Source organism: Bufo gargarizans, chromosome 8, assembly GCF_014858855.1.
Source record: "Bufo gargarizans isolate SCDJY-AF-19 chromosome 8, ASM1485885v1, whole genome shotgun sequence".
NCBI lineage: Eukaryota > Metazoa > Chordata > Amphibia > Anura > Bufonidae > Bufo > Bufo gargarizans.
Window position 1 is genome coordinate 33,737,927 of NC_058087.1, and position 60,948 is coordinate 33,798,874.

General features: G+C 47.3%; 2 protein-coding genes across 2 annotated transcripts; both read right to left on the bottom strand.

Annotated features, from left to right (window-relative positions):
* Positions 1-13,378: 13,378 nt before the first annotated feature.
* On the bottom strand, positions 13,379-18,990 carry LOC122945201. The gene is made up of 7 exons (XM_044304147.1): positions 18,925-18,990; positions 17,472-17,543; positions 17,238-17,338; positions 16,388-16,537; positions 15,429-15,583; positions 14,321-14,488; positions 13,379-13,948 (listed from the first exon to the last, which is right to left on the bottom strand). Exons 2-6 carry the CDS (start codon positions 17,541-17,543, stop codon positions 14,328-14,330), a joined length of 639 nt encoding a protein of 212 aa, XP_044160082.1. The 5' UTR covers positions 18,925-18,990; the 3' UTR covers positions 13,379-13,948; positions 14,321-14,327.
* Positions 18,991-28,293: 9,303 nt separating this feature from the next.
* Positions 28,294-60,712, bottom strand: SMARCAL1 (SWI/SNF related, matrix associated, actin dependent regulator of chromatin, subfamily a like 1). Its single transcript, XM_044304064.1, has 17 exons — positions 60,624-60,712; positions 55,816-57,407; positions 54,843-54,893; positions 54,353-54,613; positions 50,492-50,542; positions 44,984-45,167; positions 42,577-42,727; positions 42,165-42,323; positions 42,011-42,076; positions 39,236-39,376; positions 38,944-39,162; positions 37,397-37,467; positions 36,745-36,847; positions 36,298-36,480; positions 32,705-32,805; positions 32,438-32,534; positions 28,294-28,555 (listed from the first exon to the last, which is right to left on the bottom strand). The coding sequence occupies exons 2-17, from the start codon at positions 57,380-57,382 to the stop codon at positions 28,388-28,390; spliced, it is 3,573 nt and encodes a 1,190-aa protein (XP_044159999.1). The 5' UTR covers positions 57,383-57,407; positions 60,624-60,712; the 3' UTR covers positions 28,294-28,387.
* Positions 60,713-60,948: the final 236 nt, after the last annotated feature.

Here is a 60,948-nt window from a genome sequence, read left to right on the forward strand (position 1 = left end):
CATGTCACTTGTCACAGATCACTGATTGTGGGGTCCGGCTGTTGGGACAGTTTTCGGTTTTGTCCCAGGGGTTTCCATAAATTCCATTCATGTCGGTGGAGACTGATCACACACGTCTTTGCCCCTTTATTTAGAAACCTGCTCAGGGTCTGTGCCTCAGCGTGAATAATAAAGCTTCTACAATTTAAAAAAACTTGGGTCTATTATTCTCCAGCAGTTACAATGAATTCAGAAAATCTTCAGACCCTAGGACTTTCCTCAGGTTTTGTTATGTTCCCCCCTCATTCTGCACTCAGCCCCCCATAATGAGAACAGAAGGTAGAAATCATTACTAATTTATTGAAAAGGAAAAACTAATATCTCTCATTGACCCAAGTCTTCAGCCCCTTTACTCAGGACATAAGTCTTCAGCCCCTTTACTCGGGACATAAGTCTTCAGCCCCTTTACTCAGGACATAAGTCTTCAGCCCCTTTACTCAGGACTTAGTTGAAGCCCCTTTGGTGATTCCAGCCTCCAGTCTTCTTGGAGATGATGCCACAAGGTTTTCACACCTGGATTTGGGGATTTTCTGCCATTCTTCTCTCCAGCTCTGTCAGGTTGGATGGGGGCCAACAGTGGACAGCCATTTTCAGGTCTCTCCAGAGATGTTCCATTGGGTTCAGAGCTCTGGCTGGGCCACTCAAGAACATTGACAGAATTGTCCCTAAGCGGCTCCTGTCTTGTATTGCTTAGGGTCATTGTCTTGTTGGAAGGAGAACCTTCGGCCCAGTCTGAGGTCCAGAGCTCTGGATGAGTTTTCATTAAGAATATCTCTGTACTTTGCGCCATTCAGCTTTCCGTCCACCCTGACCCCAGTATGATGCTGCCACCACCATGCATCACTGTAGGGATGGTACTGTGCAGGTGATGAGCGGCGCCTGGTTTCCTACAGACATGATGCTTAGAACTGAGACCAGAAACTTCCATCTTCGTTTCATCAAAGCAGATAATCTTGTTTCTCACAGTCTGAGAGTCTTTATGTTATTTATTTTTTGAAACATTCATGTGTCTTCTACTGGGAAAAGGCTTTTTTCTGCCAGACTGGTGGAGGCTGCAGTGATGACTGACCTTACCTGGAAGTTTCTCCCATCTGCACACAGGATCTTTGGAGCTTAGCCAGTGACCATTGGGTTCTTGGTCACCTCTCTTACCAAGTCCCTTCCTCCGATTACTTAGTTTGGTGGGGCGGCCAACTCCAGGAAGAGTCCTAGTTAATCCAAACTCCTTCAACTTAAGAAGGTTCTTGTCCTCTTCTCCAGATCTGTTTCCCCACACAACCCTGTCTCTGAACTCTACAGGCAGCTGTTTCCTTCTCATGGCTTGGTTTTGGCTTTGATGCATTGTCAGCTGTGATACCTGATATAGACAGGGCTGTGTCTTTCCAAATCGTGTCCAATCACCTGAATTTACCACAGATGACTCCAATCAAAGTGTAGAAACATCTTAGAGATGGTCCAGAGAAATCGCAGGCCCCAAAGCGAAATGTCAAGTGTCAGAGTAAAGGGTCTGAATACTTATGCCCCGGCAAAAAAATGTTTTTATATTTTTAATACATTTGCCAAAATTTCTAAAATTCTGTTCTCATTTTCTAATTTTGGAGGATTGAGAGCAGAATGATTGGGGAAAGCTTTTTATTTTAACAAGGAGAAACATAACAAAATGTGAAAAAAGTGAAAAGGTCTGAAGACTTTCTGAATGCAGTGCATGTCCAAGTTATATTAATTTCCATTTAATGCCGAGAAGTTAGCTATGACAGGCAAACAACCTCCACCCTCTGAGTCAAGTATGTGTCTAGTAAGAGGACTGAGAAGAGGAGGACTGATTGCCAGGAAGAGCTGAGGAAGGAGAAGACTAGACTAGGTGACAGTACAAACAGCCTTATATGGCTTAGCTCTAGGATAGGAGGAGGTAGTAATCTCTGGATGACCAGGTGATTGGAAGAACAAACACATGAAAGCTAATATGGCCGACGATGCTAGGTAAAAGATGTAGAACTGAGGAAAGGAGGTGCGAGGAACATGTGGGTGACCAGGAGACACTAAAAAGAGCTCCATGAAATCTTATATAGCTGAAAACAGGCATATACAGACAGCTGCTTCCTGTAACAGGGACATCAGTCCTTATTGTTTCTCCACAATGTCTTCCTTCTAGGTCTTCAAGATTCTCTGATGGCATCTTAACATTTCTGGTGATTTCGTTTATTCATCTTGGTCTTCATTCATGACTGTTTTTCCACTTTAGCTTTATCTTATGTTGAGGTCATTGGTCCTTCAAGAAGATCATAGTTTGTCTTGGAGCCATGTTTCTCCACCATACTCAGGATTCTCAAGTCTTCACTAAGCCCAGACTCTGGAGGACTTTGTCTGTACTGATTCCTTATTTCCAGCCAGAAGGAGGAGTCTTATCTTAGGTCTATAGATTTATTATCTTGGACATGACTGGATGAGGACACCAGTGATGAGTGGTCTTATGGGGTGCAGTAGATCCTGGTCAGACACATCTCATCTGGGTTGTCCCTTTATGAAATATCCTTATTTTAAAGATCTCCTTATCTTGCTGTTGATGTGATGCTTCCAGGATACAAATCCATATATGCTTCCAAAAAATATCAAATCACACGGTATGAGGTTCATCTTTGGAATGTTAACAGGAATATGGATGGCTCCCAGCACCCCATAAATCACTCCCAACCCCCCATTTCCCAAGACTTTTGCTCCCATTGACTGGAACATGCTCTGTCACTTCCTAAATCTCCCCTTTGTCTACACGGGACATGTAATGTGAGGCTGGAGCTTGGAAGGTGCCCGTGAGGTGCAATGTGTGGGGAAGTGAGAGCTGCAGGAGGATCATAAAATCTGCAGATGTTTTGGCGACATGAGGCACTTTGTAAACCCCAGAATAAGCCGTTTATTCCGTGGAGCCATAGAACGCATTTGCTGGAGAGGACAAAACCCCATCAGTGGAGGATTCTGCTGAGCCTTTAATAACATATCCTTAAGGGGATACTGGAATAGATGGAAACCCGTTAAATATCCGCCCCCGCTACAGTTTAGAGATTCACCTTTCTACCAGACTTGCCTTAAAAGTGTTCTGGATTTAAAGGGATTGTCTACGACAAGCAACTTGCTCCTTTGCAATAACTTTTTTTTGGCCACAAACATAAATAATAAGTAACTTTGTAAATAATCTAGATTAAGTAAATGTGCACACAGCTCCTAAGCAGACCTATGTGTCTCCATGGTTACAGGCTACAAACAGTATGTAGTTTGACCTGCAGTCATGCGTCACTCCCCTCCCTCTGCCCCCTGATCAGTAGGATATGAAGAAGGATCAAAAGATGTCAAACAAATCAAATGTTCAATATAAATATGCAAAGGTCAGTTCAATAACCCAAAATATTCCGACAATACAGAGGCTTCTAGTTCATTTGAATTGTGGACTGCATGTATCCGAAGGCATTTACAATTCTACCGGCTTCAAAGATGATGATATCTCCCAGCATTCCCTTCTTGTTCAGGTTCTGCTCACAGCTCGCTCTGATGCTCTGTACATGCGGCTCAGTACAGTCATCTGATGTAGGAAACACAAAGTGATCCCCTGATTATAGGAGCTGGCTGTCTGTGAACAGTGAGTGCAGCTCTGGATTTTCATACACAATATAATTCCTGAACAGCACTGTATGTACACAGTGACTGCACCAGCAGAATTGAGAATGCAGCTCTGGAGTTTAACACAGGATGTAACTCAGGATCAGTACAGGATAAGTAATGTAATGTACGTACACAGTGACTTCACCAGCAGAATAGTGAGTGCAGCTCTGGAGTATAATACAGGATGTAGCTCAGGATCAGTACAGGATAAGTAATGTATGTACACAGTGACTGCACCAGCAGAATAGTGAGTGCAGCTCTGGAGTATAATACAGGATGTAGCTCAGGATCAGTACAGGATAAGTAATGTATGTACACAGTGACCCCACCAGCAGAATAGTGAGTGCAGCTCTGGAGTATAATACAGGATGTAACTTAGGATCAGTACAGGATAAGTAATGTATGTACACAGTGACTGCACCAGCAGAATAGTGAGTGCAGCTCTGGAGTATAATACAGAATGTAACTCTGGATCAGTACAGGATAAGTAATGTAATGTATGTACACAGTGACTGCACCAGCAGAATAGTGAGTGCAGCTCTGGATTATAATACAGGATCAGTGCAGGATAAGTAATGTATGTACACAGTGACTGCACCAGCAGAATAGTGAGTGCAGCTCAGGAGTATAATACAGGATGTAACTCAGGATCAGTACAGGATAAGTAATGTATGTACACAGTGACTGCACCAGCAGAATTGAGAATGCAGCTCTGGAGTTTAACACAGGATGTAACTCAGGATCAGTACAGGATAAGTAATGTACGTACACAGTGACTTCACCAGCAGAATAGTGAGTGCAGCTCTGGAGTATAATACAGGATGTAACTCAGGATCAGTACAGGATAAGTAATGTATGTACACAGCGATTGCACCAGCAGAATAGTGAGTGCAGCTCTGGAGTATAATACAGGATGTAACTCAGGATCAGTACAGGATAAGTAATGTATGTACACAGTGACTGCACCAGCAGAATAGTGAGTGCAGCTCTGGAGTATAATACAGGATGTAGCTCAGGATCAGTACAGGATAAGTAATGTATGTACACAGTGACCCCACCAGCAGAATAGTGAGTGCAGCTCTGGAGTATAATACAGGATGTAACTTAGGATCAGTACAGGATAAGTAATGTATGTACACAGTGACTGCACCAGCAGAATAGTGAGTGCAGCTCTGGAGTATAATACAGAATGTAACTCTGGATCAGTACAGGATAAGTAATGTAATGTATGTACACAGTGACTGCACCAGAAGAATAGTGAGTGCAGCTCTGGATTATAATACAGGATCAGTGCAGGATAAGTAATGTATGTACACAGTGACTGCACCAGCAGAATAGTGAGTGCAGCTCTGGAGTATAATACAGGATGTAACTCAGGATCAGTACAGGATAAGTAATGTATGTACACAGTGACTCCACCAGCAGAATAGTGAGTGCAGCTCTGGAGTATAATACAGGATGTAACTCAGGATCAGTACAGGATAAGTAATGTATGTACACAGTGACTGCACCAGCAGAATAGTGAGTGCAGCTCTGGAGTATAATACAGGATGTAGCTCAGGATCAGTACAGGATAAGTAATGTATGTACACAGTGACCCCACCAGCAGAATAGTGAGTGCAGCTCTGGAGTATAATACAGGATGTAACTTAGGATCAGTACAGGATAAGTAATGTATGTACACAGTGACTGCACCAGCAGAATAGTGAGTGCAGCTCTGGAGTATAATACAGAATGTAACTCTGGATCAGTACAGGATAAGTAATGTAATGTATGTACACAGTGACTGCACCAGCAGAATAGTGAGTGCAGCTCTGGATTATAATACAGGATCAGTGCAGGATAAGTAATGTATGTACACAGTGACTGCACCAGCAGAATAGTGAGTGCAGCTCAGGAGTATAATACAGGATGTAACTCAGGATCAGTACAGGATAAGTAATGTATGTACACAGTGACTGCACCAGCAGAATTGAGAATGCAGCTCTGGAGTTTAACACAGGATGTAACTCAGGATCAGTACAGGATAAGTAATGTACGTACACAGTGACTTCACCAGCAGAATAGTGAGTGCAGCTCTGGAGTATAATACAGGATGTAACTCAGGATCAGTACAGGATAAGTAATGTATGTACACAGCGATTGCACCAGCAGAATAGTGAGTGCAGCTCTGGAGTATAATACAGGATGTAACTCAGGATCAGTACAGGATAAGTAATGTATGTACACAGTGACTGCACCAGCAGAATAGTGAGTGCAGCTCTGGAGTATAATACAGGATGTAGCTCAGGATCAGTACAGGATAAGTAATGTATGTACACAGTGACCCCACCAGCAGAATAGTGAGTGCAGCTCTGGAGTATAATACAGGATGTAACTTAGGATCAGTACAGGATAAGTAATGTATGTACACAGTGACTGCACCAGCAGAATAGTGAGTGCAGCTCTGGAGTATAATACAGAATGTAACTCTGGATCAGTACAGGATAAGTAATGTAATGTATGTACACAGTGACTGCACCAGCAGAATAGTGAGTGCAGCTCTGGATTATAATACAGGATCAGTGCAGGATAAGTAATGTATGTACACAGTGACTGCACCAGCAGAATAGTGAGTGCAGCTCTGGAGTATAATACAGGATGTAACTCAGGATCAGTACAGGATAAGTAATGTATGTACACAGTGACTCCACCAGCAGAATAGTGAGTGCAGCTCTGGAGTATAATACAGGATGTAACTCAGGATCAGTACAGGATAAGTAATGTATGTACACAGTGACTGCACCAGCAGAATAGTGAGTGCAGCTCTGGAGTATAATACAGGATGTAACTCAGGATCAGTACAGGATAAGTAATGTAATGTATGTACACAGTGACTGCACCAGCAGAATAGTGAGTGCAGCTCTGGAGTATAATACCGGATGTAACTCAGGGTCAGTACAGGATAAGTAATGTAATGTATGTACACAGTGACTGTACCAGCAGAATAGTGAGTGCAGCTCTGGATTATAATACAGGATGTAACTCAGGATCAGTGCAGGATAAGTAATGTATGTACACAGTGACTGCACCAGCAGAATAGTGAGTGCAGCTCTGGAGTATAATACAGGATGTAACTCAGGATCAGTACAAGACAAGTGTAATTGACTCAACATATATAAATACTGATCATACTTGAAAATACTGTGTATAAAGGATTTTATATGGTTGCTCCCCTTTAAGGCCCAGGACTTGGCAGGCTTCCCTCAATGCGTGCACACCACTCTCTGCAAGCATTGAGCGCAGTCAGCGCAATGCGTCCCCCGTTAATGTATAAATCTGGATTCAATATTTAAACCAAGTTTCCTGTTGATTATTTACTTAATTATTGAACCGTTTTGCCCTGGAATCCTGGACTGGGCAGCTCAGGTCTCTGCAACCTGGGGCCCCACACCAGTGAGCCTGCCAATGGTGACACTAACAAGTCCACAATGGATCCAGCCCTAATAATCCACAAGGTTGTCATGTCAGAGCACACACAGCAGCCATTGTGGTGCGCATCAGGGTTGTCACCCATCTTTTCTCACCACCTGAATGGTGCACATTGGAGGGCGTAAATACAGCTGATCCTCTCTCCAGCTACCCTGTCTCCGTGTCAGTTTTCACTGTACCTCTGACATTCTATTCATGAACAGAGATGCCAAATAAATCCTGCACTAAAGACACACAGGTTTTTTTTCGTTGGTGGTGTTCTTTTCTTCACACATTTTTTGCATGCATTTTTTTCTGCAAATGAGCAGTTAAGTGCACGAAGGGCAGGATCAAGACACTGTGTGCACCCTTACTCCTGCCAACCCATCCCTGATTGACAGGACCAGGTGAATGACTAGGCAGGAACATAGCCCTGTTAATCAAGAAAGGAGAGTGAGGGGCTGGAAGAGGAACCAGGAGGAGTAAGGCTGGTTTCACACGGGCGTTGCGGATTGGGGCCGGATGCGTTCAGGATGCGTTCAGTGAAACTCGCACTATTTTGCAAGCAAGTTCAGTCAGTTTTGTCTGCGATAGCGTTCAGTTTTTTCCGCGCGGGTGCAATGCGTTTTGATGCGTTTTTCACGCGCGTGATAAAAATCTGAAGGTTTACAAACAACATCTCTTAGCAACCATCAGTGAAAAACGCATCGCACCCGCACTTGCTTGCGGAAACAATGCGTTTTTCACGCAGCCCCATTCACTTCTATGGGGCCAGGGCTGCGTGAAAAACGCTAAATATAGAAAATGCTGCGATTTTCACGCAACGCAGAACTGATGTATGGAAAACAACGCTCATGTACACAGACACATTGAAATGAATGGGTCAGGATTCAGTGCGGGTGCTATGCATTCACGTCACGCATTGCACCCGCGCGGAAAACTCGCTCGTGTGAAAGGGACCTAAGGGTGCACAGAGTGGCTTGCCTCTCCCCTTGGTGCACTTAACTTCTCATTTGCATATGGATTAAAAGTACTTTTTCTTTCATTTAGCTGGGCTAGCTAGGGTGTAACAGTGAATTTCCTGGGGACAGTTTTTCAGAACTTTTGGATTATCAGACCTTTATATACATAACAGAACATTCCTCGTTGGGGGCTCCCCGTGACCTCTTCTCCGATGTCTGCCTACAATGCCCCTGCGCCCAGAGATCATCCAGAGACGTCTGGTGGATTTGCCGATATATAATCCTGATTATTCTACAATGTTGCAGCTATTTTTATCCCACAGTCCGGCCAAAAATCCACTTAATGAAGGGGAAACCGGGACTGGGCAGCCGAGCGGGTCCTCCGAGACTCCAGCATCTCCAAGCCTCCTTGTATCTCGGCAGTTTCCAGCTCTTAGTGCCATGTGCTGGGTGGGCACTGGAATAGCGCATGCTCTCCGCCCTTCCCCTCATTTCTATCTATTAACAATGGAATGTTCTCTCCACCCCGTCCCCTGCCAGGCTCCACGATACCAGCCGCAGAATAGACTGCCCGCCGTCCCCGTAATGTGTTATCCCAGAGAACACAACATCGTGAGACATGTCGCAACGGCTGACACATTGTAACAAACCTTCATCTGTGAGAAGTGTTAGATCTTCACAGGTTTTAAACCACTGAATATAAACATGTAGGTTCCTATTCACCGACAGAAAACAGAGATTGTAAAAATGACGAGGAATTGAAACCCAAAGCACGTATTTATTGTACGGTGAAAAGTTCTCAATTCCTCGCGATAGTCAAGATATCTGCTTGCTGTCAAGTGAATGGGGGCATTCATGTTCACATCCAAAGGCTACAAACCTGTACAGACCTAATGCTTCTCACATCTGGTGGTTTGTCACAATGTATTCATTAGAAAAGCCAGTAGTCCACACAGTGGTGCGCATAAGAAGATGTAGCAGAGCTGAAATTGTGATTGAACTGTCCCTTCTGTGCCGTGTGGTAAGTAGGTAATGCCGTAAGTGTAATGACATCTCTGGTCCTTTGACTTCCCAATGGATTTTGGGATTCACTTGTACTCTTGCCAGGCATGTGGAACCTTCAAACAATCTCAAGATCTAAGCAGGGCCTCTGAATCCATGATCAGGACATCTCCTGAAACCCTCTGTGCTGCTAGACATGATATACTACCCTTGTCACAAACCATCCTGACCCAGACAATATAAAAAAAAAATGCACAGGTCACTGCTGCCCACAGGATCCCTATCCTGATATCCTCTGTGCTGCTGGGATACCGTCCTTCTCAGACCCCTATGTAGTTTATAGTCTGTGTGCTTCTGATCAGTCCATCTCCTGAAACACTCTGTGTTGCCGGGAACCCTGTATGTAATACACAGCCTATGGAATTGACAGAAGATCAGCGACCCCCCCCCCCCCCAAAAAGAAAAATACTCTGTGCTGCTTTGTAGATTCCAAAAGCCATAAGCATTATCTACAGAATGGTAATCAGATGTTTTCTTTTTGCTGACTACACCCCTCATCATCCACTTTCTGGGTGACAGAAGATCCTCAGATTCCTCTAGAGATTAGATGTGATTGAGAGTGACGTTTAATTTCCTTCGCGCCCCCGTGCAGGTGTTGGCCTACGGCCGCAGACGTCTCAGCCCGGTTTATATTCTGTATCACGCATAGCAACAGGCCTTGCAAAAATATTACCCTTAGTTTCAATGCTTTGCTATGGGTCATACACGTTCTCGGCAGAGGAGAAGCTTTGTTGGACTCCTGCTCGGCAGATCTGTGCAGCGACTCATCCCTCGTTCCGGTCCCTGGTCTGGAGCCCTGGAAAGCTGAGTGACGCCTGCAGAAGCAGGGAAGGCAGCCGTACTGGTCACTCTTCGACGTTCCCAGAAAGAGATGGCTGTGTCAGCACCACCACCCGGATATGGACGCATATAGCCCTTTTATCATTCCTCTGAACACTGTCAAAGTCGCTGCTTGATGTCAGTGAATGGGAACACTCTTGTTCTCGCCAAGAGCTTGTGAAAACCCATCCAGACCCACTTCTTCCAGTCCAGACAGTCCTCTGTGAGCTGAATATCCAGGACTGCAGACGGATACATTGTATCAGCGCAGGTAAAAACATATCAGTCTAGAGCAGGGGTAGCCAACCTCTGGCACTCTAGGTGTTTGGAAACTACAACTCCCAGCATGCATACTTGCTCTGCTTTTCTCATAACGCCAATAGAAATAAATGGAGCATGGTGGGAATTGTAGTTTCACAACAGCTGGAGTGCCGAAGGTTGCTGACCCCTGGCCTCAGATGATGCACCCACATTAGATTGTCAGTACTGGACACAAGTGCATCACAAGTATTCTGTTAGGATGAGTTTTCAACTTGTCACAAACCATGTAGCCATGAGTGTTCCCATCCACTGACAGCAAGCAGACATCCTGAAAGTGGAAAAGCTTACCAGCTGAATAGGCTTTATGTACATAAAACGTGACAAGCTTTTTAAAATGCTCGCGCTCACTGCCCTGTGCCCTCGTAACTGGTGGAATACGCCGCTGACCAGTTTATCCAGGATAGCCGTGTTTACTGCTGAGGACAATGACCGCACATTTCTGAGTAAAACGCTTCATAAATAAACTGTTCTGGTCTGAGCTGGCGGCGGCAGTGACCGACTCATGGTCCTCAGGGACAGTCCAGCCGCGACTTCAGCCACCACAGAATGTGAAATGACCAAAGGCTGAAAAAAAATGTCTCAAAAAAACAATATGCAATAAAAAAAGCTCAGGACGCTCAGTCATAACATTAAAGGGGCTAGCCACCATCGGGGTTAGGACTCATGCACACGACATTCACGGGACCCCACAGAAGCACTACGGACTACTTTCTGTCTGTGCCTCCGCGCTACAAAAAAAATAGAACTCGTTCTATTTATTTTTTTTGCAGTGCGGGCGGATCACAAACCCATTCAATTGCGGCCCCCAATGCACGGAACGGCCGAACAACGGTCATGTGCATGAGGCCTTAGGTTGGCAAACCTGCAAAGAAAAGCATACTTACTATCACCCTCTACTTTGACACTGCTGCAGCAGTGACCTGCCCCCCTCCTCCCCTCTCTTGCGTCAGCTGGCACAAGGGGAACAGGTCACTGCTGAGGCCGGCATTTGGCTGCAGCGGTGTCAAAGTCGATGTTGACATCAGGGGATCCAAGCGAGGCAGCAAAAGATTGGGGAGCGAAGGAATCGGGACCCAGCACTGGAAAGCAGGTAAGTATGCTTGACTTTGAAGGTCTGCCCAGAAGGGTGGGTTTGCCAAATGACTTGTATTAGCCAATAGAAGCTTCAGGATAGGTCATCAGTATCTGATCTCTGGGGGTCCGACAACCAGGACACCCGCCAATCAGCTGTTTGAGGAGGCAGCAGCCTTCGCCGTGCTAGCCAAGCACAGCGCTGCACATTGTATAGTGGCTGTGCTTGGTATCGCAGCTCAGTCCTAGGGCTGCAGTAAACAATTATTTTAGTAATAGAGTATTCTACCGATTATTTTTACGATTAATCGAGTAATCTAATAAGAAAAAATAAATAGACTGTTTTCCTTTATAAAAACTCATCAGACCCCCTGCCATCAGTCCCCAACACCCTTCGTTCCCCCCTGTGCAATCAGCCCAAATGCATCAGTTCTCCTGAGTGCCATCAGTTCCGTTCCCCCAGTGCCTTCAGTTCTCCCCCCACGATGTGTGTATGTCAGGATGCAAAGCAGCGTTGTGCGAGCAGGCGGGTGACCACGGAGCGCGAGTAATAGCAAGCTCTTCACTCACACTCTGTGGTCACATGGCACAAACAAATCATCGATTCGAGGATTTTTTTCGTGTCGAGTAATGGTTTCAGCCCTACTCAGTCCCATTCACTTCTATGAGGCTGAGCTGTGCCTAGGCCACGTGACCGATGAACGTATTTTCATTGACCTAAGGAAATCTGAGTGAAGGCAGTGGAGCTACTGTGCCCAGCTGATCGGCAGGGGTCCAGAGGATAGGTCATCAGCATTAAAATCTTGGAAAACCCCTGTAAGGCATACAGAAAACACCACATATCCCCATAAAAGTTACATCCCCTGATAGCCTAGATCTGGGTGAGCCACCTATCCAAGAATCACCCAGATTGGTTCAGGAATTTCCTGGAAGTCTTATTTTTGCCCCACCGTGCACATGGTCACATGCCCCAAATAGTTCCAGTAAAAAGTCCATGGGGCAGAAACAGAGCCTTCGAAATCCCAATATGCCCAAAATGTGTCCCAGGGGCCATAGTCACAGGGCAAGAGGCCTCTCCAACTCCCAGTGACAAAAGGTACTTTCGCCACGTCACCGTTAAGGGGGGCGAGGCGCTGTAGAGGTCACCGTTAAGGGGGGCGAGGCGCTGTAGAGGTCACCGTTAAGGGGGCGAGGCGCTGTAGAGGTCACCGTTAAGGGGGGCGAGGCGCTGTAGAGGTCACCGTTAAGGGGGGCGAGGCGCTGTAGAGGTCACCGTTAAGGGGGGCGAGGCGCTGTAGAGGTCACCGTTAAGGGGGGCGAGGCGCTGTAGAGGTCACCGTTAAGGGGTGGCAATAATAATAAATAAAAAAAATTTAAAAAAAAAGTAACTAATAAAAATAAATAAAATAATCATGGGCACGGATGGCCCTTCTGGGCACCCTTGGAATGAATCCAATAGACACACAAACAGACCAACACTTCGTACTTGGCCGGAGAGATAACGGAACCTCTTGAACAGGAAGTGAAAGCGACTACTAACCACGTCTCACTCTGGAGCACCCGCTGCATCCATGTGCTACACAGAGCAGCCATTCATTGACCATTGTGTAATACTTAATTTCTCCTGTGGTGGCGCTGCAGGAATACCGAAAACTTGCTGCCCAGTTCTTCCTTATATTACAGGTGATCACTGGAGTATCCCTTTAAATAAAACACCGGCTAATTTATGTAAAGAGCTAATTTGCATTAAAGGGGCCAGGATCTCTTTTTTTAGGTCTATTGGCTCTAACTATGTACGCTACGTGGGCACTAGAAGTGTCAATCTAGGCTCCAAATATAGTGGGTCATGTGACCCCCACGCCCCCCTTCCCTTGGCTGATTGGCTACAAGGACTCGTCCCTACTATATAGGAGTCAGGAAGGCGGGGCTTACTTTCTCTCCCGTGATTAGTACAGCTCTGATTGAAAAATATTTAATTATACAAAGAATTGACAGAAAGACGGTCACGGTGAGAGGACCCCTTTAATCATGACATCACGCTAAGATACAACAATGGTAAATGATCAAACGTACACGGAGATCAGGTGGGCACTACAGAAAGGTCCTATGTGATTTCCCACAACTCCATGCACTTCAGCATTCTTTAACCACAGATGGACCTATAGCCCCCCCCCAATACTTTATACTGCAGCTCTGCTTTATGATAAAAAAATTAGTATAAGCTCAGGGTACATCTCAAGCTCCATCATTGCTAAGGAATCCCAGGTAACAGTGATCACAAGACAAAAGCGATGCCTTAACAAAAGACAGAAAGCTTGTACAGCGCTTCAATAAATCATTTTACAAGACATTTGACGCATTACTCAAAAACAGTGTCCCACGGCGATCATCCAGATGACAGAAGACATGACAAGAGATAGAAATGGCTCCAGTCTTTAGCATCAATTCCTCCATGCTACTGAAATAAATTAATTTGGCACCATGCGCCCCCTGCAGGGGAGTTTCGGGACTGCACGAAGATTTGGCCTATGATTCACAGTCCTCATGTTTTTACACTGATCACGGAAGTTTCCCTTGAAATGAACGAAAAAAATTAAGAATTCAACCAAAAATTCTGAGGAATCCGGTGGCAGAAATAATGTAGGAAGCCACCGATATGGCCGGAGACAAGACAGGGAAAAAAATAATGTCAGTAAAAGGAGTAAAGTTGGGTTTACAGTTTGGTTGGGAAATTCACCAGTTATTAGAGGTGGTCTCACAACTACAAGGAAAGGGATGCAATACGTTACCCCACCAAAATCAACGGGCAGAGGGTCACTGCAGACGTCCTCCATTATGCAGCTCATCTCAAGACGATGGGAGAACCCCCCCCCCCAGGACCTACTTATAGTGGGTATCTACAGGAGATGCCCTTATACGTAGACAGACGCCCCCCCTCCTCGTACCTTCTGGTCAGCATCGAGGTGAATCTGATTTTTTGCGCAGCTTTCCTGGTATGACATTCCGTAAGCCCATTTCCTCTATACATGCGCCGAGCACCAGGGCGGCATCACCATGTGCCAGGCGACTCCGGGCAGAGAGAGTGTTCTGCAGAGCAAGCAGCTCCATCTCCACTGAAAGGATGAAAGAGATGCAGCGTCACCAAGGACTCAACCATGACTATACTTGGCTCTGGCGTCATCACCTCGTGCCCCTCACCTGCCTGACGCTCTGCCGCCCTCTACCTCACCTGCCTGACGCTCTGCCGCCCTCTACCTCACCTGCCTGACGCTCTGCCGCCCTCTACCTCACCTGCCTGACGCTCTGCCGCCCTCACCTCGTGCCCCTCAGCTGCCTGACGCTCTGCCGCCCTCACCTCGTGCCCCTCAGCTGCCTGACGCTCTGCCGCCCTCCCCTCACCTGCCTGACGCTCTGCCGCCCTCCCCTCACCTGCCTGACGCTCTGCCGCCCTCCCCTCACCTGCCTGACGCTCTGCCGCCCTCCCCTCACCTGCCTGACGCTCTGCCGCCCTCCCCTCACCTGCCTGACGCTCTGCCGCCCTCCCCTCACCTGCCTGACGCTCTGCCGCCCTCCCCTCACCTGCCTGACGCTCTGCCGCCCTCCCCTCACCTGCCTGACGCTCTGCCGCCCTCCCCTCACCTGCCTGACGCTCTGCCGCCCTCCCCTCACCTGCCTGACGCTCTGCCGCCCTCCCCTCACCTGCCTGACGCTCTGCCGCCCTCCCCTCACCTGCCTGACGCTCTGCCGCCCTCCCCTCACCTGCCTGACGCTCTGCCGCCCTCCCCTCACCTGCCTGACGCTCTGCCGCCCTCCCCTCACCTGCCTGACGCTCTGCCGCCCTCCCCTCACCTGCCTGACGCTCTGCCGCCCTCCCCTCACCTGCCTGACGCTCTGCCGCCCTCCCCTCACCTGCCTGACGCTCTGCCGCCCTCACCTCACCTGCCTGACGCTCTGCCGCCCTCCCCTCACCTGCCTGACGCTCTGCCGCCCTCACCTCACCTGCCTGACGCTCTGCCGCCTGACGCTCTGCTGCCCTCACCTCGTGCACCTCACCTGCCTGACGCTCGGACGTCGTCTGTCCCAGTGTAGCTTGTGATTTCTCCAGCGACGTCTTCAGAATTTCTACTTCAGCCAGAAGCGCCTTTTCCTGCTGACAGCAAGTGGACAAGAGATCTTCAGCTTCCTTAATTCGCATTTCCAAGGCGTCACTGCAGAACAGAAAGACTGACGGATGCAACTCTCTGACGATGTTACAACATGTCAACTATGATTAGTCAGCTGAACTTAGCTGCAAATTCTAATGAGGTAAGAAGTCATCTAAAATCCACCTCTGGTCTCATCAGAGGCTCAAGTTGCTGCCCCCATGCTTTACACTACAGCTGTACTTGTTCTTACACACTTCAGGTAATCTAGACAGGAATCTCCTCAGGATATCAGTACATGGAGAGAGAACTAGAATGATTATAAACTACAGGAATCTAAGCCAGCACCGAGAAGGTGATTATAAAGGCCATCCTATATTATCTCCATTCACATCCACAGCTGCTATCATAGCAGCTTAAACGAGTTGTCCGCTTTTCACTATTGTGGACCGACCTGGTATGAGTGCTGCCTTCTGTTCAAACAGCTGATCGGCGGGGTGACGGAAGTCGGACCCCTGTCGATCGGCTATTGAGGACCTATCCTGAGGATAGGTCATCAATAGTAAAAAGCGGAAAACCCCTTTAACGCCTCCCGACCATCATGTGACCTAAATGCTTATCTCTAACGTCCGCCTAAGCTCCCACAATTCAAAAGAAACCAGAAGAATTCTGAAAATCCGTTTTAGATGTGAACAGAGAATAAGACATAACTTCTCATCAGTTAAGAGTTCAGAAAGTTACTGAACGTTCTATACAGACTGCAGCCATGGATATACGGCACGGCACACGCCAGTTCACTACAAGGTGATGAAATTCACTCCAGCAATGTATTAATCCAATAAGAGCGAAGGAAAGAAGCAAGCGGATTACCAGGACTCTGAGCTCCGAGCTTCACTTAATCTTTCCATTTCATGTGTCACCGCCTGGAGCTGCTGCTGCATTTTCTCTTCTTCTTCCAGAGCTTCCTGCAGATCCATAATCTGAGCCAACTGGGAGAAGAGAAACTCTCTGCTCAAACTTCTGAAGAAAGGAAGAATTAGGAGACTTATACACCACTCTAAGTAGAAGTCAGCTGGAGGCAAATTTATAAGGAGAACACGAGCATCTGAAATCTAATTTAAGGTGTAAATGATCTTAAATGTGTCAAATCAAGAAGTCCCTGCCCCTTTTTTTTGGAAAAGTGCTGTTAGTTGCACATTTTTGCAAAAACTGTCATAAAGCCTTGTACATGTGCACCGCTATATACATACATTACTTATCCTGTACCGATCCTGAGTTACATCCTGTATTATACTCCAGAGCTGCACTCACTATTCTGCTGGTGCAGTCACTGTGTACATACATTACTTATCCTGTACTGATCCTGAGTTACATCCTGTATTATACTCCAGAGCTGCACTCACTATTCTGCTGGTGGAGTCACTGTGTATATACATTACTTATCCTGTACTGATCCCGAGTTACATTCTGTATAATACTCCAGAGCTGAACTCACTATTCTGCTGGTGCAGTCACTGTGTCCATAATGACTTGTATGTCATGTATAAAATCTCCCAGCATTCCCTGCTTGTTCAGAGTCTATATATTGCTTGCTCTGGTAATCTGCATTCTGGGTGGTGTCATGTTTACACCAGGCACTATACAGCCATCTGTGTGGAATAATTACTACCCCTCCATCCCCGGTGACATGATTGTAGGTGATGATGCCCGGTGTTCGTACCTTTTAGCGGTCTCGGCCTCCTGGTTCTGCACCTCGGCTTTGGTCTTGCACATTTCCTCTCGTTTTGACCGGACCTGATCGGCTAAGAGCTGGACAATTTTCTGCACAAGAAATGCATTAAGATGATGATCCTGCTTTCCTGAAATCCTCTGTGCTGATAGAATCCTACATCATGTACAGCAGATAAGAAATCTGCTACACGTGACCTAAACCCAGAAGGGGCTGAAGACAAACCTTGAGTTCCTCCAAAGTGCAGGAGCAAAGATTTTCTTCATCCCCAGCAAGAAACTGCTCTAACAGATCCATCTGAAAGAAAGAATGAGAAACATCATGTGACCGCGGCGGCGCCGACTACGGTCCTGCTCACACAGCTGAGGCTTGGAACCGTGCAGGTGCCTAGTGTCCAGGACATGGATTCCTGCGGCATGCGGTGCGGAGATGGTGAACCAACCACGAGACCATAAAAAACAAAAAACACACGCCTTCATACAGGTGCAGACTAATTAAAAAAACTAGGGGGCTCAAAAAGAGAGCATAAAAAACTGCTCCCTCCTAAGGACCTGCAAGTAGTCAGCGTCCTAAAAAGGGGCTCTCAGGAACCAGGAAGGCTGAGTGCAAGGGTTAAAGAGCATTGACTGGCAGGATCATCCCTAGGAAACCACACTGTTTAACAGGGAGAAAAGCAATCCGATGCTTAGTTTTTGAGAAATCCAAATTTTTATATTTATGCTAATGAGGTGCTCGGAGCAGCGTTCCAACCTCCACCATCCCTCTCCCCCACTGATTACAGAGATGAGTATCCTCGCTGTTACCATACCTGGCCTTTAAATATTGCGCATGCGCTGGCAAGAGTCGAGTCGGCCCAGTTCGGATCTCAGAGCAGGGACAGCCAAATGAGATCCACTGCGCAGGCGCCGACAGTACTCTCGCAGGTGCATGCACCAGATTTCAGAGTCGGGCATCCAAACAGTGAGGAGGCCCAGACCTGTCAAATCCGTGGGGGAAGAAGGAGAGGCGAAGGGTGAAAACAGGGCGGGTGGTTGGAACGCTGCTCCGAAAAACCTCGTCAGCAGAAAAATAAAAGCAGGAATCTCTCAAATATGACACATCAGATTTCTGCAAGAGAGGGGTCATGGCATTCAGCAGGATCGACCCTATCAGGCAGTGTGATTTGCTAGGGTTGATCCCCTGTCACCAACACTCAGGCTCCCTCTCCTGCGCAGTGTGACGCGCCGCCTACGTGCAGGGCACCGCTGTGGCTGGTTAGTTACCTCAGCATCGGCAGCAGTCACACGCCTGAGGGTGGTGGAGGTGACATGCGTGTAGATGGCGTGTCACACTGCCGGTCCAGCAGAGTAGGGGGCTCAGTGCGGAGGGTTTTTCTATTTTATTTTTGTTAAATATATATATATAAAAGTTCCTGGCCTCGGAGAACTCCTTTAAAGGCAGTGTCCAGGAATAAGCAGTCTTTAGCTGATGCCGGTCTCCATAGACATTGCCTGGGGTCGTCAGCAGCAGCTTGCTGATGGTTTCCATTAAGCAGTTTGAGATTTTTTTTTTCCTTCTGCACAAAAAGGCAACAGGAAACAAACACTCCCATCATATCACATCTGCTGAGAGTACGAATTCAGACTAGATGTGGGGGTCCCCTTAATTTTAGAGGGGTCTGTCTCTAGTGTCCTCTCACCCCGCCCCCACAGTCCTGGGTCACACTGTGACAGACCCTCAGTAATGAGCAGCAGGCGCTGTGGTGCCCGTTCGTAAGAGCACTTACCGCCGGCAGCAGTCACGTGACCGTCCTCACAGCTGTGCGGCAGCGCGCCTGATTTCAAATGCATAGAACACAAACTTCCGGCCCCCTGGACCATAGAGTCCTGATCTCACCGGAAATGAGGGGATAGTCCGGGTACGGCCCGAGCGTCACCATAAAGATGTCGACATCCGGTGAGGCCGGCGGTTGCTATGGTTACAGAAAAGCGCCCTGCGCCTCGTTTACAGGCTGTTACCTAGAATAAAGTGCGTGTTCCCGTGTGACAAGTCATAACGCATAGTGTGCACGGGGAGGATGAAACCAGGGGGCACACAACGGGGCTGTATTGTTTTTAGAAAGCCCCCCCCCCCATCTGCCTTACTTTTTTAAGCCATCAAATAGGGTGTCCTAGATCAGGGGTCAGTAACCAGAGGCACTCCAGCTTATGTTAAACTACGACTCCCAGCAGGCTCCATTCACTTCTGTATGAGTTCTGAGCACAGCCTTGGTCCTGCAGTGAAGGCTAACCTCCGGAACTCCAGCTGTGGTGAAACTACGACTTCCAGCATGCTCCATTCATTTCTATAGAGTTCTGAGAACAGCCAAGCAAGTGTACAGCTGGCGTGCCAGAGGTTAGCCATCACAGGCCTAGGAAGTGTATATGCTGGGAGTTGTAGTCAATGTGGCATATTGCTGACCCCTGGGTCATGGGGTGCCGCTTCCTGCGCTTAAAAGGGTTTTATGAGATTTTAATATGGACGACCTATCCTCAGGACTGTAAGTCATCAGTATCTGAAGGGTGAGGGTCCGACACCCGGGATTCAGCCAGTTCCCTCAGGTTCTCCAGATCCGGTTGTTAAAATTACAGCGGCAGCTGGAGAGGAGCACGTCCATTCCATAGTTAAGCTCCTTAGGCTTTCTAAAAGTTGGGTGGTAAGTGTGTACCGTGTACATGGTGTATGTATATATGTGTGTGTATCGTGTATATATGTGTGTATACCGTGTATATACATGTGTGTGTGTACCGTGTATATGGTGTGTATATACATGTGTGTGTGTGTACCGTGTATATACATGTGTGTGTGTACCGTGTATATACATGTGTGTGTGTGTGTGTACCATGTATATGGTGTGTATATACATGTGTGTGTGTGTACCGTGTGTATGGTGTGTATATACATGTGTGTGTGTGTACCGTGTGTATGGTGTGTATATACATGTGTGTGTGTGTGTGTGTGTACCGTGTGTATGGTGTGTATATACATGTGTGTGTGTGTGTATGGTGTGTATATACATGTGTGTGTGTGTGTGTATGGTGTGTATATACATGTGTGTGTGTGTGTATGGTGTGTATATACATGTGTGTGTACCATGTATATGGTGTGTATATACATGTGTGTGTACCATGTATATGGTGTGTATATACATGTGTGTGTACCATGTATATGGTGTGTATATACATGTGTGTGTACCATGTATATGGTGTGTATATACATGTGTGTGTGTGTGTGTACCGTGTATATGGTGTGTGTATATATGTGTGTGTGTACCGTGTATGTGTATATATATATATGTGTGTACCGTGTGTATATACATGTGTGTGTACCATGTATATGGTGTGTATATATGTGTGTGTGTGTGTGTGTACCGTGTATATGGTGTGTATATATGTGTGTGTGTACATACAGTACAGACCAAAAGTTTGGACACACCTTCTCATTCAAAGAGATTTTTTTATTTTCATGACTATGAAAATTGGAGATTCACACTGAAGGCATCAAAACTATGAATAAACACATGTGGAATTATATACATAACAAAAAAGTGTGAAACAACTGAAAATATGTCATATTCTAGGTTCTTCAAAGTAGCCACCTTTTGCTTTGATTGCTGCTTTGCACACTCTTGGCATTCTCTTGATGAGCTTCCAGAGGTAGTCGCCTGAAATGGTTTTCACTTCACAGGTGTGCCCTGTCAGGTTTAATAAGTGGGATTTCTTGCCTTATAAGGGCTCATTCACACCTGCGTTCTTGCCTTCCGGCATAGAGTTCCGTCGTCGGGGCTCTATGCCGGAAGAATCCTGATCAGTTTTATCCTAATGCATTCTGAATAGAGTGAAATCCGTTCAGGATGCATCAGGATGTCTTCAGTTCCGGAACGGAACGTTTTTTGGCCGGAGAAAATACCGCAGCATGCTGCGCTTTTTGCCCCGGCCAAAAATCCAGAAGACTTGCCGCAAGGCCGGATCCGGAATTAATGCCCATTGAAAGGCATTGATCCGGATCCGGCCTTAAGCTAATTGTCGTTTCGGCGCATTGCTGGATCCGACGTTTAGCTTTTTCTGAATGGTTACCATGGATGCCAGGACGCTAAAGTCCTGGCAGCCATGGTAAAGTGTAGTGGGGAGTGGGGGAGCAGCATACTTACCGTCCGTGCGGCTCCCGGGGCGCTCCAGAGTGACGTCAGGGCGCCCCAAGCGCATGGATGACGTGATCGCATGGCACGTCATCCATGCGCATGGGGCGCTCTGACGTCATTCTGGAGCGCCCCGGGAGCCGCACGGACTGTAAGTATACCGCTCCCCCGCTCCCCACTACTACTATGGCAACCAGGACTTTAATAGCGTCCTGGCTGCCACAGTAAGGCCCCTTTCACACGGGCGAGTTTTCCGTGCGGGTGCGATGCGTGCGGTGAACGCATTGCACCCGCACTGAATCCTGACCCATTCATTTCTATGGGGCTGTGCACACGAGCGGTGATTTTCACGCATCACTTGTGCGTTGCGTGAAAATCGCAGCATGCTCCTCTTTGTGCGTTTTTCACGTAACGCAGGCCCTATAGAAATGAATGGGGTTGCGTGAAAATCGCATGCATCCGCAAGCAAGTGCGGATGCGGTGCGATTTTCACGCATGGGTTCTAGGTGACAGTCTATTCACTGTATTATTTTCCCTTATAACATGGTTATAAGGGAAAATAATAGCATTCTGACTACAGAATGCATAGTATAATAGTGCTGGAAGGGTTAAAAATAATAAAAAAGTTAACTCACCTTCTCCTCTTGTTAGCGTAGATCCCGGTCTGTTCTTTAGCTGTGGCTAAAGGACCTTTGATGACGTCAGATCACATGCTCTATCACCACGGTGATGGACCATGTGATTGGAGCATGTGATCTGACGTCACCTCAGGTCATTCAGTCCACAGCTAAAGAACAGACCGGGATCTACGCTAACAAGAGGAGAAGGTGAGTTAACTTTTTTATTATTTTTAACCCTTCCAGCACTATTATACTATGCATTCTGTAGTCAGAATGCTATTATTTTCCCTTATAACCATGTTATAAGGGAAAATAATACAATCTACAGAACATCAATCCCAAGCCCGAACTTCTGTGAAGAAGTTCAGGTCTGGGTACCAAACATGCGCGACTTTTCTCACGCGAGTGCAAAACGCATGACAATGTTTTGCACTCGCGCGGAAAAATCGTGCATTTTCCCGCAACGCACCCGCCTCTTATCCGGGCAAAAAACATGACGCCCGTGTGAAAGAGGCCTAACACTGAAAGCATTTTGAAGACAGATCCGTCTTCAAATGCTTTCAGTACACTTGCGTTTTTCCGGATCCGGCGTGTAATTCCGGCAAGTGGAGTACACGCCGGATCCGGACAACGCAAGTGTGAAAGAGGCCTAAATGGGGTTGGGACCATCAGTTGCGTTGTGGAGAAGTCGGGTGGATACACAGCTGATAGTCCTACTGAATAGACTGTTAGAATTTGTATTATGGCAAGAAAAAAGCAGCTAAGTAAAGAAAAACGAGTGGCCATCATTACTTTAAGAAATGAAGGTCAGTCAGTCCGAAAAATTGGGAAAACTTTGAAAGTGTCCCCAAGTGCAGTCACAAAAACCATCAAGCGCTACAAAGAAACTGGCTCACATGCGTACCGCCCCAGGAAAGGAAGACCAAGAGTCACCTCTGCTGCGGAGGAGAAGTTCATCCGAGTCACCAGCCTCAGAAATCGCAGGTTAACAGCAGCTCAGATTAGAGACCAGGTCAATGCCACACAGAGTTCTAGCAGCAGACACATCTCTAGAACAACTGTTAAGAGGAGACTGTGTGAATCAGGCCTTCATGGTAGAATATCTGCTAGGAAACCACTGCTAAGGACAGGCAACAAGCAGAAGAGACTTGTTTGGGCTAAAGAACACAAGGAATGGACATTAGACCAGTGGAAATCAGTGCTTTGGTCTGATGAGTCCAAATTTGAGATCTTTGGTTCCAACCACCGTGTCTTTGTGCGACGCAGAAAAGGTGAACGGATGGACTCTACATGCCTGGTTCCCACCGTGAAGCATGGAGGAGGAGGTGTGATGGTGTGGGGGTGCTTTGCTGGTGACACTGTTGGGGATTTATTCAAAATTGAAGGCATACTGAACCAGCATGGCTACCACAGCATCTTGCAGCGGCATGCTATTCCATCCGGTTTGCGTTTAGTTGGACCATCATTTATTTTTCAACAGGACAATGACCCCAAAGACACCTCCAGGCTGTGTAAGGGCTATTTGACCATGAAGGAGAGTGATGGGGTGCTGCGCCAGATGACCTGGCCTCCACAGTCACCGGACCTGAACCCAATCGAGATGGTTTGGGGTGAGCTGGACCGCAGAGTGAAGGCAAAAGGGCCAACAAGTGCCAAGCATCTCTGGGAACTCCTTCAAGGCTGTTGGAAGACCATTTCAGGTGACTACCTCTTGAAGCTCATCCAGAGAATGCCAAGAGTGTGCAAAGCAGTAATCAAAGCAAAAGGTGGCTACTTTGAAGAACCTAGAATATGACATTTTCAGTTGTTTCACACTTTTTTGTTATGTATATAATTCCACATGTGATAATTCATAGTTTTGATGCCTTCAGTGTGAATCTACAATCTTCATAGTCATGAAAATAAAGAAAACTCTTTGAATGAGGTGTGTCCAAACTTTTGGTCTGTACTGTATGTGTGTGTACCGTGTTTATGGTGTATGTATGTGTGTGTACCGTGTACAGGGGAAACAAAAAATTAGAATATGGTGCAAAAGTTCATTTATTTCAGTAATGCAACTTAAAATTCGAATTTTGTGAAAAGGTTCAATATTCTAGGCTCAAAGTGTCGCCCTCTAGACGGCTGATTAATCCATACCCCCTGAGCAAAGGAGACCTGAGATTGTGACTTTGGGGTTACATAACCTATAAGCCATAATCATCCAAATAAAGGCTTGAAATATCTCGCTTTGCCTGTAATGAGTCTCATATATTAGTTTCACCTTTTAAGTTGCATTACTGAAAAATATGAACTTTGCACAATATTCACATTTTTGGAGTTTTACCTCTATATGGTGTATTTATGTGCGTGTACTGTGTATACGGTGTATGTACAGGTCCTTCTCAAAAAATTAGCATATTGTGATAAAGTTCATTATTTTCTGTAATGTACTGATAAACATTAGACTTTCATATATTTTAGATTCATTACACACCAACTGAAGTAGTTCAAGCCTTTTATTTTTTTAATATTGATGATTTTGGCATACAGCTCATGAAAACCCAAGATTCCTATCTCAAAAAATTAGCATATCATGAAAAGGTTCTCTAAACGAGCTATTAACCTAATCATCTGAATCAACTAATTAACTCTAAACACCTGCAAAAGATTCCTGAGGCTTTTAAAAACTCCCAGCCTGGTTCATTACTCCAAACCGCAATCATGGGTAAGACTGCCGACCTGACTGCTGTCCAGAAGGCCATCATTGACACCCTCAAGCAAGAGGGTAAGACACAGAAAGACATTTCTGAAGGAATAGGCTGTTCCCAGAGTGCTGTATCAAGGCACCTCAGTGGGAAGTCTGTGGGAAGGAAAAAGTGTGGCAGAAAACGCTGCACAACGAGAAGAGGTGACCGGACCCTGAGGAAGATTGTGGAGAAGGACCGATTCCAGACCTTGGGGGACCTGCGGAAGCAGTGGACTGAGTCTGGAGTAGAAACATCCAGAGCCCCCGTGTACAGGCGTGTGCAGGAAATGGGCTACAGGTGCCGCATTCCCCAGGTCAAGCCACTTTTGAACCAGAAACAGCGGCAGAAGCGCCTGACCTGGGCTACAGAGAAGCAGCACTGGACTGTTGCATGTCATTCGGAAATCAAGGTGCCAGAGTCTGGAGGAAGACTGGGGAGAGGGAAATGCCAAAATGCCTGAAGTCCAGTGTCAAGTACCCACAGTCAGTGATGGTCTGGGGTGCCATGTCAGCTGCTGGTGTTGGTCCACTGTGTTTTATCAAGGGCAGGGTCAATGCAGCTAGCTATCAGGAGATTTTGGAGCACTTCATGCTTCCATCTGCTGAAAAGCTTTATGGAGATGAAGATTTCATTTTTCAGCACGACCTGGCACCTGCTCACAGTGCAAAAACCACTGGTAAATGGTTTACTGACCATGGTATTACTGGGCTCAATTGGCCTGCCAACTCTCCTGACCTGAACCCCATAGAGAATCTGTGGGATATTGGGAAGAGAAAGTTGAGAGACGCAAGACCCAACACCCTGGATGAGCTTAAGGCCGCTATCGAAGCATCCTGGGCCTCCATAACACCTCAGCAGTGCCACAGGCTGATTGCCTCCATGCCACGCCGCATTGAAGCAGTCATTTCTGCAAAAGGATTCCCGACCAAGTATTGAGTGCATAACTGAACATAATTATTTGAAGGTTGACTTTTTTTGTATTAAAAACACTTTTCTTTTATTGGTCGGATGAAATATGCTAATTTTGTGAGATAGGAAGTTTGGGTTTTCATGAGCTGTATGCCAAAATAATCAATATTAAAACAATAAAAGGCTTGAACTACTTCAGTTGGTGTGTAATAAATCTAAAATATATGAAAGTCTAATGTTTATCAGTACATTACAGAAAATAATGAACTTTATCACAATATGCTAATTTTTTGAGAAGGACCTGTATATGTAAACTTGTGCTGTGATGCCACGTGTCCGTCGTTGAGCAGGGAACCTGTTAAAAATTTGAATCCCACCCCTGCCCGGGACCCGTCCGATCAGCTGTTCAGCGCCACAGCACTCTCTGCTTTCCCTAGGCTGAGTGACGACACGTTCATCGGTCACATGACCTAGACGCAGCACTATACAATGTACGGCGCTGTGCACGGCCCACACAGGAGCACGAAACAGCTGATCAGCGGGAGCCCGGGGTGTCGGACCCCCACCCATCAGATACTGATGACCTATCGTGAATAAAGGCTTTCTGTTGAAAAGTTTCTGAAAATCCCTTTAAACTAAAACTGAAACTGAAAGCAAAATCTTTGTCGCACTCGCTGTGGAAATCAGAGGCTGCCCCTGGCGTTCCTGCTGCGGTCTATTCTCATTACATCAGGCTGATCTGTGCGTCGCGAAGTTCATGCAATTCAATTTCACACGCAAATAAAAAAATAAAAAAAACTGCTATATACACTAGCGCCAGTTTTCAATTTACGCCGATGGGTCGGGCTCGTCTTTTGCAGAATGAGTTCTATTTTTTATGCCACCAATTTGGGGAGCTTCTAATTTATTAACTTTCTGGGCGGGAATAAGAAAATAATGACCCCTTTTATTAAATGTGCCGCTCACTGTGCGGCCAGAATAAATGAGTTCTGAGGTTCCCACATCCTAAGGCCTCCTGCACACGACCGTATGGCTCTTTCAGGGTTTTGCGGAACGTTTTTCACAAATCCGTTGTTCCGTTTTTTGTTTAAAAACACATAAAAAAAAAACACTTTTCGCCGTATTCTGGCAGAGCTGTACAAAGCATTGTTTTAGCAGGACGAGCTTCCATTTTCTGGAAACAGGATGAAGAAAACCAGCAATTCTGTTAATGTTTTTATTAACAATTTTCTTTCTGCAGAAAAAAATCTGAGAGGAATTAAAAAAGACAAAAGGGCGAGGTACTGAACCAGAGGTGGGAGACCAATGAAAGGTAAAAACAACGGGTGTAGTAAAGTGCCTGGTATAAAGATGGCAACACTAAAAATACAAATCACCCGAGCAAGCAATGTACAGACACTGAACAAGCAGGGGATGCAGAGAGATTTTATACAAGACCAACAAGTCATCTGTGTACACAGCTCTGGAGTATAATACAGGATGTAAGCCCGGATCAGTAATGTATGTACACATCGACTCCACCAGCAGAATAATGAATGCAGCTCTGGAGTATAATACAGGATGTAACTCAGGATCAGTACAGGATAAGTAATGTATGTACACAGTGACTGCACCAGCAGAATAGTGAGTGCAGCTCTGGAGTATAATACAGGATGTAACTCAGGATCAGTACAGGATAAGTAATGTATGTACACAGTGACTGCACCAGCAGAATAGTGAGTGCAGCTCTGAAGTATAATACAGGATGTAACTCAGGATCAGTACAGGATAAGTAATGTATGTACACAGTGACTGCACTAGCAGAATAGTGAGTGCAGCTCTGGAGTATAATACAGGATGTAACTCAGGATCAGTGCAGGATAAGTAATGTATGTACACAGTGACTGCACCAGCAGAATAGTGAGTGCAGCTCTGGAGTATAATGCAGGATGTAACTCAGGATCAGTACAGGATAAGTAATGTATGTACACAGTGACTGCACTAGCAGAATAGTGAGTGCAGCTCTGGAGTATAATACAGGATGTAACTCCGGATCAGTGCAGGATAAGTAATGTATGTACACAGTGACTGCACCAGCAGAATAGTGAGTGCAGCTCTGGAGTATAATACAGGATGTAACTCAGGATCAGTACAGGATAAGTAATGTATGTACACAGTGACTGCACTAGCAGAATAGTGAGTGCAGCTCTGGAGTATAATACAGGATGTAACTCCGGATCAGTGCAGGATAAGTAATGTATGTACACAGTGACTGCACCAGCAGAATAGTGAGTGCAGCTCTGGAGTATAATACAGGATGTAACTCAGGATCAGTACAGGATAAGTAATGTATGTACACAGTGACTGCACCAGCAGAATAGTGAGTGCAGCTCTGGAGTATAATACAGGATGTAACTCAGGATCAGTGCAGGATAAGTAATGTATGTACACAGTGACTGCACCAGCAGAATAGTGAGTGCAGCTCTGGAGTATAATACAGGATGTAACTCAGGATCAGTACAGGGATAGGAATAACGCCACTTTTTATATAATCTGGAAAACATTGTTCAGAGGCGGATATACCCTGCAGTTATTTGCAGTATACTGGACGTGTGGTGTTTTTAGTACCAGAACTCAGTAATATGTAAATGAGAGGATAATAGGTAATTATTTATCTTTAATTATGAAATATTAACAAAATAAGACTACAAAAATAACATTTCACGTCGCTGTACAGTGAAGCTTCCAGGTTCAGAAGTAGTCCTCTATTTTCCTTTTCTTACACAGATTTCCTTCTTGAATTCCTTGGTCAAACTCTTCACAGGCCTCGAGCAGCAGAGCTTCATCTGCGTCATCCGCCGCCCCGTCCTCTGAAAACGACCTCTGGAAAAGGTCATATATGGTCTTCTGTTTGGGGTCCTGTAGTAAATACCACATTAGGTGAGAATTAGGGTGCATTCACACGACAGTCCACAAATTGCGGATCCGCAAAATACGGATGTCGGCCGTGTGCGTTCCGCATTTTGCGCACCGCACATGGCCGGTGCTATATAGAGAATGCCTATTCTTGTCCGCAACAGCCGGACAAGAATAGGACATGCTCTATATTTTTTGCGGTGCCGCGGTACGGAGCAACGGACGCGGACAGCACACGGTGTGCTATCCGCATCTTTTGCGGCCCCATTAAAATGAATAGGTCCTCACCTGTTCCGCAAAATTGCGGAACGGATGCAGATCCATTTACACGGTCGTGTGAATGCACCATAAAACGATATACATAAAGCATGTAGCATACCGACATACAGACAAATAAATCCTAGAGTCTGACATAGGGTTCGTCACGATACCAAAATTTTGATTAGATTTCGATACCATAAAAAAGTATTGCGATACTCAATACCACGCAAAAAAAATAAAAACACCAAAAAAGCTGCGTGCATTCCATATTTTATGGAACGTCTGGCTAATAGAACAGTCCTATGCTATTTTTTGGGGGAGACAAGGTGACTAAAAATGGCAATTCACGCGTAGAGGAAATATTCGTTGCGTAGAGGAAATATATTTTTTAATATTTTAATAGTTCACACTTTTTTGGGGCGTGGCGATATGTAAAATGTGTTTTTTATTGTTTTGGTGGTTTTTTTTTACTTTTTATTTAATAACTATTAACCCTCTTAGGGACTAGAACCCTTGCCCTATTCACCCTAATAGAGCTCTATTAGGACCTTACACACAGCAGCAGGGAGGTTACCATGGCAGCCACGGCTTCAGTAGCAACCTGGCTGCCATGGTAACCGATTGGCAGTGTAATCTGTCACTGCTACTAATGAAGAGGAGGGGACCCTGTGTGCCACCAATGATGCTAATACTGGGGGGGGGGGGGGAGGGGGGGAGGGCGCACTGCGCCAAAAATGGTTTACAATTTATAATACTAGGGAGGGGGGGTGCACTGCGCCACCAATGATACTGATACTGGGGGGGAGGGAGGGTGCACTGCGCAACCAATGGTTTATAAATTTTTAACACTAGGGGGGGCGCCACCAATGAATGTAAAATACATAAATTCAAGTATAGGCAGCGGGCCAGGCATGTGCCGGCGGCGGTATCACAGACCCGGCCTCAATAACAGGGCATGCGATCCACCGAACCGCGGACAATTAACCCCTCAGGCGTGGTACCTGAGCGGCTAATTGCTGTTATTGAGGCCGGGTCTGTGATACCGCCACCGACACATGCCTGGCCCGCTGCCTATACTTGAATTTATGTATTTTACATTCATTGGTGGCGCAGTGGCCACAGCCCCTCCCCTCCTCCTCTCTGCTATCTCCCCATTGGTGGCGCAGTGGCCACAGCCCCTCCCCTGCTATCTCCCCATTGGTGGCACCAGAAGCCGCATCACAGTGGGGAGGGAGGGACTGCCTCCTTCTCCACTGTGCTAGTGAAGAGAACATGGTGTGCGCTTAGAGCGGCGGGTGCCATGCTCTTACAACCCTTTAAAAAAAAAAAAATCGTCCCCATATGTTTGCTATTGCCGCGTCCGTAACGACCAGGACTACATAAATATCATGTAAATTATTCCCTACGGTGAACACTGTAAAAAAAATAAAAGACAGAATTGCTAATTTATTCTTAGTTGCCACCGACAAAATGTAATAACAAGCGATCAGAAAGCGCCGTTTACTCCAACACGATACCAATGAAAAATACAAGTCGTCCCGCAAAAATCAAGCCCTCACACAACTCCATAGAAAGAAAAATACAAAAGTTATGGGTCTTGGGAAGCAGCAATGCAAAAACATTTTTTTCTTTTAAAGGGTTTCTACCACCAGAAATACCGTTATGTTGCTGACTGACGGTAGCGATGCGCTAACGGTATTTCTGGTGGTAGTAACCATTTAAAATAAAGGGGTTTTATTGCAAAAAAGTAGTAAAATGTAAAAAAAAAAAAAATAATATATCTATTTGGTATCACTGTAATCGTACTGACCCACAGAATAAAGATATTATGTTATTTATACCGAAAAATAAACGCTGTAAAATTCATGACGTAAAAACGTAGTGCTAGTATTGCTGTTTTTCCCATCTCCCTCCCAGAAAGAGTTAATAAAAGCTAATCAGAAAGTTATGTGTACCCCAAAATGGCGCCATTAAAAACTACAACTTGTCCCGCAAAAAACAAGCCCTATATAGATGAAAAAATAAAAAAAAGTTATAGGTCTTGAAACGCGATGATGAAAAAAAAAGGAAGAAAAACACTGTCAGTAAGGCCCAAAACAGGCTGGTCACTAAGGGGTTAAAGGGGTGGTATGATGAAAGAAAATACTTTGGGGGTCATTTATCAAACTGGTGCAAAGTAGAACTGGTTTAGTTGCCCACAGCAACCAATCAGATTCCACCTTTCATTTTCCAAAGGAGCTGTCAAAAATGAAAGGTGGGATCTGATTGGTTGCTATGGGGCAAAGAAACCAGTTCTACTTTACACCAGTTTGAGAAGTACTAAACTGCGCTACTCGGACATCCCGCGTCATATAAGTCCCCAACACAGGGAAGGAAGAGCTATCTACCAGCTGAAACACTGTCAGAACAGCTACAGCAGGAACACAATACTGCTGCTGCCAGTTTACGCTGTATATGACTAAAACTTTTATTTTACACCTGCGAAACAACAGTTTTCCTTTTGTCTGACAACCCCTTTCTGGGTAGCTGCAAACACTGCTTTTATTATTGCAAAATCCGCGTGTACGGTATGCAAAGTTTTCTGCAGATTTTTCCTGTCTATATTGAAAGGGGTGAAATTCACATGTTTCAGATTTAGGAATCTGCAGTACAGGTCAATTTTTGTGCAGGAAAATGTCTGCATCATGTAGGTGAGATTTGTTAAAGGGGGTGTCAGGAGGAAACCGAACACCACAAGGGATCCTTACGCAGAAAGAACTGAGCATTCCTTATCTGATCTGATCCCGCCACCGCTCCAGTTCTCCCAGCCAGGCTCTGTTTACCTGGCTGCAGAGGTGACATCACATTGACAACACGTGAGGTCACTGCTGCAGCCGATCAATGGCTGCTTTGGTACACTGCCGAGGCAAGTGATTGGCTGCAGCAGACACGTGTTGTCGTCATGACAACAGCGCAGCCTGCTTAACAGAGTCCAGCTGGAAGAACTATGCACGGTGATGCAAACAAAAAAAAAAATTTTCTTTTTTCATCAGACCAGACCCCCCCCCCCCAATCTTTCTCAAACCGCAGATCAGATCACCCCATCTTTATCAGACCTCAGATGAAACAGTAAAATAAATAAAACAACTTACCTCTCCTGCTCCAGACGGCACACTCTTCCTGTACTCTCCGCTCCCTGGTCTTCTGCAGGTGCCCTGATTTCATAGTGCACGCCTACATGCACTACGTTCTGACCCTATACGCAGTCAGGATACAGCACAGAGGGCGCCCAGAAGAAGACCAGGGAGCGGTGAGTACAGCCAGGGCTAGTGGTGCTATACTCACCGCTCCCTGCACCTCCTGCATACTAATGAGTCTCTCCATAATGAAAGCGCTCATTACTATTCACTTTATAAGACATAATGCTTTTTTTCCACCACTTTCGGAGAAAAAAAAGTGCATCTTAAAAAGCGAAAGATACGGTAATTCTGCAGAAGGACCCCATGTTTTGTCCGGTTTCTTCCTGAAAGCAGACAACCCCTTTTATATCCCATGTACATAGCTGGTACTGTAATACAAGGTCCTCAGGACTGGTGACAGATAGGACACAGTATAGTCATGTGTAGATGTGAGCTCTCTTCTGACCTTATAGAAATAGTCAGCGGCTTCTGTTGTTTCTGAAAAATTAGCCTCTGACAGACCCGCCTGGCCCAAGATCTTGATCTTTTCCTGAATCATCGGCCTGTTGAAAAGCAGGAAAATCAGAGCTCAGTCTAAAGCAACATCATACTATAAATATCGGTAACAATGGAGATGGCTACGACAAAAAGCGATTGTAGCCCTGAAAAAAATAACGTATCTGTCCTTTTATTTTTACTTTTATCCATAGATATTTTTTTTACGCCTTTTTACCACAAGTAGTCGTCCGCTGTTCCTTTTGCCACCAGGTAGTGAATATTCACGGAGCTGGTCTGTCCTATTCTGTGGACCCGATCTTCTGCTTGAATCAAAACCTACAAAAAAAGATTTATAAAGCTCGAATAACATTGAGTATACAGTCAGTATTTTTAATCTGATAATCCAGAAATTCTTTTATCTACGGGAGCTTCCAGATAAGTAATTATCACTTACTTATTGTAGCTGGATTTCATGCGTTTCCTCCTGAATCCCGGAATACCCCTTTATCGGGTTATAGTAACATCCCTGAGCTCTAGGGCAGTAAAGAAGTTAGACACAAGCCCTGGAGGTCTAGGGCAGTGAAATAGTTAATATCTGCATGCTTGGTGGTTTAGGGCAGAGAAGGGGTTAATATCCAAATCCCTGTAGTCTAGTGCAAAGAAGGGTACAACTCTAGTTTCCTCTGGGGTCTAGGGCGGAGAAATGGTTATTTCTCAAATCTGTGGCAGTCTAGGGAAGGGAAAGGGTTAATTTCCAAATGCATGGTAGCATCCTCTGAGGTCTTGTGCAAAGAAAGGGCTATTACCAGTATCTCTGGCGTGACAGACAAGGGGTTAATGCCCAAATCCTTGCTGCTATGGGGTAGAAAAAAAAAAAAAAAGTTTAATGTCTAAATCCCTGGAAGTCTAATGAAATAAAAAGGTGTTAAATGTCAGTATCCCTTATGGTCTAGGGCAGAGAAGGGTTAATGTCAAATCCCTGGTGGTCTAGTGCTGCGGTTAATTCTTCATATGGGGGTCTAGTGGTCACTCTCCTCTCCAGCGCAAGCAGTGATAGTTCAGCTTCCCATCAGTCACGATAAGGGAGCACACTGTCACTGCGCAGCCTCCATGCTGCATATATGCATTGCCATGCAACTTTACTTGGACTGTGGCTGCTACCCAGCTGCAGGAATGTGTATCATTCAGGTTGCCATTCAGGAGCCTGGGAAAGCTGGGTGACAACCCCTTTAGGGCAGTCACATGGCATACCACCCAACTTTCTTCCAGCCGGATATAAGAGTCTGACTGAAGGGGACAACTCAAGGACTTGACATTTTCGGCTTCTCTCTACCTAAGCCTCTTCATATCTAAGTTCAGCATCCGCCTACAGGAAATGTGTGGGTTACAAGGGGACCGGATTTTGGAAATGTAAAATTCTTGGAACGACTGAGATGGATTACCGGGAGAGAACACCCCACCCCCGCACTCTTCAGACAGGTGAAAGGAGGTGAAGAGCCGACGCGAGACGCAATTTACAACAACATGAGGCTGATTGGTTCTGCACCACAGCGAGTAGAGGCGAGAACGCGGCCACGATTCCTGGAAGTCGCCAGGCTTACGAATAATTAGGTGCTGATTTACTGGCCTTCCCCTTCAGCAGCGGGAGCTCATTTTATTGCTGCCCAAGGACAGAGGTGCGATTCTGTTTTATCTGTAGTTTTAACCTCTTAATGACCAGTGCTTCCATTATAAAGGGCACAACACTCTTTAGCAATTTTTGACACAGGATATGTATGGTGTTGGGTGGACAGGGAAGACCATCCCTGTGGTGTCAGAACCGCCGATCAGGGTCTGCAAAGACTTGCTGTGAACACCCGTTATTCACAGGATGGCCGGGCCCAATGGAGGCAGCGACATTACTGCTAACACTATTCACTAAGAAGTGGTTATAAACCTCTTCGGTTGTCTCCTCGGGGTCCCTGGCCGTCTCTGCCTGGCCCTTGATGGACTGCAGGAGCGTTAAAGGGGTTTTCTGAGACTTAAAGGTGTTGTCTGGGCTCAGAGCTGAACCCAATCTGCACCCATTCACCATGAATGAGTGGAGCATAGGAGCTTTTTACGTTCTGATGCTCCCCCTTGCCCTGAGCTGAATCGCTTGCAATCTGGTGACGTACGGGGCTCTGCATGGGTAAGCTAGGCGCAGGCTTCCGCCTAGCAGTGAGCCTGGTGACATCACTGGCGCTAATGGGTGGTCTTTAGCACTGCCCTGTTTACAGGCTAAGGCAGTGTTAAAGACCGCACATTAGGCCCGTTATCCCGCGCGATTCAGTTCAGGGCAAGGGGGTGCATCAGAGTAAAAAACTCTGATGCGCCACTCAGATCGGATTGTGTGCGGGTTCAGCTCTGAACCTGGACAACCCATTTAAATACTGATGACCTATCCTCACACCCGGGGCACCCGCCGATTAGCTTTTTGAGAAGGCACCGGCGCTCCTGTGAGTGCCGCAGCCTTCTCCCTGCTTACCAAGTACAGCGCCATACATTGTATAGTGGCTGTGCTTAGTATGGCGCTCAGCCCCATTCACTTCAATAGGGCAGAGCTGCTCCTAGGCCACATGACCAATGAAGTGTCGTCACTGGCCTCGGGAAAGCTGGAGAAGGCCGCGATGCTACTGTTAGCACAGAAGCCTTCTCAAAAAGCTAATCAGCAGGGGTCTCGTGTGTCGGACCCCCACCGATCAGATCAGTATTTAAAGGGGTTCTGCAGTTTGTTTTAACTGATGATCTATCCTCTGAATAGATCATCAGCATCTGATCGGCGGGGGTCCGACCCCCGGGACCCCCGCCAATCAGCTGTTGGAGAAGGCAGCGGCGCTCCAGTAGCGCCGCGGCCTTTTCACTGTTTACCGTCAGCCCAGTGACGTCACGACTTGTATTAACTGTCCTGGGCGCAGCTAAGATCTGTTCCCTTGAATGGAGATTAGCCCCGCCCACACTAGTTGTGACGTCACTGGGCCTGCGGTAAACAGTGAGAATGCCACGGCGCTACTGGAGCGCCGCTGCCTTCTCAAACAGCTGATCGGCGGGGGTCCCGGGGGTCGGACCACCGCCGATCAGGAACTGATGATCCATCCAGAGGATAGATCATCAGTTAAAACAAAGTGCAGAATCCCTTTAAGTCTTGGAAAACCCCTGTAAAGCAGAAATGTCAGAAGACGTTACTGCAGACTTGGGACCTGTGTTGTGCGCCTTCAGAAGAAGGTGGGTGGTCATTAAGGGATTAAAGACAAATCCTGACCAACTCAAAGAAAAAAAAACGTTCGACCAGAACAGCGGAGCTCAACATTATTAATATATTCTTGTATACTGGCCGATGTAGGCCAAGCAGACACTCACATGTAACATGTATGTCAGGGGCTTTCTCCGCATACATGCTAAACGTGAGCACTGGCAAAGTATAGTCAGGGGGAGAGCAGTCAAGCCGCACAGTACAGCAAGGGTTAATAGTTTCAGGTTGCAGGAAAGCTCCACTATATTACACAGAAAGTCAGGCAAACGCTGATACCTCCTGAGAAGTGGGATGTCGTGTTCCCTTATCCCAGCCATATGTGCCCGGTCACTCTCCAAGGTAGTCCATAGGAGATGAGGAAAGTCAGACATTCCCTCGCAGACTCTTTGGGCAAATTCTTAGGATTGGTTAGACCCCCGTCGATCAGGCATCTATGCAATCTTAATAGATACTTCACATTTTACTCATAGGAAATAGCGTGCACAGGCCCATGGTCCGGGGTTCTCCAGCCGCCCCATCCACTGCAATTCTACAAAGAATAAAAGGACGAGGCTCACCCCCGGGTTCCAGAACAGCTCTGCAAACACCACCAAGTCTGCTGAGGACAGGGTCAGCCCCATGTTGGCAGCCGTGATGGACAATACAGCGACACAGCTCTTCTCTGAAAACTGGAATTTTTGGCAGAGAGCTTGGCGATCGGCTGAGGGGGTGGTTCCATCGATACGGATAAAGCCAACGTTCTACAAGAAATGAACACGTGGCCGGGATTAGTGCAGAACTGGAACGTGTGGCTCGTAACGGTGCAGGCCGTTCATTCACATACAGACAAATCTTGACATTCCATAAGGTAAAACTTCATTTCTGCACTGACGAGTGAGGCCTTGTTCTCAGTATGTTGTATTTTACACGTAGGGCAACTGAAAATCATGGATCACTATACAAGTCCCAGAAATAATGCCATGCCTGCACGCCGACTAACAGAACAGAGCAGAGACTCGGGTCACCTTTTTCCCCAGCTCTTCACAGACATTGTCCAGGACCAACTTGTGATGAGCAAACACCAGGAACTTCTCTCGGCCGCTCTCCAGCAGATCCAGGATGTATTCTCTGCAGATGTCCAATGAAGACAATAATTATCCCCCAGAAACAAGATGTACCACAGGTTACATACACAATTAATCTGCATTACATTACTTATCCTGCATTACATCCTGTATTATACTCCAGAGCTGCACTCACTATTCTGCTGGTGCAGTCACTGTGTACATACATTACTTATCCTGAGTTACATCCTGTATTATACTCCAGAGCTGCACTCACTATTCTGCTGGTGCAGTCACTGTATACATACATTACTTATCCTGTACTGATCCTGAGTTACATCCTGTATTATACTCCAGAGCTGCACTCACTCTTCTGCTGGTGCAGTCACAGTGTACATACATTACTTATCCTGTACTGATCCTGAGTTACATCCAGTATTATACTCCAGAGCTGCACTCACTATTCTGCTGGTGCAGTCACTGCGTACACACATTACTTATTCTGGGTAGTGCCATCCTTTCACCAGGGTCTGTATGTTAATCTAATGTAGAGAGATGTATCTGTCCCCTCCTCCCTTGCATTAGATACAGCGCCGGCTGAAAAGTCACTCACATTACAGATCGGATCTTGGCTTCGGCAGTTCTGTTGTAGAACAGGAGAAGAGCTTCTTTCTCTTGGACTTTCTGTAATAAGGAAAATAAAACAGACATTACTGGGGCGCTGCTGTAATCGCGCAGCCGACAGAGGGTGCCCTCCTCCTGATGCACCACTGCCCAGGAAGAAGCATGGAGATGTGTAGACTATACTGCAGGCACATACACTACTCACAAAAAGTAAGGGATATTTGGCTTGTGGGTGAAATTTCAGGAGGAACCTAAAATGCCCTCTGACCTTTACAGGTGAACTTAAGGTGACCTTCTCTAACCTTCTAAATGCACATGTCCAACTCTTCAATGTTTCAGGACTTTTTGCACAACTTGCTGTTCTCTAACCAGGCACATTTAAGGAAGGTGAGAGGCACCCAAGTGTCATGTCAGGCCATTCGAAAACGTTTACATCAGCGTGGTCTGCGAGCTAGATGACCACACCACCAGGCGTCATCGTCTTGCATGGGCCAGGGAGCATCTACGAGGGACCAGTGGACCTCACTGCTGTTTTTCACTGATGAAAGTTGATTAACGCAGGGCAGAAATGATGGCCGCCAACGCGGTTGGAGATGTCAAGGAGAGCGCTATGCGTGAATAACATCATTAATCCAGTCATTGTGCTTCTGCAGGAACAACACAGGCCTAATGTCATCTTCAAGGAGGACAACGCGCCAGCTCATCGAGGTCGCATCATAAGGGAACGGCTGCTGTAGACTGGGAGACCTCAAATGGAGAGGCCTGCACTTTCTCCAGACCTGAATCCCAATGAAAACCTATGGGATCAGCTGAGTCGCTGTGTAGAGGCTCGCAACTCTGTACCCCAGAAACCGTAATGACCTGAGGGTTGCCCTTCCAGAAGAGTGGGGTGCCATGCCTCAGCAGACTATAAGTCGACTTGTGAAGAGCAGGAGACGTCGTTGTCATTCTGTAATGGATGCTCAAGGCCACATGACAAGTTCTTGAGACACTGACATTTTGTGGCGGTATACCCAGCACCGGTGTCTGTTTTTGTTTCGATACATTGTTTCAGATGAGGAAATCACCATCGCTGCTTCTACTTAAATGCCCGACTTTCATGATATAATATCACTGGAGCCGAAACTTTTTACATTTTGCATAAATTTCACCCGAAAGCTAAACATCCGTAACTTTTTGTGAGTAGTGTATAAAAATGGAAGTCCACTAGTTCGGCATGTGGTAGTCTGCCGTTTTCTGTATACAGCTCCAAGGCAGACCATGGTGTCTCCGTACAGCAAACAGACCCTGTGTAGTTTGATCTTGTGTCCTCCCATTATACCTCTCCCCTACTGCATAACCAGTGAATGTATAAGTGTAGTAGAGATGAAAAAAGAAGGGAGTTGGCTGCAGGATTTGACTACACAGGGCCTGTTTGTAGTCTGTTACCATGGAGACAAGGAGATCTGCATAGGTTTTAAAGCACTTTCTATACCGTTCCACATTTTGTAGCACATGTTGCAGACTGGACGTTTGGTGTGTCAGTCGTAAACTCACGCTTTTGAAGCCTTGCGCCATCTCTTTAGCCGCTGCAGCTAACGCGGCTTTAGTCTTCGCATTGATGCCCTCGGGGGCGATGACCACCATTTTGCGCTGTTTGGCGGGCAGCTGGGAGAGGACCTCAGACTTGAGTCGTCTAATCATTATGGACTCTTCCAGCAGGAGCTTTAGCTCATTCATATTAGAGGACCCGGAGTAATCCCAGCCCCACGGCATCTGGATAGGAGAAGACATTTACATTTCCCGATCACAGATATCCGCTCTTTTTTCCGGGTCACATGACACTTACCTGTTTAGCGTCACAGTAACGGACTCCAAAGTCGTGGAAACGGGGGAAAAAGTTGGGTCTAACAGCGGCGATCTGGGTGTACAGCTCGGCAGGCCTGGACATGGCCGGAGTGCCCGACAGCAGGACGACTCTCTTCGCATTCTGCCACAAACAAGACAGTGATGACACAACCCGCTGGAGAAGGGGTTAATATTAACCCTCGCAGTGTCCTCTTCTGCCAGTCAGGAGTGTTGGGGCAGTAATGGCAGCCATACTGGTCGTCACTCAGCTTTTCCAGACACATATTGTACAAACTAAAGAAGGCAGCAGGTTTGGTATGGTAGGAAAGCTGACAGGCGACAACCCCTTTAACAGCAGTAATGGCGGCCATATTGGTTTCTCACCCAGCTTTACCAGAAACAGATATACATTTCAGTTCAAATGTCAGAGGTTTTGTGATTTACACATAGACTATGGGGGTCAATTATTAGGACTGACGTTTTAGACGCTGGTCTTAATAAAGCCTTATAGCTGGCGGTGGATCTGTCAGTTATGAAGAGGTGCCGGCCTCTATATAGCTTCGGCGGTTCCACCGCCGCTTCTAAATGTAAGCCAGCTTCCGAGCGGTCTTACATTTAACCCTTTTTCTACGCCGGCTCGTCCCCTTCCCCACCCACGCCCCCTTTTTTTAGACCTGGCGTGAGCGGGGAGAAGCCTCAATCTGCACCTGAAATTTAGGCGTAGTTCAGCTTGATAAATGACCCCCTTTGGGTTTCATATCCTGGCCAGTTTTAAAACCCTCAGCCACGATTTGGATTTTCCTGTTTTCTGTGTGAGCAGGCAAATGTAAACAAGAAGGTGCATATTCACTAGTGGCAAGCAGAGCTCTTGAAAAAGGTTGAGAAATTGAAACACAGAGTATATCAGGAAGTTGCTGAACTCTCCACTCTACAGCGATGTGATAAATGGCCCTGGTGACAACCATCTGCTTTTCATGGAAATAAAGGTAATGTGTTAGGCCCCTTGCAGACGAGCGTGTCCGGATTAGGTCCGGATGCGTTGCGTCTGCGATCAGGGAGAAGGTACGCAATTGTGTGCAATGCGTTTTGCACGCGCGTGATAAAAAAACTGACTGTGGTACCCAGACCCGAACCCGGACTTCTTCACTGAAGTTTGGGTTCAGGTTAGGTATACTGTATATTTTATTATTTTCCATTATAACATGGTTATAATGGAAAATAATAGCATTCTGAATACAGAATTCTTACTAAAATGTAGACTGAGGTGTTAAAATAAAAATAACTTGCCTGTTCCACTTGATCGCGCAGCCGGCATCGTCTTCTTGCTTCTTTTAGCACCTGCAAAAAGGACCTTTGGTGACGTAATCGCGCTCACCACGTGGAGATCCTTCTATCTTCATTCAGCAGGACCTGCGCTGACGTCACCACGTGGTGAGCGCGATTACGTCATCAAAGGTCCTTTTTGCAGGTCCTGAAAGAAGAAGCAAGAAGACGATGCCGGCTGCGCGATCAAGTGGAACAGGCCAGTTATTTTATTTTTATTTATTTTTTAACCCCTGCATCCCTAATTTACTTAGCATTCTGTATTAAGAATTTTATTATTTTCCTTTATAACCATGTTATAAAGGGAAAATAATACAGTGACTACACTTTAATGGGGTCCAGGGTTGCTCATCCCTATCATCTCCTAGCAATCATGCGTGAAAAATCGCACCGCATCCGCACTTGCTTGCGATTTTCACTCTTCTACGGGGCATGCGTTGCGTGAAAAACACAGAATATAGAGCATGCTGCGATTTTCACACAACGCACAAGTGATGCGTGAGAATCACCGCCCCACTGAAGTGAATGGGTCCGGATGCAATGTGTTCACCTCACGAATTGCACCCACGCGGAATTCACGCTTGTGTGAAAGGGGCCTTATTGGAGAATGACCTATTGTTTAAAGGGGTTTTCAGAGACTTAAATACCGATGACGCATCTTCAGGATAGGTCATCAGCCGCACTTCAAATAAACAGAATATTGATTGACGCATAAAAACTGGAGTTTTTCTATTTTATTACTATACGGGGTGGGAATCCGACTCCAAGTGATTACTTCCAGAGTGCCTAAATGCTGTTAAGAACAGCTCAGACAAAATGGCCGCCCCATAATCATGTTCTGGAAATAGAATTCAAATTGAATGAATGAAAATAAGAACAGATTAGGAAAAAAAAAAAAAAAAAAAAAAAAAAAAAAAAAAGAAGGATGTGTGCCGCCACTAACTGGTATTAACTTGCAGAAAAACATTTCAGGAACACATGCTTTATAAGGGTTGTCACAGCTCCGCCCCTTTCAGCAGAATAGACTGTAAGACCCCATGCACACGACAGTGTCCATTTTGTAATACGGATGCGGTCTGTGTGCTTTCTGCATTTTTGATGGGTCTGTATTTTGCGGACATGTTCTATCGTTTTGTGGAATGGACATATGGATGCGGAAATCACACAGGTGATCCATGTGCTTTCCGCATTCCACAAAGAGATAGAAGATGTCCTATACTTGGCTTGAAGTAAGTGGGTCCCTAAAAAAAAAAAAATGCAGGTGCAACACAGACCGCATCTGCATTTTTCAGATACGCAATTTGCCGACTGCAAAACGGATACGGTCATGTGCATGGGGCCCAACACAAATCCTCCGCCATTTTTTTCTGAGCAGCTTTACCTGGGACCATATGTATTTACTATATACATCCAGTACAGCAGAGCTATATGCTCGGGTCATGGTGGCGAGTACCTTTAACAAGGGCATGGCGGACTTACATCTGGCCGTCTTCACGTTCTTCAGAAAATGAGATTCATCCTTGAAAGAAAAAAATAATAATAATATTCAGAACTAGTGACCAAGCCAAAAATTCCCATCAGAAGGGTCGGCCATGACGAGCACTCACTATAATAATGACTTTGAAGCTGGAGGTGATGCTCTTGTCCATCTTCCCGAGGAGGTCGAAGCTGACAATGTTGATGAGGCCGGCGGAATGGCTGTCACGACCTGTGACTATGACATTGATGCTATCTGACCTGACGGACGGCAGCCATCTGTGGAAAGCCTATGGAGGGGGTGAAGTTTGAGCACAGGGACAAGATCTCAGACCTGCACATGTGTAATTAGATAATGCCCTGATTATATACAATCAGAGTCCGGCCGCGCTGTCCCGCCATGCACAGGCTGCAGATTGACACCTGAGGCCATGCTGAGAGTTCTGGCTGGGAGAAGGGGCACAAATCTGCCACATTCACAGACCGGACACAGAACTGCTGCAGAGATCATCTTCACAACATGTCATACTGAACACCCCTTACCTCAGCCCAGGTAAACCGGACAGACGAAGGCGCCACAACGAGCAGCGGCCACTCTTTTCTGTAATAAGCTGCGATGCAGATGGCCTGGATGGTCTTCCCCAGGCCCATGTCATCAGCAAGGAGCAGACGGCCCTCCCGAGAGATGGCAAAGCTGGAAAGGAGAAGGATTAGGAAACCATTAGATCTACTCAAACCATGAACTTGGGGAAAATGTAAGCGGGTTGTCAGAGAATTAAAGGGGTTGTCAGAGTTGCAATTTCTATTAGGGGCAACTGCAAGGATATAGTTAAAATACCACCTTCCAGAAGCTCCCCTGATCCAGCGCAGTCAGTGCAGCCAGTGACATCCCGTCTATACTGCTGCAGCCAATCGCTGACCTCAGCCGGGCACGGCTCATGGCCTCGATATTTATATACAGACGTGGACAAAATTGTTGGTACCCTTTGGTCAATGAAAGAAAAAGTCACAATGGTCACAGAAATAACTTTAATCTGACAAAAGTAATAATAAATTAAAATTCTATAAATGTTAACCAATGAAAGTCAGACATTGTTTTTCAACCATGCTTCAACAGAATTATGTAAAAAAATAAACTCATGAAACAGGCATGGACAAAAATGATGGTACCCCTAACTTAATATTTTGTTGCGCAACCTTTTGAGGCAATCACTGCAATCAAACGCTTCCTGTAACTGTCAATGAGACATCTGCACCTCTCAGCAGGTATTTTGGCCCACTCCTCATGAGCAAACTGCTCCAGTTGTGTCCGGTTTGAAGGGTGCCTTTTCCAGACTGCATGTTTCAGCTCCTTCCAAAGATGCTCAATAGGATTGAGGTCAGGGCTCATAGAAGGCCACTTTAGAATAGTCCAATTTTTTCCTCTTAGCCATTCTTGGGTGTTTTTAGCGGTGTGTTTTGGGTCATTGTCCTGTTGCAAGACCCATGACCTGCGACTGAGACCAAGCTTTCTGACACTGGCTAGTACATTTCTCTCTAGAATTCCTTGATAGTCTTGAGATTTCATTGTACCCTGCACAGATTCAAGACACCCTGTGCCAGACGCAGCAAAGCAGCCCCAGAACATAACAGAGCCTCCTCCATGTTTCACAGTAGGGACAGTGTTCTTTTCTTGATATGCTTCATTTTTTCGTCTGTGAACATACAGCTGATGTGCCTTGGCAAAAACTTCGATTTTTGTCTCATCTGTCCACAGGACATTCTCCCAGAAGCTTTGTGGCTTGTCAACATGTAGTTTGGCATATTCCAGTCTTGCTTTTTTATGATTCGTTTTCAACAATGGTGTCCTCCTTGGTCGTCTCCCATGTAGTCCACTTTGGCTCAAACAACGACGGATGGTGCGATCTGACACTGATGTTCCTTGAGCATGAAGTTCACCTTGAATCTCTTTAGAAGTCTTTCTAGGCTCTTTTGTTACCATTCGGATTATCCGTCTCTTAGATTTGTCATCAATTTTCCTCCTGCGGCCACGTCCAGGGAGGTTGGCTACAGTCCCATGGATCTTAAACTTATGAATAATATGTGCAACTGTACTCACAGGAACATCTAGTTGCTTGGAGATGGTCTTATAGCCTTTACCTTTAACATGCTTGTCTATAATTTTCTTTCTGATCTCTTGAGACAGCTCTTTCCTTTGCTTCCTCTGGTCCATGTCGAGTGTGGTACACACCATATCACCAAACAACACAGTGATTACCTGGAGCCATATATATAGGCCCAATGGCTGATTACAAGGTTGTAGACACCTGTGATGCTAATTAGTGGACACACCTTGAATTAACATGTCCCTTTGGTCACATTATGTTCTGTGTTTTCTAGGGGTACCATCATTTTTGTCCATGCCTGTTTCATGAGTTTATTTTTTTACATAATTCTGTTGAAGCATGGTTGAAAAACAATGTCTGACTTTCATTGGTTAACATTTATAGAATTTTAATTTATTATTACTTTTGTCAGATTAAAGTTATTTCTGTGACCATTGTGACTTTTTCTTTCATTGACCAAAGGGTACCAACAATTTTGTCCACGTCTGTATATCCAGGGCAGTGAGAGTGCAGCTGGTGGCGCCCTCCATGGAGCTCCTAACTGCTCAACTTCATGCCAAACAAGTCTTCTGGAATCAGTGAGGCCATCACGGTTGCAGACTTGTCTTCTCCAGACCTGATCGGTGACTGCAAAGATCGGCAGAGGAAGTGATGGCTGCAATAAAGTGGCTGCTGATTGGTTGCCTCACTGTGCTGCCAGTACCAGCGTGGCAGCAGAGACGGATGCCCAGGAGAGTGGGCACAGGGTCTGTCTGCTGCTGGACTGTGTAGCACAAGGGTATCTGGATCTCAGAAAGGAGGACGACTCCACTAAACAACCAAGTTGCATACTTACTGGCACTTACCTCACCCCCTCCCTCTGGAAGAGCATCAGGCTGCTGACCAGCTTGGAATCCACTGCAGACAGGTCTACGTCTGGGACCTCGGGGCGACTTACAGATGTCTTCTCAAACTGAGAGGCAAATGCTTGTACCACGGGTCTGGGGAGCGGCTCCACCTCCACCTGCTGTATCCTTAGTGAGGCCTCCACTGCAAGAAATCATAGGAGAAGGTTCAGCTCCACCGCCGCACCCCGAACAGACAATACTGTCATTTAAAGGGGCGGTTCACCTACATATATATGAAGCAAAATCTCATTATGGGGTCTAACATGGGGTCTGGCATACCATGGCCGCTGCCAAAATGCTTTTCCCCTCTCAGGTGCCAGACCGGAGATGAGCAGGGGAGTCGTGTCTGACAGACTGGCGACCATGTGCAAAACAGTTCACATCTAGAAAACAATCTGCCTCAATCGGGTCTTAATCCCAAGGGTTAAAGGGCACCAAGATGATCGCAGAGAAGGAGCAGGAGGCTTGTCAAGACTAAACTGCACCATTAACTACAGACCTGATTTCATTCTGGATCGATTAATCTTATAATATATATTTTTTTATAGGTTTTGCAGTTCAGTTTTTCAGATAAGGAGCACCAAATCTGGTGTTCTTCACACAGCCCCACTAGGGGGCGCACTATGTGTACAGGTTTATACAGGTGCCACTAGAGGAAGTTCACAACATAGAGATTATACAGGGGAAGCTGACCACAGATCTACACAGTTACCACTAGGGGGAGCTCAGTACATACAGATCTACACAGCCACCACTGGAGGGAGCTCACTGCATACAGATTATACATCCACCACTAGAGGGAGCTCACTACATACAGATTATACAGTCACCACTGGAGGGAGCTCACTACATACAGATTATACAGCCACCACTAGGGGGAGCTCACTACATACAGATTATATAGCCACCACTAGGGGGAGCTCACTATATACAGGTTATACAGCCACCACTAGAGGGAGCTCACTACATACAGATTATACAGCCACCACTGGAGGGAGCTCACTACATGCAGATTATACAGCCACCACTAGAGGGAGCTCACTACATACAGATTATACAGCCACCACTAGAGGGAGCTCACTACATACAGATTATACAGCCACCACTAGGGGGAGCTCACTGCATACAGATTATACAACACTAGTCACTTCCCCATAACATCACATGGAGGCGCTAAAGGATAAAAAAATGGATTACAGTGTGTTACTACTACATTTGGCTGATATCCCTACTCATATTTCAAGGGTCTTTAATGGGTGGGACACTGATTTACAGCATAGCTACCTATAGGTGGCACTAGAGAGACAGTTTTCTTTCTCATACCATCTCCCAGGATGCACTGCCTGCAAGTCTCCCTGGACATCTGGCTCTGACCTGTGGTGTTTTATTACCAGCTGAAGTCAACTCCACCGCGCCAAGTCCCCTCTACTACTTCTTACATCAGGCATTCAATATACTTTTATATTAAAGCTTTTTATCATTTTCAAGAGCTCTGCTTGCTTACATCAAATGATACAATCTGCTATCCTGCCTAGACAAGTGTCAGTCTTCACTGCAGTTCCAGCATTCTATTTTTGGACAAACCTGAAGTCCTATCCGGATAAATCTAGGCAGCTAAGCACAATCCTCCTTCATTTCTAGATTTTCCCTGTTATTCTATTCTCATTAACCAGGAGGTTCAGGATGAGCGGTACTACAGCTCTTGCCAGGCGCATTTGGAGTGGCTGTTATAACACAACGGAGCTATAATCACTCCCATCGTTGGCTATGCCTGGAGAAATACGCGGTGAAACATCCTTCTCATTGGCCGCTCGGGTTTTTGCATCAAGCACAGCAAGTGCTGAGCAATGGCTGCCTTCTCCCCGCTTATCGCAGCGCCGCTGGTTCCTTTTACAACCTGAAGGCTGAAGCGTGTCAGTCACAAACCTCCTAAAACAACAGCGAGAAACGTCCAGCTCCAGAAACAATAACTCGATCCCTCAGCAGAGAGACCGTCCGTCTCTGCAGCCAAATTCAGACTGGTAGTCGGGTACTTAAAGGGATATTACACCTGAAGTCAACCAACATGACCACCTTATCACCCAGCGGCCTCAGCACCCTAAATGGTTACTGCAGGTGATGGAGCTCTTCTGCTCTCTGGTATCAGCTTGAGGATGACTGTAACTGCAATCCATCATTCCCTGGTACCGGCCATGTCAATCTCGGGTGATGCCTACTATAGGACAGCACAAGGCAATCTATTGCTCCCAGGTATCAGCCACTGCAGGCTAGCACTGTTCAATGGGAACGCCCTGCCCCCCATTAACACTACTCTATTGCCAGGATCCCCCGTATATATATGGCCGACACCCGCCACCCCTTTTATAACGCTCCCGCACTATTATAAGCTACTGGGTGTCAGGCTCCTCCACAGGATGACTCTGTTGTCACTGCCCTTTCAGATCAGCATGGATGTCCAGATGTGCGCGGCGCCCCCCCCCCCCCCCCCCCCCCCATTATAACCGTTCTCCATCCTCTATCACATTGTGATTGTGCTGTAAGCCGCTAATTAGCTAATCGGACACCGTCACACTGTGGCATTCTATATTCTCCCGACAAGCCCTGGAGGGGCGTCCTCCCCATATCCAGACCTGACAGGACCTCAGCTCCTTGAGGACGTTCTTCCAGGACACCATTATTCATTACATTACTTGGCAACTGGGACAAGAGCTGCGACATCTGCCCGCCATGTTTTACGAGGGTCGCAGCTTCTAGCTATTTAGAGGGGTACTGCCGCCATGACAAACCGATTGGTACTGCATCGGGTCTATGTACTATTCATTTTTGCAGTATACACTGATCAGCCATAACAGTAGCTCACTGGCCGAATACTGTGCAGCTCCTTCTCTGACCCGCGAGGCCTGGACTCCACAAGACCTCGGAGGTATCCGGTGGGATCACATCCTGTAACTTGCTCAGTGCGGCCTCCATGGATCCCATGAATGATCGTTTGGAGATCTGAGAATCTGGAGACGTCATCATCTTCATCTCTTTGTCATGTTCCTCATTCCTGGACAGCTTTTGCAGTTTGGCAGGGGTATTATCCCGCTGAAGGTGGGCGCCGCTACCATGAAGGAGGGGTGATTGTCTGTACAGTGGTGAGGTAGGTGGTACATGTCACATCCACATGATGCCAGGATCCAAGGTTTCCAGCAGAACATGGCCTACAGCCTCACACTGCCTCCATTTTCTCCCCATAGTGCACCTGGAGCCATCTCTTCCTCAGGTAAGTGACGCACACACACCCAGCCGTCCACATGATGTAGCCTGATTCATCAGACCAGGCCGCCTTCATCCCATAGTGCACCTGGTGCCATCTCTTCCTCAGGTAAGTGACGCACACACACCCATCTGTCCACATGATGTAGCCTGATTCATCAGACCAGGCCGCCTTCATCCCATAGTGCACCTGGTGCCATCTCTTCCTCAGGTAAGTGACGCACACACACCCAGCTGTCCACATGATGTAGCCTGATTCATCAGACCAGGCCGCCTTCATCCCATAGTGCACCTCGTGCCATCTCTTCCTCAGGTAAGTGATGTATGATGTAACGTGATAGATCAGACCAGACCGCCTTCATCCCATAGTGCACCAGATTTCTAGCAGATTCTCATAGTTTACCTGGTGCCATCTCTTCCTCCGGTAAATGATGCACACGCACCAGGCTGTCCACGTGACGTAACATGATTCATCAGACCAAGCCACCTTGTTCCATTGCTCCAGTGCCCATTGTAGGTGCCTTTTGGAGTGGACAAGAGTCAGCATGGGCACTATGACTGGTCGGTGGGTATGCAGCATCTCTGTCCTCTGTATCTAGACACCTTCCTACCATCACCAGCAGTGATGTCAGCAATCTGCTCTACAGCAGCCCTACTAACGGGCATATGGATAACCTGCACCCCACAGACATCAATGAACCTTGGGCTGTCAGGACCCGGTCTCATACTGTCTCCTCTCGGACTTATTTTGGTAGGTGCTAACTACAACATACCATGAACCCCCCACAAGGCCGTCCTGGAGATGCTCTGACCCAGTCACCTAGACCTCACAATTTGGCTCTTGTCTCTCAGATCCTTACATTTGCCTTGTTCACATGGTGCATTATACAGTGTTTCCTGCCCCCTGAAAGGCACCGCTGTCACCCGATTCTCAATGTTGTTATCTACTTCACCATTAATGCTATGGCTGATCAGTGTACATACATCTGAGCTTCAGATTCCCTGCCCTCAGTGTGCTAGGTATGATTTACTGTGACCTCTGAAGACGACCACCACGAAAACCCATAGGCCACACTCATTCCATCACTGGTAGAGTCGGCCACGTCTCAGCCCTCACAGTAAGCACAGCGATTCCCCACCTGCTTCTCATAAACCTGAGATTAGACCGGTCTATGGCTGTAGGGCACCTAGCTTCAGCAGGAGCTCTCCCCCACTGCACAGTAAGCACTGCTCATGAAGCTCCATACATGCAGAAATAGAAGGGATCAGGAGGAAGCGGACCTTCTGCATGAAGACTGACCAGCACTGGTTACTTAAAGGGGTATTCCCATCTTAGACAATGGGGGCGGATATGCCATTGTCCGATCGGTGCAGGTCCCACCTCTAGACCTGCACCTACAAGCAGAACAGAGAAAGTTGGAGGGCGCACTTTCTATGGAGCCGACAAAAAAAGCCAAGCACTGGCTCGGCTATTTCCTTCGTGCCCCATAGAAATGTATAGGAGCTTTGGCCGCGCATGCGCGGTGCGCTCCCATTCGCTTCAATGGGGGAGGCGGGGAGCTGCGCCTGGGTGGTGGATGGACCCCGGGAAACCTGGGGTCCTCCAGCCACAACTCTCCCTGGCTCTGTTCTCCTTGTAGGTGCGGGTCCCAGAGGTGGGACCCCGCACCTATCAGACAATGGGGCCATGCCCTAGCGATATGCCCCCATTGTCTAAGATGGGATAACCCCTTTAATTCATGTCTAGGTTTACTGCTGTACACTTCTAAATGCCGAACAAACAGCTACGTAGAGCCTGCGTCTCCAATTGTGTATTCGGGGGTCTTACCAATGTCCCAGGCTGGCGTTCTACTGGTTTCTATTCACACACAGGCAGGAGGAGAAGTTAGCTACTTCCTCCTGCACCCCTAGGTGACCATGAAATAATTTTTCTTGAAAAACAACGGAATACGAGAAATAAGGCCCCTATCCCAACCGCCCCAGGGCCCTGAGGTCTAACATGGCCAGCAATGGGAAGCGTCAGACACCTTTCAATCCACAATTCCTACAGAAACGCACCAGGTGATGATATAAACAGAAGTCGTCTCATAAGCAGGAATCACAGATCTGCAGGAGAGGCACTTCTGAGGTCTCCCAGAGCAGAAGTCATCTCCTGGAGGAGCAGCCTTCAAAGAAAACAGATGGTTGATAATTAGAGGGAGCGCTTACTCAGTTGTTGGTAGTCCTCCAGTAGAAAGCTCCATTTTCTGGTTTTCGTGTCTGTAATGAAATAAGAATTTTAGAGAAAAATAGGACAAAATCCAAGATGTAAACCCATAAAAATGAGCATCGACACAAGCTGTGGCAGAGGAGCCATCACGTCGTATAGGACTGTGCCCAAATTATCTTACAGACCGCTCCTGAGGAAATGAAGCCTAAAAGGGTTGTCCAGAACTTGGACGGCTTATCCTCGGGATGACCCCCTCCCTCCACCAGTAGAGCAGGAACTACAGCACCACTCACTGTGTAGTGACGGAGCTGGTACCATTCACTTCAATGGAAGCTGCTGCAGTTATCAGACTCGACCACTACACAAACAGCCCCCACTGATCTGATATTGATGGCCTATCCTGAGGATAGACTATCAGCATCAAAATCCTGGACAACCCCTTAAAGGCAATGTCTACCTTTGCAGTGAGTTTTAAAAATTATTTTCATACCAAAAGTCCTGAACTGCTGTTAGAGTGACACTTTAGAAAACATTTTGACAAGTCATAGCAACAAAAGGTTTTAATCGGTGAGTGTCCAAGTGATGAGACCCTGGCAATTGCTAAAAATAAGGAATTGGGAGTGCTGCTCTTCCTTGCTGCTGAATATTGAGGCCATATTCATCTCCTTCCCCCTCTGGCAGCTAATAATATAGTCCCTTCCTACTTCTTCTGGAGAAGGGATCTGCTCAGCTGTACTGCAGGGGCTCAGAGACCGGCTGTAAGGAGAGTGACTGAGCATGTGTGACCACCACTCGGAAGTGCACATTGCTATACAGTGTACACCGGGTGGCGCCATAGTTTTGCATTTATTTTTATTTATGCGACTTATGAAAATGTGGGCACTGTAGGATATGTTAATTAGGTGGGTGACAGATTTATAAAAGAGAGTCACAAAAACAGGCGCGATATTACTCCAGTAACATTTCTAGTAAAAAATTGCCAAATCTAAAGGTGCGCCAAATTTGTCAAAGTGCAACCTACAGATTTGGCGCAAATTATAACAACGTGGACTCAAGCAAAAGCAACTTCAAAATCCCCCTTGTGATATAATACGATGGGACCTAATTTGCATAAGCCGCTTTCGGGGTATTTTACCACTATTTCTATAACCTCACTGACCCCCCCCCCCCCCCCCCCGACATTTCTCTTCCGTTTCGCTGCTCCGTCTCGTCCGCTGCTTTTCTTGACATTTACACGCAGGTTTTTTTTTTCTCTTTCTGAAAGATGAAGCATCTGAATTTCCCGCTGTCTGACAGGTCTCCTCTAACCGCGGCACAAAGGCTCCAGACGAGACGCGGCTGAAATGTAAAGTGCGGCCGCTTCACCCCTGGTCTCAGGTCACGTCTCGGCTGTTCGCCGCCGTCTCGGGAGACTTGCCTTCCTTTCTGCATACATGGCATTCCTCCGTCTCATACATTATTCCTCTGACCTGACAAGGCTTTTAAAATGGACAAAACCAGAATTCCCTGATCTGTTTAAGTCGGTGGAGCTCCGAGCGAACATCTATTGGGGGAGGGGGGGGGGACTCATAGACCTCAATGGTCTGGAGACAAATGATGAAAGGCACTGATCCAAAGGGGCGGGGCTTTGTTAACTTTCATTAACGCCGTAAATTACTGCCGGTATGACCTTTTACAGCAGTCATTAAGGGGTTAAAGAGAGAACCAAAAATACTGTTCCTGTCCCCCCCGATCGTGCTACAAACACAGCTGCCTCCATTGCTCCGGGATCGCAGGTCACATGACCATGCTGCTGGGCGTAACTAGACCGGCACAAGTAATAAAAAATCTTAAAAATTATACTGGTTCTCTTAGTTATATCTGTTTCTGGAAAAAAAATGGGTGCCAGATATGTCCGCCATGACAGCGTAATCACCCACCTTTCCTGGAGTCCTTGGTCTTCAGCAGCAGGATGTGCAAGGAGATTGGAATAGAAGAACCAATATAGCAGTAAGGGCTCATTCAGATCGCCGTAAGTGTTTTGTGGTGCGCAAATTGCAGATCCGCTCCACATGCGTTTTGTATTCTGCGGAACGCACAGGGCCAACGCTGTATAGAAATGCCCAAGAATGGGATGTGCTGTATATTATTTGCGGGGTCGCGGAAAGGAACTACGGTGTGCTGTCCGCATCTTTTGCGGCACCATTCATTCCGCAAAATTGCAGAACGGATGCAGACCCAGTTATATGGTCGTGTGAATGAGCCCCAAGGCCGCCATCCAGCTTTCCCAAACAGTCTCTTTTCAGTGCAGTAAGGTGGATGACAACCCCCATCGGAGCCGTTATTCCTTGAAACTTGACTCACACAGTGGGTGTTGTCATCCAGCTTTCCCGGACTCCTGATATCCTGGTCTGGAGTCTTAGGCCCCTTTCACACGGGCGAGATTTCCGTGCGGCTGCAATGCGCGAGTTGAACGCATTGCACCCGCACTGAATCCCGACCCATTCATTTCTATGGGGCTGTTCACATGAGCGGTGATTTTCACGCATCACTTGTGCGTTGCGTGAAAATCGCAGCATGCTCCTCTTTGTGCGTTTTTCACGTAACGCAGGCCCCATAGAAATGAATGGGGTTGTGTGAAAATCGCAAGCATCCGCAAGCAAGTGCGGATGCAGTGTGATTTTCACGCACGGTTGCTAGGAGACGATCGAGAGTGAGACCCGATCATTATTATTTTCCCTTATAACATGGTTATAAGGGAAAATAATAGCATTCTGAATACAGAATGCATAGTACAATAGCGCTGGAGGGGTTAAAAAAAAAAATAATAATTTAACTCACCTTAGTCCACTTGCTCGCGCAGCCGGCATCTCCTTCTGTCTTGATCTTAGCTCTGTGTAGCAACAGGTCCTGTTGCTACACACAGCTAAGATGAAGACAGAAGGAGATGCCGGCTGCGCGAGCAAGTGGACTAAGGTGAGTTAAATTATTATTATTTTTTTTAACCCCTCCAGCGCTATTGTACTATGCATTCTGTATTCAGAATGCTATTATTTTCCCTTATAACCATGTTATAAGGGAAAATAATACAATCTACACAACACCGATCCCAAGCCCGAACTTCTGTGAAGAAGGTGGGGTTTGGGTACCAAACATGAGCGATTTTTCTCACGCGAGTGCAAAACGCATTACAATGTTTTGCACTTGCGCAGAAAAATCGTGTGTGTTCCGCAACGCACCCGCACATTTTCCCGCAACGCCCATCTGAAAGAGGCCTTAGGCTTATTGCACACGAACGTGTGCGCTCAGTGGCTGTATTTGCGGGTCCACAAATCTGGAGATGCAGAATGGAAGCACGCAACCCTACGGAGGCACTACGGAGTGCTTCTGTGGGGTTTCATCCCGTACTCCGTTCCGCAAAAAGATAGAACATGTCCTATGATTTTGTGGAACAGCCGGATCGCGGACCCATTAAAGTGAACGGGTCCATGATCCGCTGCGGCTTCCTCGCGGTGGGTGTTCGTGCGGGCCCAGCACGGCCACAGGGCGCACATGTTCGCGTGCAAGAGGTCTTAGGACGCCTTCACATGCCGCAGATTTTGTTGCAGAACATCCCACTGTTGTAATCCATGCGTTTTCAGCCCCATTCAAATGACTGAACTGATTTTCAGGCGCAGATTTTTTTGCAGCAAAATCGGCGGCGTGTGAGGGCGCCCTAAGAAGGTTGGTGACCGTCCCTGCTGGTGACATAATGTCGGCTACATTGGCTCCCACCCACTTTTCCCAGACTCCTGAAACACTGCAGAACTAGTGATTATGCAGGACTCTGGGAAAGTTGGGTAGTAGTCCCTGTGGGCACAAGAACCCAATCACCTCCTTACCGTAGTTGCGGGAGCTCATCTGCTTGAACAGGCCGATGACTTCCACGTGATACCCGATGTCCACCTCAAAGCGGGAGCGAGACACCAGCAGGCACTTGCCCTTTAAGGTGGCGCTCGGTCTCTGCCAGTTGTTGCACATGGCCAAAAGAGCACCGACGGTGGTGCCCCCACTGGCTGTGGAGATTAGTGCCGGGATATCGATGTCCTCCATTCCTTCCAGGGGTTTTAGGGCAACGTTCTGCAGCCTCTGGACCTCGCTCACTGCAGACAAACAGGACGGTCGTGTAAGACTGTGTTCACACCACGCATATACTGTACATCAAGACCGCAGTAATCAGTCACACAGAAGCGGTACGGGAAATATTTCAGTTCAATATACACCGCAGCAACGCAAGTATCGCTGACCGAGCCGACAGCTGAAGCCGGGAGACATTGCCGTGCAGCTTTGGATGTAACTGGAGTATATGGTACGGCAAGTACACATACTTACTCAGACTCGGGTAATCTTCTATCCCGAAATTCCACATTTTAGTTGCAGGATCTAAAAGAAGAACAGAGCGCCCATTATAAACACGACTGGACTGCGGCCGCAGGTGTGTGGCGTACGGCAGCTGGGCCGCAGGTGTGTGGCGTACGGCAGCTGTGGTGGGGGGAGGGGTCTAAACTTTCTATCAGTCCTTCCAGTGGAGAAGACTACAGTCCGTCTCTAGTCCGAAAGGGCTGACAACAGAGGACAACAGATTGCATCCGCTGCAAATTAGGTAAAAGTGAAGATTTCCTGCAATGTCTACTGATATTACCAGACTTTAAAGGGGTTCTCCAGGACCATCATCAATAAGCGATCGGTGGAGTCCAATTTCCAGCACTCCCACCAAATAGCTATTTGAAGGGGCCGTGTCCCTCAGGTGAGCGCTGCGGCCCCTTCGTACTGTACCAGGCACAGCGCCATTCATTGTATAGTGGCTGTACCTGGTACTGCAGCTCAATCCCAATCACTTGCACATGTGAACGAAGGACGTGACGTCATTGACTGAGGAAGAGGCCACAGCCATAACCTCAATACCACAGCCCCTCCCAAACGCTGATTGGTAGGGGGACCAGGAGCCGGACCCCCGCTGATTAGATATTGATGACCGATTCTGCGGACAGCTACTCAATATTTAACTAGTGGAAAACCCCTTAAATAGGACACTACCCACAGACAGGATGCACTGAGGGGCTACATCACTGACGGGGAGTCCGGGCCTCATTAGGTGCAGCGTTAAAGTCAGTGAATAATGCTAATTTTCAAGATCACTGCTTGCTGTCAGTAAATGAAAACATTTTTGTTCACAGCCAGTACCCAGTCCACAGAGTGTGCATGTACCCGGGTGTGCTGGATGACTAGATATGCCGGAGTATCAGATCTCCGACCTAGACTATTGGATGCCAGAAGATGACCACCCGCCATGAGGTGCACTCACCGTAATTTTTGCTGGGGATCCCTTTGAAGAGGCAGATGAGTTCTGCGTTATATCCGACCTCGACCCGGAACCTCTCATCGCCATGTTTGACGCATCTCCCTTTAATGGCGGCTGCAGCTTTTTTGACAGGAGCGGCCTCTGAGCTACTAGCGCTGCCCATCATCTCCCTCCCGTTTGTCCGTGGCACTGGCCCCGCGGCCTTCCCACCGGAGGTTGTTGTCCCCAATCCATAAAACTTAGAAGCGGTACTTGGGCTCTTCACTGGCTCCGCCCCAGCTTTCCCGGATCCTGAATGGATATCGTACATCTGAGGGGAAGCACCATGAGGTTTGGAGGAGCCTTGGGGAACGTTTTTGGTCACCTCAGGCTGAAATGTCCAGCCAGCAGTTATACTAGAGCCCACCCTTGCTGGAGCGGTGGTCTGCGGTTTATTACCCGCCATGTACTCCTGGGCGGGGCCGGCTGCGGTATAATCCACCCTTGCTGGAGCGGTCGTCTGCGGTTTATAACCCGCCGTGTACTCCTGGGCGGGGCCGGCTGCGGTATAATCAACCCTTACTGGAGCGGTGGTCTGTGGTTTATTACCCGCCGTGTACTCCTGGGCAGGGCCGGCTGCGGTATAATCCCCCCTTACTGAAACGGTGGTCTGCGGTTTATTACCCGCCGTGTACTCCTGGGCGGGGCCGGCTGCGGTATAATCCACCCTTGCTGGAACGGTCGTCTGCGGTTTATAACCCGCCGTGTACTCCTGGGCGGGGCCGGCTGCGGTATAATCCACCCTTACTGGAGCAGTGGTCTGCGGTTTATAACCCGCCGTGTACTCCTGGGCGGGGCCGGCTGCGGTATAATCCACCCTTACTGGAGCGGTGGTCTGTAGTTTATTACGCGCCGTATACTCCTGGGCGGGGCCGGCTGCGGTATAATCCACCCTTACTGGAGCGGTGGTCTGCAGTTTATTACGCGCCGTATACTCCTGGGCGGGGCCGGCTGCGGTATAATCCACCCTTGCTGGAGCGGTGGTCTGCGGTTTATAACCCGCCGTGTACTCCTGGGCGGGGCCGGCTGTGGTATAATCCACCCTTACTGGAGCGGTGGTCTGTAGTTTATTACGCGCCGTATACTCCTGGGCGGGGCCGGCTGCGGTATAATCCACCCTTGCTGGAGCGGTGGTCTGCGGTTTATAACCCGCCGTGTACTCCTGGGCGGGGCCGGCTGCGGTATAATCCACCCTTGCTGGAGCGGTGGTCTGCGGTTTATAACCCGCCGTGTACTCCTGGGCGGCAGCAGTGGTTTGCATAGTTGGCGGATTCTTGACATTATTAGAGGCGTTTCCAGTTGTACCGTATTTAAAGCTATCGACCTTCCCGGCTTCTTTGGCGGTCGGCTGCACATTTTGCAGGTGGTTGCCCCCGGTTGGCTGAGGCTTGGTATTATAGATGGCGGATGCGTTCTGATTAATTCCGTTTTTCTGGGTGGCGAGTCTCTCTGCTCTCCGCGCCAAAGCCTTCTGCCGGTTCGCCTCGATCCTCCTCTTCTGCTCCTCGGTCAGACAGGTGGACATTGTCATGGATTTGACCCCCGTCTAAAATCACCTGCCAGAAAACAGAGAACGGTCAGTCACCGCGCACGGTGCTATCATTAGGCCCTGGGTCTATGGCGGCTTTATGCCCCAGCATTGTCACACTTTGTATTCGGAATAGATCAGAGCTTGAAGCTGGACAAGAGTGGGTGGAGCTACCAGTGGCAGCACACTGTGTGGGCGGGGCCATGTGCCTCCACTGGCGGCGTACTATTGTGACAGATCAATATCAGCCCCCAATTCAACCGCCGCCGCTATTCATTTAAAGGGCCATGCACTACTAAATACTGAGCCGATGAATAGTATTAGTTGCAGACGGATTTCCACATAATCTAAAAATAAAACTCTGATGGAAATCCCAGCTTGTCCCATCGTTATATATACGGTAGCTGCTTATATGTGGCGCAATGGCGGACAGCTGACGTCATCCCGCCCAGCCAATCAGGACACACCAACTAGTAAGACACAAGCCTATGTTACAGGGGGAACAGTAAGACACAAGCCTATGTTACAGGGGGAACAGTAAGACACAAGCCTATGTTACAGGGGGAACAGTAAGACACAAGCCTATGCTACAGCGGGAACAGTAAGACACAAGCCTATGCTACAGCGGGAACAGTAAGACACAAGCCTATGCTACAGCGGGAACAGTAAGACACAAGCCTATGTCACAGGGGGACAGTAAGACACAAGCCTATGTTACAGGGGGACAGTAAGACACAAGCCTATGTTACAGGGGGAACAGTAAGACACAAGCCTATGTTACAGGGGGAACAGTAAGAGGGGGAACAGTAAGACACAAGCCTATGTTACAGGGGGAACAGTAAGACACAAGCCTATGTTACAGGGGGGACAGTAAGACACAAGCCTATGTTACAGGGGGACAGTAAGACACAAGCCTATGTCACAGGGGGACAGTAAGACACAAGCCTATGTTACAGGGGGAACAGTAAGACACAAGCCTATGTTACAGGGGGAACAGTAAGACACAAGCCTATGTTACAGGGGGAACAGTAAGAGGGGGAACAGTAAGACACAAGCCTATGTTACAGGGGGAACAGTAAGACACAAGCCTATGTTACAGGGGGGACAGTAAGACACAAGCCTATGTCACAGGGGGACAGTAAGACACAAGCCTATGTCACAGGGGGACAGTAAGACACAAGCCTATGTTACAGGGGGAACAGTAAGACACAAGCCTATGTTACAGGGGGAACAGTAAGAGGGGGAACAGTAAGACACAAGCCTACTGTTACAGGGGGAACAGTAAGACACAAGCCTACGTTACAGGGGGGACAGTAAGACACAAGCCTACGTTACAGGGGGGACAGTAAGACACAAGCCTACGTTACAGGGGGGACAGTAAGACACAAGCCTACGTTACAGGGGGAACAGTAAGACACAAGCCTACGTTACAGGGGGAACAGTAAGACACAAGCCTACGTTACAGGGGGAACAGTAAGACACAAGCCTACGTTACAGGGGGAACAGTAAGACACAAGCCTACGTTACAGGGGGAACAGTAAGACACAAGCCTACGTTACAGGGGGAACAGTAAGACACAAGCCTACGTTACAGGGGGAACAGTAAGACACAAGCCTACGTTACAGGGGGAACAGTAAGACACAAGCCTACGTTACAGGGGGAACAGTAAGACACAAGCCTACGTTACAGGGGGAACAGTAAGACACAAGCCTACGTTACAGGGGGAACAGTAAGACACAAGCCTACGTTACAGGGGGAACAGTAAGACACAAGCCTACGTTACAGGGGGAACAGTAAGACACAAGCCTACGTTACAGGGGGAACAGTAAGACACAAGCCTACGTTACAGGGGGAACAGTAAGACACAAGCCTACGTTACAGGGGGAACAGTAAGACACAAGCCTACGTTACAGGGGGAACAGTAAGACACAAGCCTACGTTACAGGGGGAACAGTAAGACACAAGCCTACGTTACAGGGGGAACAGTAAGACACAAGCCTACGTTACAGGGGGAACAGTAAGACACAAGCCTACGTTACAGGGGGAACAGTAAGACACAAGCCTACGTTACAGGGGGAACAGTAAGACACAAGCCTACGTTACAGGGGGAACAGTAAGACACAAGCCTACGTTACAGGGGGAACAGTAAGACACAAGCCTACGTTACAGGGGGAACAGTAAGACACAAGCCTACGTTACAGGGGGAACAGTAAGACACAAGCCTACGTTACAGGGGAACAGTAAGACACAAGCCTACGTTACAGGGGGAACAGTAAGACACAAGCCTACGTTACAGGGGGAACAGTAAGACACAAGCCTACGTTACAGGGGGAACAGTAAGACACAAGCCTACGTTACAGGGGGAACAGTAAGACACAAGCCTACGTTACAGGGGGAACAGTAAGACACAAGCCTACGTTACAGGGGGAACAGTAAGACACAAGCCTACGTTACAGGGGGAACAGTAAGACACAAGCCTACGTTACAGGGGGAACAGTAAGACACAAGCCTACGTTACAGGGGGAACAGTAAGACACAAGCCTACGTTACAGGGGGAACAGTAAGACACAAGCCTACGTTACAGGGGGAACAGTAAGACACAAGCCTACGTTACAGGGGGAACAGTAAGACACAAGCCTACGTTACAGGGGGAACAGTAAGACACAAGCCTACGTTACAGGGGGAACAGTAAGACACAAGCCTACGTTACAGGGGGAACAGTAAGACACAAGCCTACGTTACAGGGGGAACAGTAAGACACAAGCCTACGTTACAGGGGGAACAGTAAGACACAAGCCTACGTTACAGGGGGAACAGTAAGACACAAGCCTATGTTACAGGGGGAACAGTAAGACACAAGCCTATGTTACAGGGGGACAGTAAGACACAAGCCTATGTTACAGGGGGAACAGTAAGACACAAGCCTATGTTACAGGGGGACAGTAAGACACAAGCCTATGTTACAGGGGGAACAGTAAGACACAAGCCTATGTTACAGGGGGAACAGTAAGACACAAGCCTATGATACAGAGGGACAGTAAGACACAAGCCTATGTTACAGGGGGACAGTAAGACACAAGCCTATGTTACAGCAGGAAAGGATTAGCAGCCATTACTGTATATTCCCCATCACACAGGACAGTCACATCTGTATCCTGCAGTTTAAACATTATCCCCATATACACAGTACTACTACTCCCAGCAGGCGGGTAGGTGACCAGCACTGCACCTCACTGTAACTTACCCGCCATCCCCTATGACATAACATCAACGGCGCTGCGAATCTGTAACCATGACGTCATCGTTCCGCGACCGCAGAAGTCTAGAGGCGCCTGAGTGACGTCACCGAGACACCGGGCGCCATGATAGCTGCTGGCAACTGCTGCAAGTACCAGAGGAGAAGAGGGCAAGTCTATGTGATGGGTGTCCGTGGTAGAGCGTCATTATACGGGGCGCATGGAGATGGCTGAGCAGCGCAGTATCACAACCAGATACCTGGGCTCAGCAGACGTCCGTGGTAGTCTGAGATACAGCCTCTCAACTGCACAGTATCACACCATAGGGTTATA

Coding starts and splice junctions, on each gene's coding strand:
- LOC122945201 (XM_044304147.1), bottom strand. CDS start 17,543: ATGGATCTGTTAGAGCAGTTTCTTGCTGGGGATGAAGAAAATCTTTGC. Junction 17,339..17,471: donor GCACTTTGGAGGAACTCAAG/GTTTGTCTTCAG, acceptor TTTCTTGTGCAG/AAAATTGTCCAGCTCTTAGC. Junction 16,538..17,237: donor GAGGCCGAGACCGCTAAAAG/GTACGAACACCG, acceptor TCCTTTCTTCAG/AAGTTTGAGCAGAGAGTTTC.
- SMARCAL1 (XM_044304064.1), bottom strand. CDS start 57,382: ATGACAATGTCCACCTGTCTGACCGAGGAGCAGAAGAGGAGGATCGAG. Junction 42,324..42,576: donor TCCGGTTTACCTGGGCTGAG/GTAAGGGGTGTT, acceptor CCCCCTCCATAG/GCTTTCCACAGATGGCTGCC. Junction 36,481..36,744: donor GTGAAGAGCTGGGGAAAAAG/GTGACCCGAGTC, acceptor CATTTCTTGTAG/AACGTTGGCTTTATCCGTAT.